Source organism: Helianthus annuus, chromosome 14 (assembly GCF_002127325.2).
Source record: "Helianthus annuus cultivar XRQ/B chromosome 14, HanXRQr2.0-SUNRISE, whole genome shotgun sequence".
NCBI classification, from domain to species: domain Eukaryota; kingdom Viridiplantae; phylum Streptophyta; class Magnoliopsida; order Asterales; family Asteraceae; genus Helianthus; species Helianthus annuus.
In genome coordinates, this window is record NC_035446.2 from 164716614 (window position 1) to 164781013 (window position 64400).

Consider the following 64400-nt stretch of genomic DNA (forward strand, 5'->3'; position numbering starts at 1 on the left):
CGTCCATAAATATAACACCATTCAGATCATGTTCATACATGGTGTTTTAAATATAACACAATTCAGAAAATATAACACCATTCAGCACTAAAAATAACACCATTCAGTACAAAAATAACACCATTCAGCAGTAAATAAAAAAAAACATCATTCAGTACAAAGAATATAACACCATTCAGTACAAAAATAACACCATTCAACAAACAAAATAACACCATTCAATAAACAAAATAACACCATTCAGAAAAAAATAACACCATTCAGAAAAATAAAATAAACACCGTTACTGAAAAGAAAAAACTAACACCATTCAGTACAAAAATAACACCATTCATCAGTAAAATAAAAATAAAAAAACTATTCAATACAAAGAATGTAACACCATTCAGTACAAAAAAACACCATTCAGCAAACAAAATAACACCATTCAGTAAACAAAATAACACCATTCAGAAAATAAAATAAAACACCTCTGTATCATCTTCTTCACTTCCGGCACCACCACCACTGCCACTTCCGGCACCACCGCTGCCGATCCAGCACCACCACAACCGCCGCCGCTCGAACCACCACCACCGCCGCTGCCGCTCGCATCCGTCATCCGAATCAACCGCTTCCGCGAAGTCAACCGCTTCCGACACCGATTGATGTTTAATCTTCCGCGAAGTCAACCGCTTCCGACACCGGCTTCCGACACCACTGCATCTCTAACGATCGTCTTTGAGATTGATGTTTAACAACCGCGAAGTCAACCGCTTCTGATACCGGCTTCCGACACCACTGCATCTCTAACTATCGTCTTCAATAACCGCTTCCGACACCGGCTTCCGATTGATGTTTAATCTTCCGATTCGTGGTGGTCTTGGAGTTGATAATGGAGAGAGAAATTCTGAACGTATGATAGAGAGAGATCTGGAGAGAGAGAGAGAGAAATTGTAGGGATTTTGATTTAGAAAATGGGGATAAAAAGACACAATTGCCCCTAGATATTTCAATTAAGTCCAAATTAATAAAAATATTTTACAATTTGGTCCCTATTATCTCAACCATTAGATCAAAGATCTAATGGCTGAGATTCTTTCTTACCTTTCTCACACTTTAGGCTTTTTTTAAAGGATCCTCTACCTGTTATCATAAACAATTTGTTTTTAATTTCATATATATTATGTTACTTAATTTTTTTATGTAGTGATGTAAACATAAAACTTTAATTTAAAAAATAACATTTTACATCGTAAGTTAAATTACTAGTTATTAAAGTAAGTATTTGCCTTTTATAAATCCTACGTCTTCAAGGATTTCATATTCTTTTTTTTTTCCTCAAAATGTAGAAATTCTTCATTCATCCCTCCTAATTCCGAGCCAAACATAGCATTTATGAGTTGCAAATTAGAATCTCATAAAAGGGATCATGTATAAATACAAGGACCAACTGATAATAAAAACAATATCCTAATAAACTTTCTTAACTCTTTTAACTTCAGCCACCACCCGCCACAACCAACTACTACAAGTACAACCCATGCCAACCACCGCCACCATCAGCCGCCAACCACCACCACCACATCCCACCGCCAACCACCACCACCGTTAACCGCCCACCCCCATCGTCAACCACCAAGACCCTCCATTGCCAATAACCACTATCACGACCAGCCAACCACAAGATACATTTCAGACAGCAAAATAGTTTAGAGGGGTGAAATAATCATTTTGCACAGTTATTTAGAGGTTTAGCCAAACAACACTTATTGGCTCAACACAACATTTACTGGTTCAAATCCTCTTAGCTGGTCAGACTTCTTAGATCATGGCTAATGCAAAGCATCTAGCTTGCATTTGGCTTATGTGGATTTAGCGTTTGAGAGGGAATGCGTCGGAGGAGTTTCTATTTGAGTGAAATGTTTCTGAGGAAGAATGGTGCATTTTGATATGCATAAATAAGTTGCACACTATAAGTTTTAGTGACTTGTATATCATTTTTTTCATTTCAAATATAGTAATTAGCATGGTTGTAAAACAAGGTTTCCAAGGCCGAGTAGTCGCTACGAGGTAGGCTGCCGAGTCGACTTTCTTTGACACCGCCTAATTACTCGGAACCGGTCAAACGCGGTCAACCTCAGCCAAAATCGTATCTAGTAGATCAACTCGGGCCGCGTTTGACTTAAAAATAATAAAACATAATTTCTATGCCTATCATTTTAAAGAATTAATATCATTTTCACGTATTTTGTTATAGATATTAGTAAATTTATGTTATTTGACATATATTTAATTTCCAAAAACTAACTTCTTTATAATTTAACATGTCCGAGTACTCCTCGAGTACTCTCCGCCTAGGCCGAGTATTCTCAACTCCCCGGTCGACTGACTAGGGACCGCCTAACGACTTTTGCAACCATGGTAATTAGACAAAATAACAACAAAATACATATATAACATTTTTATTGTAAAACATAAGTTTATTAATGCTACTTTAATTAAAAATAATACAGAGGTTTAAGATACGTAATGTTCGTGTTTAGAAGTTTAATGTTTTGTTTTATAACCTTTAATATAAATAATGTGAAAATAAAAAAAAAATTATATTGATAGAATAACTTAATTATTAAAAATAAATATAAAAGTGGAGATAACGTGAAAATATATGTATTGGTAAATATGTTTGTAGGATTAGAGAGAAAATGTATATTTTTTATGTATTTGTAGAAATTTGATGTGGTGGCTGACTTAGCACGTTTATAAATGCATTTATCACTTTATATTGGTAATGGTCTTATTAGTTCAACAGTTACTAGTTTAGAGATTCCCAGACAAGCTCTTATTGTTTTATAGTCTTTTTTTGTTATCATATATTATTCCTATGAACTGATAGAATAACTTAATTATTAAAAATAAATATAAAAGTGGTGATAATGTGAAAATATATGTATTGTTAATATGTTTGTAGGATTAGAGAGAAAATGTATATTTTTGATGTATTTGTAGAAATTTGATATGTCGGCTGACTTAGCATGTTTATAAATGCATTTATCACTTTATATTGGTGATGGTCTTATTGGTTCAACAGTTACTAGTTTAGAGATTCCGACAAGCTCTTATTGTTTTATAGTCTTTTTTTTGTTATCATCTATTATTCCTATCAACAACTCGTTATTAAAAATAATGTTACGAAAATAGGAGATGTTTGAGTGATATAATCTAATAACAATCGTAAAACATAAATCGAAATGAATGTTTGCAAACCAATTAAAATGCTAATTATCTATTATCTATGTTTCTATAAAGAAAAACTTGATATTAGAAAAACAAGTTGGGGTCTACTTTATGAGAAGTAGTTTTACAAACGTACAATCTGTTAGTAGTTTTATAACTTCTTACTTGAAATTTTATAATTTAATTTCTTAACAAGACATAAGCATGACAAAGATTTGGTTGGTTGAGATATCTGGACATGTGATAACATTTACTTCATATGCATGCAAATGTCCGTGTTTGGTCGACATTTTCAATCATTGTTATTTGTTAATTCAAATTCGGGTGAATCTATGGTTCTCCATCAATTAACCAAGTGGTGACTAAGTGATGAACACGCTATGGGTTTGTGCATCGATGAAACATGAAAGAGAAGTGTAAAGAACAATGGTATGAACAGAAAGATAACAACACAAAGAAATAGCGATGAAAAACGTGACAAAATCTTATTTATCCAACCCAAAGAAATTACCCCCCAAAACTTGAGATCTTACAAATTACAAGATCTCTAAAAGATACAAAGTACAGGATCAAAACAATGATGATCATCCACTGAGGAACATCTAACACAAATGACTAATCTCTCTCACAGATGAGAGATTATCACAACGATAACAACAAACCCTAACAATCTGTAAAACAAAGTGAAAAATATAAGAGAAAATGAACACTGAATAGACACAATAGCCTTACATACTCCGACCATCAAAAGTTACAATAAGCCCCTCCATCTATGCACCAGCCACCAGAAGTTACAATATAAGACCCTCCATCTATGATCCATGAAGATCGCAGTACCTCAAATGTTACACTTAACTCCCTGAACTTTCACTTACCACCCTGATAAATTATAAAAACACCACTAAACATTCAAGTCCATATGATACCACAAATGTAATATAACACGATGATAGTTATATGCGAACAATTGAATGATAAAACAGCCTTGAAAGACCCAACAAACTTTTTTATGAGTTGTTCTAAACAGATCAACCAACCCCAATCTTTCACAAATATAAAACAGATCAACCAACCCTAATCTTTCACAAATAATAATATCCCCCTTCATTCAGTTGTTCTAAATAGATCAACCAACCCCAATCTTTCACAAATAATAAAACGGCCTTGAAAGACCCAACAAACTTTTTTATGAGTTGCGACATGTGGAGATGGATGTTAATTAGGGGATCTCGGGCGTAAGGGTTAAGCCTAGTAGGTACCTTTTTCCTATAAACCATGCGCCGTCGTCGGTGGTGCAGGTAGGGGAGGGTTTGGATGAAAGCCGCTGATATTGTTGTATATGTTTGAATACATTTGATTGATGAACGGTCATTTGCATTAAATATTTTTATTTTTTATTATTTAAAACCCAATATAAATACATACATATCTCACACTAATTTTATAAAAACAACTTAACCATACACTCTCACATACTCTCATTCATCCCTATACACTAAAAAAATGGCAAGGAGACTGTGGAACGAAGACGAAGAACTAGCTTTGGTCAACTTTTGGTTGCATGTGACTGAAAACAGACGAGGTGTCAAATTTAGAGTAAACTTTTTTCAAAAATCCAACCAATGTGTTGACGAAACCGATTGCTCTTCGCACCAAGCTTGGCTTAAGTTTAGTATTATATTCAAGGAGGTTAGCAAATTTCAACAACTCTAAACAATTGAAGGGCCAATTGTTAATGATGCACAAGTATTTTTCCTACATTATATAAAAAATCCCGTTGTTACAAAATAAATTCTAGGACATTTTTATCTAAAAGTACAAAGTCGGTGGCCTTTGCCACCGACAATACTCACCCATGTTCTTTGATTAAATCTTTAGTCCTTTTTTTGTTTGCTATTTTATACTTACACTTACCATTGTCCCTCCTACGTACAATAGCGATGTGCTTTCACCACTGCAACACAGCCGGCGGATTCGGTAGCAGAGGTCGCGGAGGCGGCAGGGACGGCGGAGGCCGTGGCGGACGCGGCGGAGGTGGCCGCTTCGGCGGCGACCGGTTCAATGAAGGTCCACCGGAGCAAGTCGTAGGTTCGTATTCATCATTTCTTCATGCGTACCAAAACCCTAATTTACACATTCAAACACAACTTGATTGCTAATTATGCAGAGGTTTCATCTTTTGTTCATGCGTGTGAGGGAGATGCGGTTACGAAGCTCACTGATGAGAAGATACCGTACTTTAATGCACCGATTTATCTTCAGAATAAGACTCAGATTGGTAAAGTTGATGAGATATTTGGTCCAATTAATGAATCTGTGAGTATATTTTATTTAGGGTCCTAATATTAATACATGGCAAAAACTTATTTACACATGGTGTATACGGACCGTATACAGTTATACGACCCGTATATAATAAAATAAAACTAACAAAGTCTGTGCCTTCAGACTTTGTCAGTTTTTTTCATTCCATACGGGCCGTATAACTGTATAGGCCCGTATACACCATGTGTAAAGAATTTGCCTGGTCGTATACAATGGATACGAATACTGTATACGGGCCGTATAACTGTATACGGCCCGTATGAAAAGAAAATTAGATTTTACCCAAAGTATTTAATGGATTTAAGGTGTCAATCACACGAGACATTTTACAGTCGTTAGGTGGTCAAATCTTTCTAAAAGTAGAAAAAAATAAAACTTTAACAAGTAACAAAGACTGAAAAACAAAAAAAAACGTGTCGTATGACTGTAATAAAAAGGAAGGGTGAGGCATTTGATGAGAGTTGTAAGGAGAAGCGTTTTAATCACTTGTTTTCAACGGAGATGTAATGCAATGATTCTGCTAGTGGTCGGGCTTCCAATGCTTACACATGGTGATAAACAACGCTGATATGAACCCAAACCAACTGCTTTGTCATGAGTCGTCGGGAAAACTTTTCCTCAGGGGAGGGTGAGTAGTATGAGTCTGATTCCATTATGGTTCGTGAATGTTTCGAATCGTCATAGAAGACGTGTCGGGTTCTGCTAGAAGAGTATAAGGATTTTGTTGGTTTGTTTCCAAGTCGGGTTTAGAATGTTTGAAGTATTCTTGGTTCAATACCAACTCTTCTGAAAGACAAGAATACAACGTTCATGTATCACAAGGAATGACCGATCTAAGGCAGAGAACCTGATTTAGATACACAAATTCATCACCGGTTTCTATAGCACAAGCACATACACAGTTTGTGTAGAGATCTTTACGTACAAATTTGCATTACCCTTACGGTTACAAATGAAGTATTAAAAGATGTTAGTTTCTTGACAATATGGTTTCTCGACAAATGAAGTATTATCTGTCCTTGCTGCCTCTTCGGTTGGTAAAAGACGTAGGATGGTTTCTAATACAGGCTCTTTGTCAGTTGTGGTTGATTTATAGCAGGAGGTTATGAAACGAGTATATGTTTATGCGAATTCACAACATCCTTGCTTTATTCTCTTTAATCTATTAGAATGATCCTTGTTTTGTCACGTACATGCGTTTAATTCCCAACATCATCTGTTCATCATTGTTCTTGAAGATGAAGATGAAGATGAAGAAACGAGGGTTTATTTTCATTAATCTATTAGAACGATCCTTGACTTGAATTTATGGATTTCGGTTGGATCAGAAAAACTTAACAAGAGAATGAACTAAAAAAATACAATTGATTACTCGGTCGAATAACCGGTCCGTTAAAGTTGAGCTTCCTGATGCAACTTTCACAGTGGTACCAATGTCCTACTACTACAATCCTTCCAACGCCTAATTCCGATACAACCCTCGATGTTGATGAGTGAAAGAGTTAACATTCAGATTCATATTCAGGAAGCAGATGTTTATGAGTGAAAGAGTTAACAACGCTAATTAGAAAAAAAACGTGATTCATATATACAACGGTCTCTTTGCTTCGTCCACTAGAACTATTTGTGTATGCATTCTTTTGGTAGTTAACAACGCTAATTAGAAAAAAAATCTGTAAAATTAATCATATCGATTGCTATAACAGGATGGATGTGACACACACAGATAGATAAGCTGTCACAATTGTCAAGACTGTTTGTCGGGTTTCCAATGCTCACACAGGGTGATAAACAACGCTGATACGAACACATGTGTTTCGAAATAGGCTTTGTTCTTGGTTTAATGAAGTTACACGTAACATCTACTTATATTGAGATTTAAACAATGCCCGCCTCAACTGAGATAACGGACATCCATCAAGCTCAAAAAGAAAACTTGTGTTTCCCATAGTCACAAAAGATTGCGGTTTGTATTTCGCATAGCCACCGTTTCCGTAGTAAAAAACGGTTGCGGTTTGTATTTCGCATAGCCACCGTTTCCGTAGTAAAAAACGGTTGGGTTTGCACATTCAATCTTCAATACTTCATTAAAATACCACTAGTAGAAGAACCCGACACGTCTTCATGTTACGGAGAATGTTCTAGAAATTGAAGGAAAAGGAAAAGATTTGTTGAAATCGAATTTGACAACTATGACAGCTTATTAAAGGTAGCAATCACCTCCAATCATTTCCTGGTCAAATCACAGACTATAAAGTTTAAAGTTATCGTGTGTTGTAGTTTGGAAAGATGACTGAATAACAAACTGTGGAGAACTTGTTTGTGTCGGGTTCTTCTGCTAGTTACTTGATCAACGGACTGATCGGTAACGTTACTCTACTTGTGCTCCGATTTAAGCGGCGTGTTCCGATCAACGTTGTTTAAAGGTGATGAAGAGTTTAGAAACCCTAGAATGATGGTGTTTTTACGGGAAAAAACGTGATAATTGAAAAACATCAATCTATACGGCCTGTATACAGTTATACGGCCCGTATACATTTGGTAAACATCAAAAACCTCAGAAATAAATCCATTGAGCCGTATACTTTTTATAAATCGTATACACTTGTATACGGCTCGTATAACTATATACGGGCCGTATATAATAAAATAAAAAAAAACATTCTCTGCCCATTTTCCTATTCAAAAACATTCTATACGGGCCGTATATTTTGTATACGGCCCGTATACACTAGGGATTTGAAAATAAGATCTATGGGGTGTGGGAATAAGAGGGGCCTTTATTTATTTTGGGGTGTGATTTTATGAATCAGGGCTTTCTGCTGATGTGTGTATTTTATGTTTGCTGTTAAAATTTTGTAGTTCTTTTCTGTTAAAATGTTGGAAGGGATTATAGCGACTTCGTATGCGGCTGGTGATAAGTTTTATATTGATCCGGCGAAGCTTTTGCCTCTGGCGGGCTTTCTTCCGCAGCCCAAGTATGTTTTGTTAATTGTGATCCTGATTTTGTTGCATCTAGGGGTGTTTACTGTCGGTTGATTTGATTTTGACAAAAAATATAGCCTGGATGGTTGACTACTAAACATCTGGCGGTTTTACTGGTTTCGCGGTTTGAACATTTATTTTAAAGTGGCTGACTTGCTTTGGTTTGGTCGGTTTTCACAGTTTTTGAACACCCATATCTGGATGTTACCATATTGTAATATTAAAGCTAATGAGCAATGTCATGACGTGATTCTTGAATGCTTCTTGACCTAGGATCAAGAATTCGATCATACACCCTTGCAAATCATATGTTTTTATTCATGTTAATGACTTGATGCTATATTGATTTTGGTTTTGTATGTTTGGACTTTGATTTTACTGGGGAGCAGCAGGTGGAAGAGGTGGCGGACGTGGGGGTGGAAGAGGAGGTGGTAGAGGTGGTGGGCGTGGTGGAGGTTCTTTACTTGGTAGAGGTGCTCCAAGAGGTGGCAGAGGTGGTGATTTTCATGGTGGTGGTGGGCGTGGCGGTGGTTTTGGTAGGGGCCGAGGGAGATCATAGGACAAGGTGTTAACCATTGGCCCATTGCTCACACGGCGGTGCTCCTTAAAGAACATAAATAAGGGTGTTTTGGCGCCTTCGATTCCGACGAAGATGAAGCAAGCGACTGCAATGGTGGTGGGAAGGGAGAGAGAAACTCGGTCTCAAAGCTCAAACGGAATCATTGTCGCTGTCAAAGTGGTTGATTGTAATGTTTTCGTATATTTTTAGGCTGATCACAATAGCAGACGAGGTAGAGGGCGGCGGATTGCGGCGGCAGGAGGTTGTCTATGGCATGAGTAGCTGTTGTTATTTAACGGCATAGGCACCATAGTTGACAGCTACCAAGGAGTGGGTGAAGCCGGCGGTGGCAATGGGTGAAAGGGTGTGCTTCGTTCGTTTGGTATTTGAAATTGACGCTACACACATCAAATGAGAATCATAATAGCAGGGGGAACATTTGTAAGCTTCAAATTGTTGCAGAGTTCAGGTATTTTATTCAGAAACCCTAGAATTGGATGAACTGTTGTGTGCAGTTAAAACCCTAGGGTCGGTACTGGTTAGGAGATGTTTTTAGGGTTTGTTGTTAGGATTTTATGTGTATAATTATGCAATTGCAGGTTTATGTTGGTGCAATTTGATTGAATGGATGCATAAAAGTTGATTTAATGGTCTTGAGTGTAAGTAGGGTTGTTCTGTTTTCTGTTATTTTTAAGCATGGAGTTTTGATGATGCTATAGGCCATTGGAGCTTTTTGTTTTGGGTTATGAGTGGTTGTAAAAGCGAGTAGCCTTGGTTATGGAGTGTAGTGAACAATGGTGTTTGCAGACTTATTTAGTTTGTTTCTTACTATAACTAGCTAACTGGACTTGGACTTCTGCATTGGCTATGATTGATCGTTGTTTATTTTTCTATACTAATAGCTACACGGTCTTAGAAAATCTCCAAGTAAAAATCATTTCCAAGTTAAGCTTTGATGCCGGAGTAATTTCTTTTGGTTATTAGTTGTGATACTACATCGATCTTTCGTATCACAAGGTATAGTAAATGGTACATTGAATAAGCACATTTGCAGTAGTCTTTAGGATCTCTCTTTGTATTTTTAGTGTCAAATTATTTAAGAGGCTTAAACAAGGAGCATCAGTTGACAGTAGGTCAAGAAACACACATATCTGGCAAGTGGGTCTTCTAAAGAGTTGCTAAAATTAGTAGTATGGTAAGTGTGTATAATAAAAAGCTGTTGTGAAATAAGGAAAGGGGGGTATTCAATATAATTTTCAAATCACATATGAAATAAAGGCAATCGAAAACACCCATTGTAGAACGAAGACTGAGGATGAAGAAAACTAGGTGGTAAGAGGCTTAAACAAGGAGCATCCGTCGATCGTAGCTCAAGAAACATAAGCGATCTAGGCATATTGAACATGGATTTGTAGAAATGTACTAAGGTAAAAAAACCGTCACATGCTGCTGATTCGAGATATATCGGCTCGGTTTTAGTCACTCTTTGTATAAAGGGCTGCTAGAGTACACAACGCGAAGACAAGATTTAACTTTAGTTCACGGAATGTACTGTGAAGTCTCAAACTATGTTTATGTCTAGAAAGTTTGTAAAACCATGCTCATGATGTTTACGTTTCCAGCTACTTGCTGGTATGATTATATTCTATGAATGGTTAACATTGCCTTTAAAAAAATTAATACAAATATATTAAATTTATACAATTTTAGAAAAATAAAATACATACGTTTTAAATTAGTCTACGCGAACTATGTTTCGACGCAATTTTTGCTTCAAAACAGTGTACATTTCGACTTGTCACGCGTTGCCGCCGCAACGTACGGCTGCTAAAATACTAGTTTATTATTAAATTAAAAATAGTAAAGAAATTGATGGTAAACCTTATGAGGCAAACGAATTTTTAGGATAGTGGTAGACGTCACTCACGTATGCCAAATCCGTTGATGTTAAGGATCCAAAATCTTTAAATGATGGATGGATCAACTGTTTTAGCAACATGTACAAGTAACTGCAACAGGCCTACCCTCCCTATCTATGCTTTGCTTTCCATCATTTTCACGACATGTAAAACAAATCAGTTGTATAACGAAATATCTGATTTTCTAGAAACGCGAGTAAGAAATACTTATTAAATTCAATATTTTGTACGATTATATATTTATTTATTTTTTAAACGAGAAATTTGGATTACTACCGGACCACTGAAGTATTATCGTTTCACTCACGAAGTCATCTAATCATAATAAATATGAAAAAACTCCCTTAAGTTTTATCCTCCTCCTAAAATACCATTAGGCTACAATGTTATTAAATGAAAATAATAATACTAATATGCTCTTTTTTCACATACAATAAAAAAATGATAATTGTAAGAACTAGATTTACCACCTCCTGCAATGCGGCGAGAGGATAAAACGGTGCCGAATAGCACCAATGCCACACCATCGCCAACAACAACCAATACTGAAGTTATGGTGTGTTAATGCGAAGAAATTAGACTGCAACGTAAAACATATAAAATAATAATTAAGTTGATTTAGGACCTCGCGCGTTGTAACAAACATGTCAAACAGGGAAAAGATAGACGATGTAAAAACGTTGAACCATGCACGTTGAGCCGTGTTAACTCGCAAAATCTAGTACGAAGCGTAAAACGAAATGTTAAAACATTGAACCACACACATGTTACGCCGTGTTAACTCGCAAAATTTAAAACGAAAAATCTGTTAAATATGAAAAGTGTGGGGACCAAAGTTGAAAGTACAAAAGTTGTGAGATTAAATTGCAAGAGATGAAAATTTTTGGTGTTATAAGTAGAAAAACAATTAGTTTTGGGTTAAACGTTAAACATCATTTTTTTTTGAAGACCTTCCAAAAAATAAGGTACACACCTCTATACACACAAATGTTGCTAATTTAAAGTTTGTTAATTTATAGTTTGTTAATGAAAGTATATAGTCTATAATTCAAAGAAAAACGAATTACAAAGTATTGTTTCCTATCTAAGCTATATATCATATTCTTGTACTTACAAAATATGTATTTTTTTTAAATGAGAAATAAAAGTGTTAATATGCATCAGGTAAAAAAATTCATTTTTATTTAAAAAAGTCAACACTCTATTAAGTACCAGACCTTGGAATGGGAAAGTTAATTTGTGGATGTTTAATTGAACTTGCGTAATAGATTTTATAGAGGCGTGAAGGGCTTGATAATGCCACCAATACTGCCCCTGCTCGTTATATAAGCATGAAGAACGAGAGACATTTCTAGTATAATGTCAAATAAGAGAAAAAAAATTCGAAAGTAATGATTGAAAGACATTAAGGGGCGTTAACCATAACACATTTATAGAAGGGCGTTATGATTTTGATATGGTGAAAATACCCTTTAAAAGACATTAACCATTACAAATAGTCTTACTATTATTGTAAATAACAATGGTGAGAAACGTATTAAAGCCACAAAAGATCTCCAAACCTATAATGGACATGTTTGTCTCTTCCTCATGTAGAATCTCTAGTAACCTTTTTTTCAGGGACGGACTTATGTACAAAGTACGGGTTCCCGGGAACCCAGTCTTTTTTTAACTTTTAGTGTAAATATATATAAGAAGCTGAAAAGGAACCCATAAGTATATTATAAAAGGAACCCATAAACATAAAAGACATTGGTTCCACTGGTTATGCTCGCGCTTTTCTTCCTAACCCACCCGAGTTCGAATCCCGTAATTGCTGTCTTTTTCCGTTTTTTTTTTTCAATTTCTCTTTTAATTTTTTTTATTTAAAGTAATAAAACATTAAAACCCATTTAGGGTTATCAAAAACATATACGCTGCACACAAACAACTAACAAGCAGCGAACATAGATCAAACAACATCAGCAGGAAGCAGCTCCGCCTCCGCCCTTGCCCTCCGGCTGCTCCGCCTCCGCCTCCGGCTGCTCCGCCTCTGATATTGAGATGATTAAGATGGAAGACGAGTATGTTATTGAGATGTCACAGCCTTTTGTGACAAGTATGATATTGAGATGATTAACATGGAAGATGAGTATGTTGACCCGAAAAACAGAAGAAGAAAGACCAACATCACCAATCGTCATCATTTTGTGGTCAATAATTTCAACACGGTTCTCGACATGCAAATTCAAGAGCTTGGAAACCGTTTTAACGAGGTAACCACTAACTTGCTTACGTGTATGAGTTCTTTGAGCCCGCGTGATAATTTTAGTTCCTTTAATAAACTAAACTTGCTAAAGTTGGCCGAAATGTATCCGTATGATTTTACTTTTGATGAAAAAGATAAGCTTATCGATGAACTCGGCCACTACATTTCTAATATGAAAAGAAATAGTCGGTTTGATAACCTGAATGGGGTTAGTGATCTTGCCAAAAGGATGGTGGAAACAAGGAAACACATTGAGTATCAGTTGGTCTATCGTTTAATAAAGTTGTCACTAGTTTTATCGGTTGCAACGGCTAGTGTTGAAAGGAGTTTTTCTTCAATGAAGCTTGTGAAGACAGAATTGCATAATAGGATGGGTGATGGATACATGAACGATTCTTGCATTTGTTACATTGAAACGGAGTTCTTACAACAAGTTTCCGTTGAGAGTGTAATGCAACGTTTTCAAAAGATGAAAACTCGTCGTCAACAACTTTAGGTAGTTTTTTTTGTTTGTAAAGACTATCGTATTTTATATTGTGTTTTTAAATTTTTAATGACGATTTTCTTTTCATCATTGTATCGTACTTTTATTATGTGATGAACCTTACCCGATCCGAACTATCGAACCGACCCGAAATTCTTTATGGTAATTGGAGTATCTAAAAAGTGAACACAGTGAAAAATATTCCTGGATCCGCCACTGCCTTTTTTATCATTGCTCTGATCTACCCGTTTATGGGCTATTTGCGGTGGTTTAACAAATGTAACTTACGGACAAAGTAAGACGTGTGCATTAAAAATGAGATGGTTTGAGACTTTGGGATTGTATCGCATGCTCTATCCAGATGAGAGAAGGGTATTTATACACCTTTGTGTATTTGGACTCCGGTCCATGAATGCTACATCATATCGTGTTTAACTATAGTGACGCTAGGAGTGGAGTTGTCACTTTTGAGTCAAGGATCCACGTACGAACTTTAGGATAATGGCTTTGTTCCTTGGATGTTGCTAAGTTGGTGAAGCTTGCATTCACATGAAAGTCATTAAATGTGTCCTATATTATATTTGTTTGTCTTTTTCCCGCTCGAGCATGTGGCTTTGCCTAACTTGGTTAGGCTTACTCGGGTGTATTTGAATTGGACGTATCTAGGTTTCTTGCCTTGGTCATGTCTTAGTTTGTGGCCAAGACTTGGTCTTATACAGTGGCAAAGCTTATACTAGGTGTCACCCCTCTTGTATAAAAGAAGTAATGGTTATTTTAAATGTGATGTATGATGTTGTTATGTAACCACGTAATTGCCCCTCTTTGCGTCACTTGCTATATCTTTAAAGCGCTATATACATATACATATGCTGATATGCTATATCTTTAAAGCGCTATATACATGTACATATGTTATTTTTATATATTTGTACATAAAAGTCGCTTATTTAATGAATGTGCCCATAAATTAGTAACTAGTTTAGATTAAATGATAACCGACGAGGATTCTTGACTAAAATCAATGTTTCATTGTAAAATAACAAAATTGAAGTAGTGATTATATTAAAGGAAAAATAATACTAACAAAGGAAAATATATCACTAATACTCAGTCCCCTCTAATGATTCTGATATATCATTAAAAATGGAGTAAAATACTAAAATCGTCCTCAAGAATTAGTCATTTTGCTTATCTCATCCAATATATATATATAGGGTAGGGCTAGATAGAAAACCCTATCTATATAAAAAACCCTAGAAAACCCAACCTCCCGACATTTTTTTTTGAAAAAAATAACACATGTAATATACATGTTTTTAAGAGTTTTGGGCCAAAAAAATCAAAAAAGCGCCGAAGGGATAATTTAAAAAAAAAAAAAAAACTTTTCAGCAACTTTCAGCATTTTTGTCTAACACATGTTAGGCACTGAATTTTGTTTATTTTTTTTAAAAAAATCCCTTCGGCGCTTTTTTGTTTTTTTTTGCCCAAAACACTCTAAAACATGTATATTACATGTGTAATTTTTTTCAAAAAAAAAATGTCGGGAGGTTGGGTAAAAATGGAAGGAGATTTGGGTTTCCAGAGTCTTCTAAGAATTTGAGGGTTTTTTGTCTAGCATTACCCTATATATATATATATATATATAGGGTAGGGATATGGTAAAAAGTGTCTAAAATGTGAGAAGGGTAAGAAGTGTTTTAAACCATTGGATATTTGATCTAATGGTTGAGATCAATAGGGTATAAAAATGTAAATTGTGTTTTAATTAGAAGGACCTTATGTAAAATTGAAGGGCAATAGTGTCTTTTCCAATGTTTCAAATATGGTAACCGTATCCTACACAACCAAAACCCCCATTAATCTCCTAAAAACTAGCTATTCAAATTTAATTGCTAAATTATATCGATCCTTAATTCTAAAAATACAAAAATATGTAACTGCTGCAAGAAACGTATAACACTATACATCCATCATATAACACTATACATCTATCATATAACACTATACATCTATCATATAACACTATATAACAATATATAACACTATACATCCATCATAGCATGCTACTAGAAAAATATAACACTATATAACACTATGCGTCCATCATCTAACACTATATAACCAAAGAACACTATATAACACCATGTAACACTATATAAAAAATATATAACACTATACAGTTCTGAATGGTAGTTGTACTACAGAATTAATAATTTATGGTGTTATATAGTGTTTTTTGATGGTTGCGCTACAGAATTATATAACACTACAGAATTATATAACACCAAAAACCATATTATAACACCATATAACACCAAGTAACACTATATAAAAAATATATAACACTATACAGTTCTGAATGGTTGTTGCACTACAGAATTATATAACACTACACAAATTCGTAGATTAATTCCTAAATTCGAATTCCTATAATAAAGGGTGGCGGTTATTTTGGACAGTTATCTTTTAATCAATTAATTGAAAGAAATAGAAAATTACTAATTCACCCTTTTGAATTAATTTAGATATAGGACACTTGTCATCACCACATTATTTCTCACCCTTCTCACAAAAGTAGGACTTTGTACAGGATCCTCTACCTATATATATATATATATATATACATTTAAGTTTTTCATGTTTGTGTTTTATTATTATTTTCATCCTTGAGTTTGAAAATTTATTACGACTTTTATCATGGGCGGCTCTTTAGGTGTGCGAGGAGGACTTCCGCACAAGGCCCGTTTTTTCGAGGGGCACGAGATTTTTTAAAAGAATTCGATATATATATGTTATTTAAAAAAAATTGTACACACATAACAAATCCAATATAAAGGCCCATTATCAAAAGGTTTGTACTTTTTATAATTTACCCAACTTAACAATAGGTTTATTGGCTCAATCCAATACCAATATGATTAAAAAAAGAAATACGCAGCAGGAAAGGGGACGGACGAACGGCAGCAGGAAACTTGAACGACGATTTGGAGACTGGCGAACACGTTGAAGATCAGGTGAATTTCCGATTGAACTTTGATATATTGAAACTTTGATTCTGAATTTCTGATGAACTTTGATATATTGAAACTTTGAATTTCTAATCGTATATTGTATTGTCTCTTATTCTGATCGAACTTTTTGATGTATAATTGAAACTTTGATTCTGATTCAGATAATCTGATCGAACTTTGATATATTGGAAGTTTGAAAGTTTGATTTTGATTTTTGAACATCAGTACCCATCATCATATTCATATTTATAGAACTGTCCGTTTAATTGTTGATGTTGAACATCAAATATTATTTTGTTGAACATCAGAACCCGTATCGTATATTGTCGTATTGATTAAGTGTTGTCGTTTTTTTAGGCGCTAATGAATAATGGCTCCTAAACAAGCTTTCGCAAGGAGAGCTGCACGAATCATTGGTTAGCTATTAACTAATTATTTGTTACGGTATGTAACTCATTAGAATACTATGATTTTGTCATTGTCGTAATTGCATTGTTTATCAAATACTACAATTTTTGTCATTTTCGTAATTATGTTGTTTATCATTAAAGCATATAGGCTTATTTTTTGAGTTCGAACAGAGTACATAAATTCTCAGAGATGCTACTGACTTTTATCCTCAAAATTTGGACCGCATAACGAATTTATATGATTTCAAATTTTTTGAATGGAAATCCCATCTCAAAACAAAGGTTAGAAAAGTAATCAAACATTAGAAAGATAAATAATCATGTGGGAGAGATGGAGAAGTCGATGGATGGTCGGTCCCACGGAGAATGGAAGAGGAGTAAATAGCATCCGTCAGATTTGACACAAGGGTGGGGTCCATTCGTCCATCCCATTTTGATATTGTCCGACGCATCGCCATGTCATCAACTCTTTCATTGTGCTGTCACTCCCACCAAATCACTTCACTGCACCCCACTTTATTAATATTAGAGCATTCAAATAAGGCCCATTAAAAACATCTAAGAATATGTCCAACACATCAAAAAAAACACTCATCCTTCAAAAATATCAAGAACCCACCCAATAAGAAAACACAAAAACACTTAAAAACATTACCACATCATCATCACCTTTTTAATTTTTAACCACACATTTACACTACTTATTCTCTCTCTCTCTATATAATATATATATTAAAAGTATATGGGTCCCACCATTTTGTTGTTTTTAGTCGTTTTTGCAGACAAACATATCTAAAAAATAGGTTAAAAAACAAGGTCTACAATAAGAAAAAATGGATGATGTGGAAAAATGAGTAAAAACAACACCAAAAAATATATTATTGTGGATGCTCTTATTTATTAAGCTTTGCTAAACTTAACCTATATGCTAAACGTAAAATTGGAGTGTATTAGTGGTGTATGTGTTATGTTTTATGTCTATGTAAATTGAAGTGTATTAGTGGTGTATGTGTTATGGTTTATGTCTATCTGATATGTCATTGGTTGGGTGTGACCGACATAAAATATTGTCCAGCATGAAAGGGGTGTAAATGTGTGATGTGGTGGGGCATGACATTTTTCACTCCGGTAAAATGGGAGAGATGCATGGGGAATATTTTTTTTATCTTTCTAACTAATAACAAACTGACAAATCATCACCATGTTTTTTAATTTTTTTTTATTTAAAAATTATTTTAATACGTGAGGATAGTAAAACCATTACACACAAAAGAGAAACAAGTACGTGAGATTTTATGTATGCATAGCAATGATGTGATAGACATTTTTTATGTGCCAATGAAAAGAAAAAATATAATCATAACACATAGCCTAATGTAAAGACGATGTGATTAATTTGATAGGAGAAAAGATGATGGTATGCACATTTAGTGAAAATAATAGAAGAGATACGTACGTGACTCTTTTTATTGCATAACTTTTATTTCATGTTTTCTTTGTCTCTGACTTGCTAGCATTCTCGCATTCGGGACCTGTTGGATTTTCACATAGAATAGAGTTAGAATAGTTCGTTGTGCCTCAAAATCGGGCGGTTTGTTTGAACCGATCGGTTTTCTTGGGTTGATGGTTAAGCTTTCAATGAGAGAAGATTATCTTTACAAAAGCATACAATTATAATGAAAATTTTTGTTCTTTAAGAATAAAAGCATCCAATTATATTGAAAATTTTAAGTTCTTTCAGAAATGTTATCTAATAAAACATATATATGTAACTTCATTTTTTAAAATCAAAATAACGAATGTTAAACAACTATTAGGCTTATATGGTCAGGCTTATACGGTCAGATCCAAGTTTCAAATCGTAAAATTGTTAAAGCGGAATCATGTACATTCAACTATCCCTTACCTCTCCTAAATCTTACTACTCTCCACTCAATTTCATAATTCAACATTCGTATGGCTCTATGATAACATTCACCCTATATAACTCGGATTTTCAAATTAACTTTAAAGTGTATTTATAATTAGACGTTAAAATTGATGACTAAAGTATGTTAGCCTGGATAAATAGATAACTAGGGTTTAGGAAATGCAACCAAACTAAGAATTTCATTTTTACAACGATGTATCATCACAAGGTAAATCAACCTTCTTGTACACATATTAGTGAATTGCTTCACTTACTTAATTTGATTCAATAATATATCTTTTTTGAATGATATATATATGTTAGAAGATAGCTAGCAAGAAACTAGGAAAATGAACAAACATAAACTTAAAAGTGAAATTACACCATGAAATCTAGTCTAAAAGATGCATTTTCACTCTTTTTTTACATAAAAAGAGAAGGCAACGGGCAACAAATTGCGCCGTTAACTCTTTTTTGATAGAAAACCGAGTCTTTTAAAATCAACATTTATAGATCTTTGGGTCAAAACATTACTGTGTATGACCCGCTGGAAAGTGTGTGAGTTTTGTATTAAAGTAAAATTAAGAAGAGGATCATGACCACTATATAACTATTTTGTTTAAAGAAAAGGAAAGAAAGACGGCTAATTATAAAATTTAAAATAACACGTTTTTATTAAACGAACATCTGCATTTATCAGCATGTCCTAAATCCTTAATATTTTAGGTTTTGGATCACCTAATATACCAATGTCTGTTGGTTTTAAATCATTCATTATAATTGATTGATTTATCAATGAAATATAAAATATGGAATTATAGACTAAAATAGCAATATGATATTTTGTGTGTTTTATTTTGTTTCATCGTAGATATTATCAACGGGTCGATTCCGGTGACGTGACGTGGTAATAGTGTCTGCCATTATGCAAACAAAAAAATGCATTTTTATATTATTATTCGTCTTTTCATGGCATATAACCATTAATTTAAGACGAAAATTTTATAACAGAAATTATCCTTCACTATTAATTATAAGTTTTCAATAATATATAAAAACATATATATAAAAAAAGTAAGAAGCCGACAGTGGTAACGTAGAGTGGGAATTTGGTATCGTTAATTTTCTCGTAAAACTCAGAGTGAATCCTCACCGTGACGTTTGCATCGGGAATCAACTATCTCACACTATTATATGTTTTGTTTCTTTCACTGAAAAAAAAAAACGTACAAATATGTAAGTCTAGTTCCATTAATCAATATTAATATTGCAGATATTCACTGAAAAAAAGAAATGAGATGGTGTTCCACTCGAAGAATTTGGATATTTGGAGTACACTGTATAAGAGTTATGAAACAATTATCATTTAAGGAACTAAAAAAAATTTGTTGTTTGCATAGTACACATTGTATAGCTCTTATACAGTAATAATTCCACTTAAGTTGAACTTATATGGTTGGTGGACCGCGTTTAATCCCAACAAACAAAGAAGTTACTAAAAGGGTTGTTAACTCGATCGCGTCAAGTTCTATATGCAGTGTGGTATGGATAGAATCATTGGAGCACCCGCTTATCCTATGCTCCTTGTTTGGGAGAAAATTCACGGATGGTGCAATATTACAGTCGCGTTGGGCAATACATTTACAAATCCTCTAGTTATTATTGTATACTTTCGGTTGTCCAAATTCAAGAAAAAGTATCTCCAAGCAATTACATTGGCATCAATATGGTTGATTGGTAAAACGAGAAATGCCAAGCTAGAAGTGTTCGATGAAATGCGCGCTCAACATCTTTTCGGGTCTCGGAAATTATTAGATTTACGACGGAGGTCATGGTGTAATTTGAATTTTTAATTCTCTTCTTGTTCTCTTTAAGCACCTCAATAGCTATTAAAAAAACAAGAGAACATATAAAAGTTTTTCTAGAGGGAAATACTAGTATTAATATAAAAGTATAAATTGTTGGGAAAATTTCAGAAAATCGGATGATTAGAGAGACGTGTAATCATTCTCGTATTAAATTATTTCGCTGGTTTACCCAAATAATTCAATCGGATACAACTCTGATTTTCGAAAAATTGAACCAGGGTATGTCTGTATGCGAAAATTGTCTGAACCAGAAAAATTGCCATCAAAACTGTCTACGAATTTGGGTTTTTTTGGGATCATTAACTGCCTAATGACAGTTATCTTAATTTTAAGACAAAACTGCAAATAAAACTGCCAATGTTTAAGTATTTCGAAAATGTGGCAATTTCTAGAAAATAATATTTTTTGATATAGTTTTATTAATTTATTTAAAATAAACCAGTCAGGGGCTCCGCCCCCTTGGACCCTGCTCCCAGGGGCGTTACCCCCGGACCCCCGCCAAGGGGGCGTTGCCCCTTCGGATTATAATAACTCAAACAAACATGCACTCCCGCACCTCCTAACTTACTTGATGTGTATTATTATTCGTTTTGATTACCAAGTCAATTTCGATTACACTAAAATATCTAGCATAAACTAGCAAAATGCCTAGATACAAGCATGGATGCAAGTGACATCAAGTCATTAACAACTAAATATGGTTATAGCAACATCCATAAGTACCGTTTGATGATCCCCATGTTCCCGAATGATGAAACTTGCCCAGTCTGCCGTAAAGCATGCCTGGATAAATACGGGGAGCATGCGTTACACTGTAGAGAGTTGCCGGAGTTTAAGTATCGTCATGACTTTGTGCGAGACGCGTTAATGGATATTCTTAGACGAGTAGGGATCTCGGCGAAGAAAGAGGCACCGGTTAATTTTCTTACAGACCCGTCGGAGGGGAGATCCACCCTACACCCAGCTGACGTGCTAGTTTTTGGTTGGGAGGGCGGGAAACATGCTTGTGTCGATCTCACAGGTGTATCCCCACTAGACGGGTTCCGGGAAAATGAGTTTGTGGCAGGGCAAGCGGTACTGAAAGCAGAGTCAAAGAAGGTGGAAAAGCACGTGAAAGCCTGTGAGGATAATCAGCATGCCTTTGTCCCCCTGGCATTTGACACGTTCGGCTCCTTGGCGCCGGAGGCAGTTCGGTTCTTGTCTAGAGTTCAGCGTGTGGTCCATAGCAACTTTTCGACCCCTCAGGGGCGGGGTTTTGTTTTTAGTAGATTTGGGTTTTTTATTCAAAAAGGGATGGCGGCGCAGTTTGTTACTCGTCTACCTGTTATCCTTATGTAATTTGTCCTGATGATTGGAATGAAATAAGTTAAATATTGTTAAAAAAAATAAATAAATAACAATACATAAACGATTCGTTGTTGGTTGCTATAAATATCATGGGTAGGGACGATAAATATCAAAGATCAACATGTATTCATAATTCTAGCATCAACCTAAATTTTAAAAATGTTTCACAGATTCATAAGCTCTCAAATTACTCAATAACCATCATGGTCGTGAGTTTCCTCTTGCAATGTTTAATTTATTAGTCGAAATTTCATTATCAGATATAAAATTCAAACTCGACTGAAAAAACATGAAGTTTCTAACTTGTCTTGGGAAGAAATGCTTCAAATCTTTATGTGGAATAGTATGACTTAGCCATAGCGATTAGGCATAGTTGGTATGGACTCTATGTTCATGCACCTCGCCTATGTTTAATGAGTTAACACGCGCAGGGGTGTTTATAGGGCGTGATGGGCGTAGGGGTGGGGCAATCCATGAGCACGGGGTGAGGAAATGGTGACCATTCGCTCTAACTTTTATATTAATATGTTTCGACCAATCATATTCACAAATTTGATGGTCATTTTTTTTTTCTTTTATTTAATTTGCAAGTGAACTTTATAAACATTTACCTGAGTGTTAAAGGTGGAAACACTAGGCCTTTTTGACATGATGCGACACTACTTTTAATGAAACCATTACACTCATCTTAGACCGTGGGGTATAGTGGGGCGGGGGTTGGGTTTGGGTTGGGGCATTTGCTGACACGTGTAAAGGGACCCCCCCACTGCCTGGTTACGTGTCCGCAGGGTATGGAGGTGCGTGGGTTGGGCTTGGGTTGGGTTGGGTGCACCGCGTGGCAGAATGGGTTTTAAAAAAAAAAAATACAAAAACTTTATAAAAAATCACACAACATTTATAAAAAAAACCTACAAATTCATTAAAATTTTAAAAATTACATAATCCTAAAAAGTACATAATTTCTAAAAATTACAAAATAAACAAACCTAGAGCGTTAAAAAATTTCAAAAAGGTCGATCTTGTCGAACGCCTTGTTTTCCTTGCCTCAAAACTCTATGTTCGCCACCGCCACCCGGTCCTCGTGGCTTAACTCGCCACCGGGAACGGCTTCGTAGTAAGCCTTGAAACGCTCGAGCTTGGGCCGTAGCTCGCGCCATTTATGTTGGCACGCGTTGAGGTTGTGGCGGTTGTTACCGACGTTATGTCGGTAGGCCGCGAATGCTTCCGTCCAATATTTTGTTTGGCCCGGTGGTCGCCCCTTCATAGCGTCGACGACGCTAGTGACGAGTGCCATTTCTTCTTCACAGGTCCAGGATGCCATAGCGGTGTTGGGTTCGTGGGATGGGGGGGGACCAGTGGGGTAGCGGGTTCAAGAATGGGTAGCCGGTGGGGTTTCGGTTCGTGGGATGGGGGGACCAGTGGGTTGGGGGTTACAAACAGTGGCGGAGCCACATACTCGGCAACGGTGTCGGCCGACACCATTCAAATTTGCGCTTTATATGTATCGTCTAATAGAAAAAATACGAGTGACACCATTGTTTTTTTACGAGCGACACCATTGTTTTTTTTTACGAGCGACCCCATTGCTTTTTTAGAGTCACTTTTATTTTTTTCTAAACGTTTTACATAATAAACATATTTATAGTCTAAAAATTAAGACCAATTAGTTTTTTTTATACGATAAGGTAAGCTTTAAATCATCAAAAGGCCCATATTTGTCCAACTTTTATAGCCCAGTAACTATTATAGACCATATCCCATTAGTGAATTCGATTGTTAAGCCTAACTTGAACAAAAAAAATGTTGCGTGATTGATCTCCCTCCCTCCTGTTGAATTGCATCAAGTTGCCAGAATACAAAAAGTCACGTTGCCTCTTGAGTTGCAATTTTGAAATTTTGATCATATAATATGAGTAAAGGTTAGTTTTCTCATTTGTTTTTTATCATTTAAATATTTGATGCATATGTATATAGGGGAAGGTTCATTTGAGAAGAAAATTTAATTGAGAAGAAAAAGAACAAAGGGTAATTTTGTAAAACATTAAATAGTTTTTTCACTTATCTTATTTATTATCATTTTTGACTAATTAATTAGTCATAAAGACTATTATCCTCCACACTAACTTTTTTTGCCTACACACATAAAAAGTTATCCTACATATTTCAAAATTCATCCTACACGTTGAAATTTATCTTACACAACTCGTAATTTATCCTACACAACTCACAATTTATCTTACACTTTAAATTATTTTATTTTATTTTTTTGAAAAAATATATATTTTGAAGATAAGTTACAAAAAAATTAATCTAGTTAGCTATTAAAGAGGAAGATTGTAAATTAATAACCTATGTAGATTTACCAATATACCCTTATAGTAACATTAAATACTTATATTAAATGAAGTAAAATAAAGCATTGTTATTGGTTGAAAGTTATTCTTTTTTCTTCTTACAAAAAATTTCTTCTCATTTGAACTCTCTACTATGTATATATTATAATTTATATATCAAGATTGAGGTGTGAAGATGCCATATTCCCATGAATGCATGATAAATAGCAATTTCCTGATCTCAATAATTTGGTGTTATATATTTAAGTAGAGGATCCTGTAAAAAGTGCTCAAAGTGTGAGAAGTGTAAGAAGTGTATTATAACACTATATATAATACTATATAACACCATATAAACACCGTATAACAATATATAACACCATATAATACCATATAACACTATGTAAAACTATATATCATTATATAACAAATATAACACTATAGGTTGTCTGATAGCATGTCTATTATAGATGTATAGTGTTATATTTGTTATATAACGATATATAGTGTTACATAGTGTTATATGGTATTATATGGTGTTACATATTGTTATACGATATTTATATGGTGTTATATAGTATTATATATAGTGTTATAATACACTTCTTACACTTCTCACACTTTGAGCACTTTTTACACTATCCTTACCCTATATATTTATATGTATTTTATTTTAGTTTTTAATTTTTTTTTTTGAACGGTAAATTTCTTTTATTCCTGTCGTCTGTGTGACTTGAACCCAAGACCTCCCTCTCTCAAGGTGTTTAAAAGTTTTGCCTTTGCCAATGGACCACCACCCCATTGATTTTATATATATTTTATTGATTTACACCGAATTCCGAACCCTAATCCACTGTACCTTATTTTGCTATTTGTAACCATAATCGTCAATCAACTATATCAAGTTTGGTTCTAGTTCATATATGCCTAAAATCAGGTTTTGTGACTTTATACTTGATAACTTTGAACTTTAAATATTTATATAGAGTTGAAATTAGTTTAGTTAAAATATTTAATTTGTTTATGTGATTCTTATGTGTTATTTTAATAGATTATAGACAACTAGACTTGGTCACTTGTTTATATATTATAATGAAAGTATGATAGCTTATAGAGTTATGGGGTTACTAATATTGAAGACGTTATGAATCGTTTTCAAAACATGAAAACACGTAGGGAGCAACTATGAAATGTATTTTATTATATATATTATAAATGACTTTGTATTTTTATTTTATGTTATTTCAATGACATGCTATGATATTGATTTTTATTATGTAATTCGACCCGACCCGACTCGACCCGATCCTACCCGATCTGAAAATTTGGACTCCAAATTTTTACAAATCCGGATATCGAGAAAAAATGACACCATAGGAAAAAATTTCAGGCTCCGCCACTGGTTACAAATATATAGAGATGTTGGGAGACCGAGGTAGCGGTTAGGTGGTATGGGGGGACCGTTTGAATTTTTAAATTCAAAATTTGAATTAGCCGTCTGACGTGGCGGGGTGAGCCAATGAAATACTGCCAGCTCGCTTGGTCATTCCGCCCCACGCCCGGCTTGAAAGCCAAGCCCCAAGGGGCCACGCCCCAACCCAAACCCACCGGGAGTGGTGACTTGAACGTTTTACCCCAACCCAAGCCCCATACCACACAGCCGTATTCACTTAAGTTCGATTTGGTCTGGCCATTCTACATAATCTTAAAAACCAAAGTCAGTGACACTTTAGCCCTTTAACACTATTCCCCCTACACTTTAGGAATTGTCACTTTTAGCCCTTGTCCTGTCTTTTCTACCACCTCCACTTTTGCAATTGGCACTTTTAGCCCTTGGTTTATTTTACAAACTAACCACTCCAGTTTCTAATGTTTCAACTTTACCCGTGTACCATGTAAAATATATGTTTTAAGCTATTAAGTTTTTTACTAATTTGTTTTTCATTCATACTTTCATTCGCTAATTTCTTTTTTTTTTAAACTAATTTGTCATTGATGTGGCTAATATATAATACAAATGCCGTTGATCCTTAAATAAAGTCACTTTTGTGACTTTTGACTTTGACCAAACAAAGTTTGTTTGGTGGTGGTTAAGATTGTACATTCAACTTTTTTTAGTTAATTTTTAAAGTTGTCACATTTAACCCATGCTTTCTAAAAACTTTATACGGTATTACTTTGGCCCCTCAATTTAAGTCAGTTCGTGTTACGAATTCATGTTTTTAGCAGTTTTGGTCGTTGTTTGGCCCCTGCCAATCGATATAAATTCGAATTCATCTCTGTTTTACGTCATGTGAGCCACCTGGTGTTATAAGTTCGTGATTTTGTTATATTTTTTTTCTCAGTTTTGATCATCCTTTGATTTTGTTTAGTATGTTTTTACGCCCCTACCTTTGTTTCTATGGTTTTACGCCCCGTCCACAACGCAAAGTCTCAATCCTATTCTATTCTATTCTATTCTAGTTGTATACAAATTACGTGCTTACATAAACAGGAATTAACTATTAATATAAGCATTGGGTACACTCCACTACACATCTCATAAGTCGAAACAAAAATAAATAAAGTAGGTCTGGCAAGGTCACAAGACCCAGGTGATACCGGCACTGCCATTATAAATACCACCCCCCCCTGTTTTGTTTTCCCCCTACCTACAATACCCTTACCAATACCATCTTCTCTCTCGCTAACGAATCTTCTTCACACGCCCAATGTCTTCATCTGCCCCACCACACTTGATCTACCTCGACGACAACACATGGAAGAGCCTCAAACTCTCCAAAAAAGAACCCATCTCCACCCACCGCCGCTGTGCCTTCACCAGAAAATGCGCTCGTCTCGTCAAAGAACAAAGAGCCAGATTCTACATCATGCGACGTTGTGTCACAATGCTTGTCTGCTGGCGTGATTACGGTGACTCTTAATCCAGAATTAAGAGTTTAATTTTCAGGTGGAGGATCAGGAGAGGACAAGTTGTACAGTAATTTTTGTAAATGGATTTTTTGGTAGGTTTAATTTGATGATGGGTAACGATTTCTTGTTTCAATTAATTTTGGTTGGGTGTTATTGATTCGATTGAAATGAGAAATAAGTAGGGAATTTGAAGCTAGCTCAATTAATTTTTGTGTTTATTATTATGGGTGTTTGAGCTTTGTTTGTTTGTTTGTTCTTGATGATTGTTTTTGGCTATAGAGAGAGAAAATGTGAAGTGTGTGTGAGAGAGTGAGAGATTCCATTCAACATAGCAGGTGCAGTGCAGTGCTGTGATCCAGTGTGCTCGGCTGACACATCTCTTCATTTAATTTTAGAAAGGCCCATTCTATACACACCCCCCTCCTTCCTGATTACACCCCCCCTTGTGAGAGGAAAACTGTCGGTCCCACGCAGGCCCCACCTGTAAGTATGTGAGAGGAGGGGGGTGAAAAAAGTAAATAGGGGGGTGTAGAAAGTAGCACCCTTTTAGAAATTTAAATTCTGCATATATAAATACCCTTTTTTTATAACAGAAATCTAATCGATTTGTAAATCTATGCTATATTTCCACGGTGAGACTCGAATCATCGGGGGAATGGACACCATTTAACCACCTTGGTGACTTAAATGGATATCCAGAAAGAATTCCAGATGGTAAAATGGTGTGATCCTCAACTAAGTCGGTGCGAGTTCGTCTGGTGATGGTGTGATAAAGAAGAGACCTGGCGTTTCAAGTAACACAGGTTCGATTCATAAATCCACCATTTAGTTTCGGCGGCACCTAATGATAATGGGAGTAAGCGGCGATCGCTAGTTCGATCCTTAAACTGAGCAAATTTTACCTTACCGTACTGTCGTGTCTTCAGGGAGTGTTCACGGGCTTCGGCCCTAAGCCCTAGGTGAGTGTTTTCCCCGGCTTAGAAATGAGTGTATCCCGATGTGCTGAATACCGCTAATAACCCATTTGAAGGACTTTTGTTAGTCGTTAAAAAAAAGTAGAAAAGAGCGTGTTTTAGACGAAAAAAATAAAAAATAACCCACCTTGGTAAATATAAACTATAAGTAAACAGTTAAATTTTAAGTATTTACTATTTACACGTATCTTTCCGCCGTTTTCCTCAATCTTTAATCTTTATAAAAGCCAGTTTATTTTCACCCCATGAAAGGGTTAATTAGTTTAAAAAGCCAAGCAAACAGTTTACATCTTTAACCCCTGAGGCCTGAACATGTCATTTTCTATTATTAAAATGTTAAAAAAACACTTAAAATGTTACTTAAAATTCGGATTTTATTAAATGTATTAAAATCTGTAAGTTTGTTCTTAGTTATCTCTTTGCCTTGAAAATATTCAACTATTATATTAGAGTTAGTTTTTTATGTTATCAACTTTTAAAAAAGTGTAAGAAAAATAAACTAAAATAGTAGGGTAGGATTTTGTTACATATAATAATTAAAATATCATTTAAGATAGCATATGTATTAAGCATTATCCTAGGAGAAATTAATAAGTTTAATGGACTAAATGGAAAGAAGGACCACATTAGCGGTTGTAATTCCTAAATCCTAACGGGATATCTTTGACTATAAAATGGACCACTTTGACTTTCGAAAGGTTTTTACCTTTTACCCTTTGGGTAATTTTATTTTACCCCCCTAAAGTTGTTACGGGTAATTCAGATTCCACACTCCCTCCTATTTACTTTTTTGACACTTTTGGGAAAAACAAGCTTGGCTTTTGCTCCACCAAATTTCATCTTTACGTTATTTGGGGCAACAACTTGTTGCATTTATGTTTTTCACAATGTTTTCCGTTTCCCATTTATTTCATCAACAATTTATTTTGTTATTTTATCATGTTTGATGCATAACCTTCTATTTACTTTGCAACTTGTACTGCTAACGTCTAAGTGGTACCAAATTTCTTTCATCAATACGGATGTAGTTTTAAAATAATTAGACCAATGGTTGTGGTCCACGCCAAGGGCGTGAATTAAGCAACGATGTGGCGTGAATTTTGCAGGTTTTCGACGTGGATGGGGCGTGTAGAGGAAGATTGTACCAACCTACCAACCATGCATGAAGGGGCAGATTGACGGATTGTTGTTGATGTGACCAAGAGTTCTACGTGCTTCCGAGATGGCTCCGACGTGGGGAGTGGGCCACGCCCTAGACGTGGCCCACTACATTTGGTCTTATAGATTTTTATAGTAGATGAGATAAAAGGACAATTTTAGATTCAACTTTAACTAAAACATGAACAAGATATTACAAAATTTTAACAAACTAACTAACCAAAAATAACAATATTTAAGAAAAGGTTATCAAATATTTCAAATACAGAAAAGACGTGTTGTTAGGACTACAAATTAATTAAACAAATATGAATGAGATTTTTCCTTTAATTTTAACTAAATCAAAAAAGAACTTTATAACACATAAATGAACACATATTTATGGGTTAAAAAAAGTATATTTGTCACTTTTTTTCTTTTTATGTATTCGATTACCATACATATACTTAAGGTGGAGGGTATAGTTCAATCACTCTAGGGTGTTTGAGTTATTCTCTACCCAATAATAAAATGACATGTCAAGTTCCATTCTACTTATTTTGCATTCAATCAGATGGTATAGTTCAAACACCTAGAGAGTGGTAAAGAATTTAAAAAAAAATGTGATTGGTTGAAAGGGGTTGGGACCCACCATTAAACACTTCTCCCTCCTCCATCCCTCCTCTTCCCGCTTCGGTGACTATACACCGAATACATTCAAACAATCGGTGACTCAAACAAGTGGGGGTGGTTCCCCGATCGGTGAAAGGAGTCGCCGAAACCACTCCACCAAACCATACCGTGTACCCTTATATACAGGAGCGGATCTAGGCCACTTTTGTGGGTTCTTAGAAACCCATTCAGTTTCAAAAAAATGGGAAAAATTAATGAGAACCTCGTATGATTTGGAAAAACATAGTGAGAATTTACCAAAAGGATCTCAGTGAAAAAAGTTCTTAAATCCGCCACTGCTTATATAAACATGTATATTCAGTGTTTGTTGTAAATAGTAGCAACCATATAAATCTTAAAGAGTAAATTGTCAAAATCGTGGTTTGGACATATTTGCCAATTTCATTCAAAACAATTTTTTATACAATATTGTCCTTCACTTTTGAGACTTTTTGTCATTTTCATCCAAACGTCTATAAGATATTTGAAAGAAAATGACAAAAAATCCCAAACCTTAAGAATGATTTTGACAAAAAATCCCAAACCTTAAGAACGATTTTGACAAAAAAAAAAGTTAGAGATTTGGATGAAAATGACAAAAAATCTTAAGAGTGAAGAGCAATATAGTAAAAAAAAATTGTTTTGAATGAAACTGAAAAACGTAACCAAACCTCAGGAAAGATTTTGGCAATTTACTCAATGTTTAGTTACAAAATCATTTTTATTTTTTAGCGACATATCTAAAAAATCCATAGAAACAAAATCGGTCCTGTTGTTTGTATGACCGAATTGACCTTGAGCCGTTTTAACTTTGCGTTTATGTGGAAGTCATCCTAAACCATGGAATTAACAATACGGCACATTAACACATGAAGCTAAAACAGAAGGACCCAAAATGGATAGTAATGAATATAGTGGGTCTGAATGCAATTACAGTTTGTCCTTGAGTGTGAATTATTGTCCAAAGGGTAGTTCCAGCTGGATTGTTACAGTTTTGGAGGAGTTGGAGTGGATCTGACTTTTTGCTGATAACCACAATTTTTTTTGGAAACGAAAATAGTACAGAATTATTATAATTATAAATTATAAACTATAATAAGAAACATGTATTTGAAATGTTTTAAAAACAGGTAGGTTGAACCATCTGGTAAAATCGGTTAAACTGTCCGTTACACCTAGTTGAACCGTCTAATACACTCGGTTAAACCGTTTTTTAGCCAAATCCGGTATGGTATAAAAACCGGATTTTAAAACATTGTGTATTTGTATATATTAGTTGTACGAGTAAACTGCCATTTTGGTCCCTGAGGTTTGATTACTTTTGTCATTTTAGTCCAAAACTCAAACCTTTTGCATCTGCGTTCCTGTGGTTTCAGTTTTATTGCTATTTTGGTCCAAAAATGAAATCAGGTCATACTTGTCTTATAAAATCCTGCAATTTTGTCATTTTCCTCATGGGCAAATCAGGTCATATTTGTCTTATAAAATATGGTATTTATTTATAAAAAAGAAATAATCATTTTGCCCCTGCGAAAATGACAAAATAACAGGATTTTATAAGACAAATATGACCTGATTTCATTTTTGGACCAAAATGGCAATAAAACTGAAACCACAGGGACCCAGATGCAAAAAATTTTGAGTTTTAGACTAAAGTGACAAAATTGACCAAACCACAGGAACCAAAATGACAGTTTACTCTAGTTGTACTATTGGTCTTAGGAGTTTTTTTTAAATAGGATTTTTCCTTTCTAACCATAAAGTTTCAACCTTTGGCAATTTAAGTCTAGTTTTTCATTCTTTGGTAATTTAAACCCTTTGATTAGTTCAGTTTTTCACTTATAATTCAAAAGTTTCTATCTTTTGCAGTTTAACCCCTTTGTTTTTTTTTTACTTTTAACCCAAAGCTTTTCATCATTTGCAATTTAACCTCAACAATTTTTAACTTTCAACTTTGGTCCCTTATACTTTTCATCTTTCGCAAGTTTTCCATTTAACTTTTCGTTTTAAATTTTCCGAGTTATCGTGCCGTAACGTGCGTGTGGGTTTCAACGTTTTTCATCTATTTTTCCCGTTTGACAGACCTGTCGCAGCGCGTCTCTTTTCCCCCGTTTGATAAGCCGGTCGCAACGCGCGGTTCATAGATCAACTTAGTTATTATTTTATATGTTTTATACACAGGTTCACGGTCATGTATGAAACATTTGACTTTCATTTAATATGATACATAACTAATGAATCCCCGCCGCATTGCGACATGTGGTAATTCTAGTTATTTTTATTTTTTTCAACCATCACGGATCAGAATGTTTCTTTATGTTTGATTATTTTTTAGCGAAGAAAGTCGAACTAATAATCCGGAACTAGGGCTGTAAATGAACCGAACGTTCAGCGAACAGTTCGTGAACCGTTCGGCGGGAAGTTCGTTTACGTTCGTTCGTTTAGTTAATGAACGAACATGAACAAAAAATTCCGTTCGATTAGTTAAATGAACGAACACGAACAACTGTCTCGTTCGTTCAATTGCGTTCATGAACGTTCGTTAATGTGTTCGTGAACATTCGTTCATGTTTGTTGTTTATGTTGTTCATTAAATATTTTTTAGCATTTATTTATTTTATCTAAACCTTTTATATTCCTTAATTTTTATTTATCTCATTACCCAAACAAATAAAAGAGGAAACCCTACCTTCACCTTTCTTTCTTATTATTCACATCGAAAAATACAATTGAACTTCGTCGATTTTATCTGTGTTCGTTTGTGTTCGTGAACCGTTCATGAACACGTTCATTTCCTTAACGAACACGAACAAAAAATCTTGTTCGGTAAGTGTTCATGAACCGTTCGTGAACACATAATATTCTTAACGAACGAACACAAACAAGGCCTTGTTCGTGTTCGTTCAGTTCGTTTACAGCCCTATCTGGAACATATCGTGTCAGACACGACTTGTTAAGACACGAATATGAAACAAGTAAACACGAACACGACACGAAATTTTATCGTGTCAGTTTTTCCAAACACGAACACGATTTGTTAAGACACAAAAAAACTTACAAGCGTATCATACGACCTGTTAAGACACGAACACGACCTGTTAAGACACAAACTCACCCTGGAGGGGTGGTGTGTGGAGTCTAGGGCTGGCATATCGTGTCAAACACAACCTGTTAAGACACGAACACGACACAGAAATTAACAGGTCTTATCGTGTCGACCTGTTTAAGACACGAAACCTATTAATGGTCAAACACGAACCTGTTAAGGTCGTGTCGTGTTTTCATGTTCGTGTCTGAAATTGCCAACCCTAGTTTTTTATTGTAACACATACGAATGTTATAATTGTATACTTTATGATTTTATCGAGTTAGATGCGGTAAGTGATAAGCATTGCGTACATGTGTTATGTGATTTTTATGGTTTCTGGTAAGTAATTAGTACTCCGTACATATGTTATGTGATTTTTCATGGTTTCAATTTAGAATTGTTTATGTATTGAGGTGAAACTATGTAATGTAGCCCTTTAAAGCTTTTCTTTAAACACCTTATAAGTTAAAACATCTTTTTGAAAATCGGTTAAAGACAATTTTGGAGTCTAGATTTTGGGTGTTAATAATTATATGCTTTTTTGACATTTAGTTTCCTTTGGGAACAAATAACGATAGTCAATGATATGGAGATCTAGTTATGATAATAATGATGATGATTAGATATGATAAGATCAAAAGTGACCCCAAAGTAAAAGTCCATGAGAAGAGGCCCTATCAATATGGTTCAAGGATTAAGTGGATGCATATAGGCATGCTTTGCAACACTAACACTACTTTTCAACATAAAGTGAAAGCATGCTATTGTGTTGTAAATTGTAATCCTTTTTTTTTTCGGAAAGTATATTTCATTCACACAAACACTGCCGCGCGAAAAAAGCACAAAGACGGCTCAAAAGAGCAACAACAAAAACTCAAACAAAATCGAAGCGGCACCAACTATTCCAAGATATAGATTTATAAATAGATCTATTCTTGAAACACAGATAACCAAAGGATCTAATACTACTCTTAATATATTCAATATTCCAGTCTTTATCCGCAAAGACTTTGTCATTTCTTGATCTTCAAATCCACCAACACGCTAGAATGATGATGCCATGCACCATGTTCTTCTTAAGGTCCCCTCCTCCAATATAATTGTGAAATTCAAGTAAGTCGTTAACACAACAAAATATAATTGTATATTGTAATCCTTAGTGTTCATTTCTAGTAGAAAATTTGATTTTAAAAACAATGATCCTTGCGAATATGTGATGGTTGATTAAAGCCCTTTGCTTTTGTATGTTATATTCTACCTTATTTATAATATACTTTGGTAGTTTTCGCATTTTTTAAAAGTTATGTTGGTAGTTGGTGATTCAATAAACTAAAATGCATCATCATTATGTATACTTAAAACCTTTAAAGTGGAGGGATCAACCTTTAAAGTGAAGGGATCAAAATTGATCATAGAGATTAAGTGAAGACTGTTGTTGTGGTTATAATAATCAATACTTTAATTACGTGGTCTACTAGTCAATGCCTTTAATATTTCTTGATCACCATACAATCATTTATTTAGCCACTTTGATTTGAAAGAGATAATGTAATCGAAAAAAGATGATCGAGATGAGTATATTATTGTATGCTGTAATTATGCCTATTGTGTTACGTTGCTAAAGAGCTATAGTTTTTTTAGTCTAGATACATATTAAATAATAAATGTAAAAAAAGGTGTAGCTAAGAATGTAATATGTAAATTTCCAAATTTCTAGAATCTTAACCAGTGGCGGACCCAGGAATTTTTTCCTGGGGGTGCGGAATATTTTCAAAGATTTTAGGCCCCTAGCTGTATAAAAATATCGGTTCATAGCGGGTCGGGTCGGATCATGTAAGACAAAAGAAGGTCAAACTAAAATTTATAAATCATCAAAAACACGTCAAACATTATTACAAATTACAAACGTATTTAAAATTGTGCCCTACAGGTTTTTTTTTTTTTGAAATATATCCAAAATATCGTCTAAAGATACTAAACACACCATAAGTTCATTACATTCTTACTCATTGTTCCTAACACATATAATTTGCTCCATAAGTTCATAAAACAACACTAAACACTTAAACAAAATAAACAATCAAGTTCAACCATTGCCCGTAACTTTCAATTATATTTTTAAACATTCAAGCCCTAATGTTAATTGTTGATTACTTGTAACTAATCATTTAAACAAACAAAGCTATAAATAAAACAACAAAATCATTTAACTACAAGTCTAGAACAACAAAAAAATCAAAAAAATATAAAAAGATTAAACCCTTACACATCTATATTTTCTCCTAATCATCACATAAAACAAAATAAATAAATAAATAAATAAACCATACTAGTTCTATATTTGAATTCTGACGTAATATGGGTCGGTCCAACCGGAATTTTGGGTTTTCTGGTAAAAAAAACCATCAGGTCGTGAGCAGTGGCGTCAAGTCGCTTGGAGTTTTTTTGGGGGCGGGATTTGGAAATGGAATGGGTGGATGGGTTTGGGTTATTTTATTTAGTTCAAATTTCTTTAGGTTGGGTTTGGGCTTGTGTTAATAAAAATTGATTGCAGATTGGCCTTTGATTGGATTAAATAATTAAGTGAATAAGTGGTTAATAATTATTTTTTTCTAAGTGGGGCGGTTGAAAATTTTTCAAGGGGTGCGGGTGAAAAATTCCAAGCGGTGCGGTCGGGATTTCCGGCGAAAAATAACACTAAAAATATTTTTTTCATGGGGTGCGCCCGCCCACCCTAGGCTTAGGGTGGGTACGCCCCTGATCTTAACTAATATTGAAATCAATATAAAAAAAATCAACATCAAGTAGACGGGTAAAATAAGTTGCATGAAATACTTAGTAAAATGATACATAAAAATTCTGATTGCAAAAGCCACTAGACGCTCCTAGTCTGCCGATCAGAGAGTTGAGAGTATTCGGCCTGGCGAATAGTACTCAGAAAAGAAATTAGTTTTCGGAAATTAAATATATAACAAATAACATAAATTTACTAATATTTATAACAAAATACGTGAAAATGATATTTATTTCTTTAATATGATAGGAATAGAAATTGTGTTTTAATTTTATTTTAAGCCAAACTCGTTCCCGAGTTGACCTATTAGATCCGATTTTGGCTGAGGTTGACCGCGTTTGATCGATTCCGAGTAATCGGGCGGAGTTGAATAAAGTCGACTCGGCAGCCTACCTTGTGGCGACTACTTGAGGAGTACTCGGCCTTAAAGACGTTGTTTTACAACCATGCACAAAAATACATACATATATACTAGAATGCTATGCCAGTTTAACCATCGGTCTAGAGTTTACATCTTTCAACTGGAGTCCGGAGCTCATTGTTGGAAAATGTTTGATCCAAATCAAACTAACCAGTTTAACCAAACAAAATACGTTTCTACTAGTTACATGACTTGTCGGTTGTGCCACGCTTATGATTTACCCTTTGGCTCTTTAATCATGTTCATAGTTCCTTTTCGTTGTTTTATCATTTGTATGTTATTAGTTTACACTAATGCTTAATGACATATCCATGTATATGGATGGGTGGACGGACACATCCTTTGAAAAGAAAAAATAGTGTATTTTATAGACAAAAAGAACCTGATCACACTACTTGAAAAAATAGTTGAACCCCTCATTCACACTCTCAAAAAATAATTCTTAAATCCGTCACTACATCTACCGCCATTTTTACCTTCTTATTCCATTAAGCATTAGTGTAAACTAACAAAACTATTAAAAATAGGTAATAAAATATATCTTAGGTCCCCAAGGAGTTAGTTTTGTTTGTTTCGGTTCCCTTGGTACGTGGCGTACTTGGTGCTAAATTATATGATACGGAATTGTGGATTGTATATTAAAGACTGTCTTCGTATAATTAAATAACATGAAACACTTTATAAACCAAGTATATGGAGACGTGCATTATAAATTACCATGTACCATTAAGGCGATTTCAAACGCTATTAAGACAATTTCAGACGTTAAACTGTATATTTCTTTCAATCGTTTTCTCCTGAGGTAAACTTTCTATTTCTTTCAATCGATTTATCTTGTGTTTTGTTGAATCTTTGAATTTGTGTGAATCTGCGAATATAAATTGTGTGAACAGGAATTTTAGTTGTGTTGAATCTTTTGAATTTGCGATTTTAGTTTTGTTGAAACTTGAATTTTAGGGCTAAAGAAACGGTTATTGAAAAGAAAGTCATCATAGTTAGAATGCTCATCGTATTTTATTAGAGTAAATTACAAGTTTTATCCTTTATCTTTATACCAAATTTCAAGCGGTGTCATTTGTCTTTAAAATTGACGAATTTGTATTTAATGTTTCAAAATACACTAAAGATGACCTATAGAAAAAAAATCCTAGCGACTTGTAATTCACTCTTTTTTATTATGATACTGACCCAACCCAACAACTCGACCCGGTGTAAACTGGTAATTCTAACATTTAGTTGTGACAAATTTAACTACTGAAAAAGATGACCTATAAAAGAAATTCTAGGTTCGCCCTATCCAGGTATATATGTTATTTTACTTGCTACGGAGATCTGAAAAAAAGGTCCAACTAAATTCTCTTGCCTTTTTTTTTGTTATACCCACTCATTGTTTTTTGATTCTGCAAATAAGAAGTATTTTCTTTTTATCTTTTAAAAATATTTAAAGCCATTTCAAAACGAATAAAATGAGTTTTGTATAAGTTGTCTATCTAATTAACTAGTAAGTTATCTCGCACGTTACTCTAACGTTAAAACGTAAAGTACATCGAATTATACAGTCTAATGAAAAGTTATTATATTTGACCCGACTGTTTTTCGAAAAAAAAAATTACGTCAAAATGTAGACCAACTGAAACTTACATAAAAATAAAAATAAGGATGAAATACACGTTTTGTCCTTTATCTTGGTACCTTTTTTAGTCGGTGTCATTTTCAATGAATTTTGACAAGTTTGCACTTTATAGGAAATATCCTTGCATGTTACGTCCTTTAGCCCCAACCCTGTTAATTTTTTTTTTTTTTTGTGTTAAATATGGTCATCTGCCTTTCACATGAGAGCATTATTGTCATTTCACCATCCCAAGGACTATTGTGTAAATCAATTATATTTAGGGACTATTTTGTAAAAAAAATTATATAAATAAAAAAATAAGTTCATTCTTTTTCTAAAGTCTCGCCCTCTCTCTTTTCTCCCTCTCTCTACGATCTGCAGAAAAAAATAAATCCGCTCTCTCTCTAAAGCTCTCCCTGTCACCCTCAAACGATAGCGGAAACATCGAAGCGAGACGAGAACGAGATTGCAAGAGACTTCATAACGGCTAATTGTGACAAGTATTTAAAATAACGATTTTTCATTTCATAATAAAGGGGAATTACATTGTTTCAAAGGGAAATACAACATCTAGAACATAACAAATTTAAACGACAAAACATAAATAGAATCTAAGTGTGTTTCTAATCCATCTTACTAGATTTCTTTTCAACGCATCAACATCAAGCTCTTGCAATATATATTAAAGTAACATGTCAACACCAAAGCATTGGTGAGCATATAAGTTTAATGTACCATCGTAAGTATAAAGAATTTTAACGAGATCAACATGACAAAAACGTATACTAAAGCATAACATATCATGAACTAGCATGCATCACATACGTGTCAACCAAAGATTCCACTAGCGTAATTTATCCTCGCAACAATAAAACCGTTTGTATGATTACTTAAGGTAGGCTCATACGAAGTTAATGACAAAGTATAGAGCAAGAATGACTTCTAGCATGCATGCATTCCTAAAGTATCAACGTATAAAGAATGTATATCGGATTCGTTTGTATGAATTAGGTATTTGCATATGTGTGTTTGTGAGTTTTAATATGGTAATATATATTGCACCCAACAGTGTGGAAACGAAAAGAGGGTCATGTATACTCACGGTTTGCGAAGTATATACACATAGTGAGTTTGACGAGTCTTGAGTTAAGGAACACCGAAGTTACCCTAAGAGGGAAACGAAGGTGTGTGAGTTGCGATTTTGTTTAACGGATAGGATTCGAAATTTAAAAGTTAGCGTATTATGCATGTAAATTAAAGTACCATGAGAATGGTCATGCAAGGAGGTAGTGTGAATTCCATCCATTTAACCTCATTATATGATTCACCAAAGCATAAAATCATTAACTTCGTTGATGATTTCGGTTGGTCATGAATATGAAAATAATAAGACTTAAACCTACTAAATCTACAAACAACCAAGTGAGCTAGCTAGATATGTGCATCCTAAACATGGAAAGTGTTTGGGGACGTAATGCAGCCTTGTCCCTTTGTTGGAAATTATTTGAGATCTAGTGGTATGAATAAATCAACAAGCGAGGTAGTGGAACAAAGTGGAGAGCCAAAGCTTCCATGTTTCACACAATCACCAAAATACAAGTCTCACCGTATTGAAGATGGTGAGCTTGGATGGTCTTATCACTTGTAGGTTGTTTAAAACCTTGTCAAGGCAGAAAGTTTCGAAAGTGTTTGAACCTTTAAACTTATAGTAATCAACCATACTCAAGCTCCATAACCAGTGGCTTGGTTAGAAGCAAGGTAGATGCAAGATTGTACAAGTTAAACATGTTTATAGAAAGTGCAAGTAAAAGTATTATCAAAACAGATTTTTTTTACCACTTTGGACCACAAATGTTGTGAGGTTCCACCTTAGTTTGCCATGACAAGCTTTTGGAAACCTTACTAGAGGTTCTCCAAGTAGTTTGGAATAAGAGATGAAGAAGAAAAGTGAGTGAAAACTCACTTGGAACATTTAGAGTTTTTTTTGCCCAAAATGGAGAAATTTATGATGATTTTGTATGCTTGGAGTGGTTTGTACCAAGACTTAAAACAATAAAAATTTATGACTCAATTTAAACTTTTATGCATCATTAAAGTAAACTTGGTTATATATACAAAATCAACCATTTTAAACAACTACAAACCCACCAACGTTTACAAAAGTTATAAACACATGTTATTCGGTAAAGTTTATCAATATCATGACTAAAAGACAACAAAATTATTTTGATCCGTTTACAACCTTAAAGTCCGGAAGCGTATTGCGGGCAAAATTCAGGGTGTTCGTTCCGAGCGTAGCGTGCCACTTAAAGGATGGCTTTACCTATATCACAACAACAAGAATCAAAGTTAATTACATGTAATTTCATCATTCTAACTGCCAACAAACATGATTCACATTTATTATCCAACTTCCATTTATTTGACTCGTTCACAACAGGTCACTTACATACCATTCTTAAGCATAACATTTTAGTTCTTCGACCCGTTCATAACGGGTTAATTACATGACCAATCTTTAACTTCACATTCTAACTTATTTGACCTGTTTGCAATGGATCAATTTCATAACCATTCTTTAACATCACATTCTAGTTTGTTTGACCCGTTCTAAACGGATCAATCATATGCCATTTCTTTAACATCCTCATTCTAGTTCATTTGACCCATTCATAATGGGTCAACATATGACCATTGTTTTACATATTCATTCTAATTCGTTCGACTCATTTGTAATGGGTCTATTACATGATCATTTTTTATCGGACTACAATTACTACAATATATAACATTAAGCAATGCTACAAACAAACTTTAATCGTACAAGTAGTGTACCTCAATCTTGTGAGTTTTGAGGCTTCTTACTGCTTGAGCCTTCTTCCTTCACACCACTTGTTAAGCAAGCTTAGATGGCCACAAAGTAGGGTTCATGCACAACACCAGCCTTGATCTTCCTTCTAATTTAACTGATTTTAGTTTGTGAGGGTTTTTCCTCTTTATTCTTCTGTTAGGGTCGACACACACACACAGAGATGTGTGTGTTTGTGTTTTAGTTGTTGTTTTAATAATTTCACTTTCTCACTTGACAAGATTAGTCCCTCAATTTTGAGTGTTTATTTCAAAATGGTTATTGTTCATTCTTAGGCTAAAATTTTCTATATATTTTAACTAGGTTTATATTTTTAGTTATTTTTAATCATATATACTTATTTAAAATTTTTGGGGTGTTACAAACGGAGAGGTCCTACCGGAGTTCCTCGTATGCATGCATGAACTACCTGTAACCTGCACAAATAACACACCCGCGTAACAAAGAATAGAGAAATAGCAAAAAGAAACAAACACCTTAAACAGATAATCACAAAATCAATTAATGTCCAAACACAAAGCGCACGAACTCCCCAGAAACGATGCCAAAATTTGATCGGAGTGTCGCACACCGGTCAAAGATAATATTTATAATGCCCAAATTACCCTTAACAATGTGTTAGTGGTAGTAAAGGGTCAAACCACGAAGAGTTTGTGGTTTGCGTATGGACGTGATTGATAGTTTAATGTTGTCACACTTTTTATGAAGCTTGCTATGAAATTGATTAAATTGTTTGTTTGAAAAGAGATGTTGGAGTTAACCAGCAAATTTGATGCTAAATTACTTGACTACTTAATTTGAACACTTTTGAATACACAAAAACTTGATTGTTTGATTGAAATACTAATGAGAAAACAAAACTCACACCTGATTCAACAATTGCAAAGCCTAGGGTTGCTACACATTTTTAGGTTGATTTAGTTGAATTTGTGATTAACGGTTTTGATATCACGAAACTTGGGTGCCAATTACTATCAACGCGTATAATGAACCGCAATGCACTTCGTTACCTCGGACAAGTAAATCCTTTTGAAAGATAAGGCATAAATACACAGACTTATTTTGCAAAGTCAAATTTTATAATCACACGACAATTTACAAATCTTGTTCAAATGTAAGACACTTATCAATCAATTCAAATACAACTCAACTTGTCACAAATCAACTAATAAACATAAAGCAAACTCAAAAACCTTACAAAAGTCTACACTGGGGTGAAGCCCGAGAAGATTAGCCGCTCATGACGAACGGAACTTGATCAACGATTAGCGAGAGCTTGAGCTTAAACATGATCTTCAATCTTGGAGAATGGTGGAGTTAGGGTTTGGTGAGTGGTGATGGTGGAGAGGTTGGGTGAATGATGATGAGATGATGATGATCATAGTGGATTAGGGCTATGGATCGAAGAGGAGTGTAGAGGTTGATTGTGGCTCCAAGAATGATGTGTATATTATTCAAAAACTCGTAACCCCACTCCAGACCCCCAAAAATTGGTTTTAAACTCGTGACAAACGCAAAACAAAGGAAAAATCCATCAGGCACTAGGGGGCGACGACGACCTATCCTTGCTTCAGGGAAAACCTGCCCCCCGAATGCACATTGCGGCAAAACCCGGTTAAGATTGGATTCGAACTTCAGACATGTAACCTTCAACCCGAATCTTCACTTCTCCTCCAATATCAATTGAGCTATATCTCATTGCGAACAAATAAACAAAATATGTTTAAAAATAAGAAGTATTGTTGATGGGGTCTAGTGTTCTCTCAACTTAACTCAAGCTTTATCATATCTTGTTTGTTGATGGGGTCTAGTGTTTTCTCAACTTAACTCAAGCTTTAGCATATCTTCTTTGATATTATGGGCAATGTATTCTGTGTGATTTATGTGAATATATGATACATTATTTAATATATTTTTTTCAATATGAATCAAATCTTTTATGTTATTTCAATTTGAAATTAGAATAACAGTTTGATGATAATAATAATAAGTAGAAGAAAAGAAAGAGTACACAAACGAATACGAAAAACATGTGAAGAAGGTCATTCAATGTATCGATCCGTGACTATATTAATGCATTATGAAAGATACACATAAAAAAAACTTAAATGGACTTATAAAAGTAAAGGAGGCTGAACAAATAGATAAAAAAATAAAATAAATAAATAAACAACCAACGAATAAAATGTTGGCTATCCAAGGTAACCCAATGACAAAAGGTGATCCTATACGCCACGATCACAGACAACGTTGGGTGATCCAAGCCCACCATCTTCAGCTCCAGCGAAAACCTGCCGCCCGAAGGCACATTGCGGTAAAACCCGGTTAATTTTGGATTCTGATGAAACACTGGTTAACACCAAGGTTAATCAACTGGGTCGTCTCGTATGTGGGTTCAATCTCCTTCTCTACTCGCTGATGACTGATATCCTGCAAAACAGAACACCGGTGACTCGCCACAAGGAGGAGAATAGGGGGTTCTCCTTGTGACCACCCTCCGGCGTGAGAATAAGTACTGTTCTAAGAAGAATAGTGTGTGTTATAGGTGAAATGTAAGGAGAGCAGAATGTTTAACCTGAATGATGAAGGGTCCTATTTATAACCGAAGGATGAAGGGGGGAGGAAAGACCTTGCCAACTGCTACCGGGCGCCAGCTGTCCGACCAAGAGGAATATCCTCTTGGTCTCCTCTGTTGTGGGCGAGATAGTGGATGACGTGGCACGCCGTTATTTGCTCAGGTGGAAGAAATAGTACTGCAGCTGTCGGTCTGTCCTTAGATCGTGTTGAAGGTCCACATGGCGTCTGATTAATGGTAACACGAGTTGTCCTTTTTGTCTGGAGGAGAATCTTTGGTGCCACCTTGATATCTTCCAGAAGCTTCTGGATTTGTTTGCTGATGTAGGCGCCATGTTGGATTGGAAAAGATGGTGTGGTCCCTGTCATGTGTGCTTGGAATTGGGACCATACCTCTTCAGATTCGAACTTCAGACATGTAGCCTTCAACCCGAATATTCAGTTCTCCTCTAATATCAATTGAGCTATATCTAATTGCCAACAAATAGAGAAAATATGTTTAAAAATAAGAAGTATTGTTGATGGGGTCTAGTGTTCACTCAACTTAACTCAAGCTTTATCATATCTTGTTTGATGATGGGGTCTGGTGTTCTCTCAACTTAACTCAAGCTTTATCATCTCTTGTTTGATATTATAGGCAATGTATTCTGTGTAATGTATGTGAATATGTGATACATTATTTAATATATTTTTTTCAATTTGAATCAAATCTTTTATGTTATTTTCAATTTGAAATTAGAATAACAGTTTGATAATAATAATAAGTAAAAGAAAAGAAAGAGTACACAAACGTGAACACGAAAAACATGTGAAGAAGGTCATTCAATATATCGATCCGTGACTATATTATTATTTTTCATAACTTACATGTTAGATATTTAGAAGATTAATGACATACTTTTATTGCTTGTTTTTTGGAATATGTTTGAAGTTGAAGATACCCATTCGAGGATATGATATTTTGGAATTAATTTGGATAAAATGTGTCGGGAGTTATTGTTCATTTTGTCCTTTAAGCACTTTTATTGTTAGTACCATTGGCGAGTCACATGTCACTGTCTTAAAGTTGGTCCATTTACAACTTTTTATTTTCAAACATTGTGTGTTTGATAAATGTTTATAAAACACTTAAAATCGATGTTTTAGATAACTTGTGGTATTTAAAAAAAAATGCATTTATTTATGTGTCACTTCCTTTGTCTACATTACGGAAACACTAAAGACCCATACCAGTGTTTCTAAATATGTTTTAACTTAAGGCAATACATAAGAGAGGTGGGGGCGCTAAGTGATGAAACGTGTGGTTGGGTGACCATGTGTGGTGGTGATAACGCGTTGTGGTGACCACGCGTGTTGAAAGTTATTTACTACCGCACACCATGCTTCTCCTAGTGATGGTTTGCTACGATGGAGATGAGTGTGTGGTGAGTGACGGGAAAGTGGAGCACCCCCACTAAAATCCATCACTAGTGATGGAACCAAGTTTGATGACGTGGCAAAACATGATTGGGTGAGGTGAGTGATAGAAAGTGCAGCACCTTCACCCCCTAAGAGTGTAACAAGATAAAAATGTCAATACCGTACTAGATCTTTAATAAATATCTAAAGGCATATATAGTTTGACAAATTAAGGTATAATACCATAGAACTTTAGACCGAATGGAAGGTACCAAGAAAGCAAGAAGCAAATTTTATGGCGGATCTAGAAAAAAACGTTAAGGGGCAACTTTTCAAAATTTTCTTTTCTGTAAGGGCAACAAAATCGAAAAAGCGTCAAATTTTTCCAAAATTTACACTACCGCTGGAGCGTCAATGGGTAGCGGGCACTACCCCTATTCAAAGACTATATCCGCCCCTGAAACCAATGTAATGTGGACCTCTCCTAATACTCTGGCAAACAACATGAAATACTACAACTTGTGCCAAAGGGTACCAATTTCATATACGCGATCTATTGTAATTAGCATTCTAAGATCGTCTTTATTCATACACATGTCCCTTCACTAATTAGGCTGAAGTGATTGTGTCATCGGCTAAATCGTCAAATTTGTTTTAATGGAACAATTCCACGAGATCCTGCTAAACTTTTATGTGTTTGCTAGCAATCTTCAAACAAGAGAACTGTGGAAGGTTTTGAGTTCATCAATGATCATTATAAGATGTTCGTGATCTTGTTGTGTTGGTTTTGAAAAATTTTTTGGGTTATTATAAGATGTCCGTGATCTTGTTGTGTTGGTTTTGAAAAATATTTTGGGTTAAATCGCTAACTACTGTTTCTAGAAACTAAAAATCAAAATCTGTAGGTTCGATGGGTTGGTCAGCACTACCCGATTTTAGCAATTTGGGGAAACACCTTTTCTCAAAACCTATAGTTTGTATTAAAATGATAAGTATGTTTATCATTATAATATCTACACATAAATGCATATTTCAAAAATAAAAAAAAAGTTAAATGGTTAGTTTGGTTTACACGTCTAGTTTCAAGTTCCAAATCATTGGCCTAATCGTCAAAACTAAATTGTGAACCGAACCGTATAAATTTCAAACTGGACTAGCTTTATTATGTTTGAATTATGGGTGTTCACGATCCGGTTCGGCGGGTTTCGACAAAGATTTTACGTCGAACCACTAACAAAGGTTTTAAGAAAAGACAAACCGAACTGGCCAAAACGGTTTGGTTTAACAATTCTATTCTTTTCTTTAACCATAGCTAGCGGGTTGACCCAAAATTTTGTCAAAATCGACTTAACCGGACCTTAAAAACCCCTACTGTCTTTGTTTTTTTTTTTTTGTGCCACTAATATCTTTCATACACTATGTACAAGCAGGGCTGTTCATTTTTATCCAAACCCGAAACCCGATCCGAATTCAAAGCTACCCAAACTCGAATTAGCGAATATCCGAAAAACCCAAACCTGACCAACCCGAACTTTAAATGGTTCGGTTATCATGTCACTTTTTCCCTACCAAAAACCTGAAAAAACCGAAATACAAAACCCGAAAAAAACCTGAACATTTATTTTTTTTTCTTATAGGAGTGTTTTGGTTTGGAGTCTTTAATATATGAAACATTAAGTTTTCGGACTTTTAAATACTATAATACCATATTGTCAAATAATGTTTGAACTTTGATGATATTTTTAAAGTAGCAATATGAATTTTGATGATATCTTGTAAAAAAACATTAATTTTTCATTTTATATCTAAACCCGAAAACGGAACAACCCGACCCGAACTAACCCAAACCCGAATAACCCAAAACCGACTAACCCGAACTTTAAATGGATCGGTTATCGGGTCAATTTTTCTTAGACAAAAACCCGAACAACCCAATCCGAAAAACCGGAAACCCGAAGAAAAAACCCGATAAACACCCCTTTGTACAAGTGTATTATACGCGTTTTTCAGTTTCTACGTTTCTTAAGATAATATCATTTTAAAATGAACGTCTCCGTTTTGGGGAGGGGGTGAGTTTTAATTTTTTCTGTAAAGGAACTTTGTCTTCATGAATAATACATTAGTAACGCCTTCTCTCGGGACGTGGACAACTGGACATGACTTTTCTGTGATCCCGTGAGGCCTTGTTCTATGGGGCCTATCTTACTGCAATTAAGTTTGAGACTATTGGGCCTGTGAATTGGGCCATTCATTGTCTACTGGACATCTTTTGAAGACTTTCTGCAAGAAATTGTCAACCTGATGCAACAAATCAAAAGGTGTGGATGCTAACTGCTAAGAAGAATGAAACCCTCCTTCATACTCGCCGGTCAGAGATGGAGGGTGTGAGTGCAAGTCACGCTCTTTTTTCCAATAAGGTTGATGATCACTTCTACCTCTTGTTACTATTTAAAGTATTAAACTACTCAATTAACAACACATTGTGATTAAAAAAGAAATAATAAAAATAAACGATTAAATGTTAAAGGGCATGTATCATGCATATTTTTAGCCCACACCAAATCAAGAGTAAATACTCTGGATTATTGTGGTCATTGTCATTATGCTAACGAGAGGAAGATACACACAATTCCAAAACCTAATAATAACATTGTAAATATGTGTTCTAAGGATTGAACGGTGATGGTTCAATCGGTTGAAAACAAACCGTTGGTTCTTTTGGTTCAACAACTACTTAATGACTTAACGGATCCGAGCACAAAAAAAACACTTGGTTCTAAATAATCTGGACAAACGGTGGAAACTATGTCCAAGCCATTATAAAATCATCAGTCTCACCTTATCTGTTTGTCAATTTAGTGGTATTTAATATCAAGAAAACATACTGTCAGCTATGTTATCGAAACATTGGTAAATACATAGGTAAATAACTAGTGTCGCATATCACTATTAGTTGTTATAAACTAATGAAAGCAAAGCCTCACGCCCTTTTACATTGCTCAAAGCTACAACCTCAACTTCATATTCAACGATGACAAAGACACGAATCGCTACACCTAATCCAGTAACTTTAACTCGCTCTAGCAATAGTTAACAAGTAACAAATAAAATGCTCGTCTCGTTACTCTTAATCAACTAGGTATGTCGAAAAGATAAAAACACCGAGAAAATTTGACATTTTACTATTTTACAAAACGATTGGACAAAGGTTGACAACTTGAAAACCAGAGGGATTGGTTATGATCATCAACAAACTATCCGTGCCTCACACGCGCGCGTAGGTTTAGTGATGAGTTTGTTCTTATTCCGCCTATAATAAAAGCTAAGACGGCAGCATAAAAAAGATACAAACCGAAAGGGTTATGGCCTGCGATTTTTCCGGCAAATCGTCGCTCCGATTTCTTCCATTGTCGCCGCTGCTTTTTCACGCTTCCTTCATCGTCTTCTGCAACCGGTATCTCTACTTTCTTAATCGACTATTAATCTGAATCTGAATCACAGTATTGTGTTTTTTCCCCAATTATATAGGTCTTAAATTGCGTCATCTGTATCGAATTCGACTTGTATAAGTTTTTATTCAGTTGTAATTGCTTCGGAACTGTTGTTAGTTTTTGCTATGTGTAACCATGCTAGTTAAAATTTGTGTGAATTTAAGACCTTTAAGTTATGAAGTGCTTTAATTAGGGTTTTCAATTTCCAAACTAAGTTGTGAGTTCAGATTTGAAGATGCATTAACCTATAGTTTGCAATCTGAATATAGTGATTAAAAAATATATGTGAAAAGGAATCTCTCTGGCAAATGAATGCAAATTAGTTTGCTATAAGAATATTAAAGATGTGTGTTTCGTTATGTGGCATGATATCGTTATTTCTGCTACGTGTCGGTTGTGATTACAATACATGTTTGAACTGTGTCTGATGTTTTATGTTCAGGCCTGTGAACATTTAGGTGATATGGCTGAAGCAATTGATTTGACTGGAGATGGAGGTGTCTTGAAGACGATTGTAAAGAGCGCTAAACCTGATGCGATTGCTCCTTCAGAGAGCCTTCCTCTTGTTGATGGTAATGTTATTTAAAACTTTTAGACTAAAACTTTTTTACTAATGTGGCTGTGAATCTAGTTTCGTTGTCTTGAATTGGTGATAATATCCAACACTACTAAAACATATGTATGTTGTTCGTCAGTAGACTTGAATTCTTATTGTTTAGGTGACAGACACAACACCGTCATGTGTTTATTTACATCACACTTATATTAATAGGGGAAAGTTCATTGGGGAACACTAAAAAAGTGGGGAACAGCGGGGAACCGACTCAAACGAACTCCGATTGGACTCATTCCAGCGCGTTGGAACCGGCTCGTCGAACCCTAACTAAGATCTCTTAACCCTAAACCCTAAATCCTAACTCCTAAACTCTAAACCCTAAAGCTAAAAAATAAGGCTAAAACCTAAGCTAAACCGTAAAATCTAAACTATAAACCCTAAAAGCTAAACCCTAAAGGCTAAAGCTAAAGCTAAACACTATAGCTAAACCCTAAAGCTAAACCATAAACCCTAGAGCTAAATTCTAAACCCTAAATCTAAACCCTAAGGCTAAACCCTAAAGCTAAACCCTAAAAGCCAAACCCTAATATATTTAGGGGTTATGATTTAGGGTTTATGGTTAAAAGATCCTAGTTAGGGTTCGACGAGACGGTTCCAACGCCGCTGGAATGAGACCAATCGGAGTTCGTTTGAGTCTGTTCCCCACTTTTTTAGTGTTCCCCAATGAACCTCACACAATATTAGCATTCCTCTAATTGTGGTAATGGGAACTCATGGGGTGTGTGGACTGTTTTGGGCAGTGCATTACGAAGGGAGTCTGGCTGAAACAGGTGAAGTTTTTGATACTACACATGAAGACAATACAATATTCACCTTTGAAATTGGCAAAGGCTCTGTGATCAAGGCATGGGATGTTGCTCTGAGAACAATGAAGGTTGGCCCATTTGTGTTTTTCACTCGGAGTTACAACTACTCCACTTTTAAGTTGAATTTTTATGAGTTCATAATCTTAATTTTTAGGTTGGGGAGGTTGCCAAAATAACTTGCAAGTCAGATTATGCCTATGGTAGTGCTGGCTCTCCGCCAGAGATTCCACCAGAGTAATTACTTCATAGCGCTTGACTAGCATAGTTTGATGATCAGCCTAGTTGACTGACTATATGGTTATTGATTTCACTTAAAAAATGTGCAGTGCAACTCTGATCTTTGAGGTGGAGCTAGTGGCTTGCAGGCCAAGAAAAGGTTCTAGCGTGGCTAGTGCCTCAGATGAGCGGGCTAGACTAGAGTAAGTTATTTATCCAACTTAATACACTTGAACTTATATTTGCATGCTCAAATGGATCATGTTTAATAACCAGTGAGCTGAAGAAGCAAAGGGAAATGGCTGCCGCACAGAAGGAAGAAGAGAAAAAGAAGCGTGAAGAAGCAAAGGCAGCGGCTGCTGCTCGTATTCAAGCCAAGATGGAAGCTAAGAAAGGCGGCAAGGGAAAGGGGAAAGGAAAGTAGCCCATCAATAACTAAAGCATGATTTATCTTTGTTTGAATAAAACATATTTCAGATTTAACTTGTTTCTTTAACTTATCTTTGAATACTTGAAGAAACATATAAGCTGTTGAACACTTGAACATGGCTCACTTTCCCTTTATTTAATCTTGGTTTATAACGTTTTATTAGCGACAATAATTTTTGTTGTATCTTATTAGCAAAAAAAATGACAAAGGAGGTTCACGTTAACCGGTCCTCCCTCTTTAACATTTAACCCGAGCCTCCCTCTTACAACGCAACTATGGTTTCCCTCATAGTAAGCTATCTTAAGACCACACGGAGTGGGCGTGTAGAGGGGAGGGCAAGTCCCTCCATGCCATGCCACCCCGCCTCTTTTTCACCTTGGGCGTTGCCGTTTTCTCCAAGGGGATTTCCATAGGCGTCTTGGTTTCTTTGAGACCTTGATTTTTTTTTTCAAAGCCCTTCATGCCCCAACATCACCCCATGGTTTTTGTAACGTGGAGGGCAAATCCCACAAGGTGGTCTACATGGCGATGGCAGGCCTCATAGTTAGCCATCATTAGCTTTTGACTCCATGTATAACATTTAACCCGAGCCTGCCTCTTACAACACTACTATGGTTTGTCTCATTGTTAGCCATCATGATCTTTTACGAATAACGATTTTGCCAGAATGATGTGCTAAAATTTGTCGGCTTTTATGCATGTACCCAGCCAAGATGCATCCAAGTCAATTATGGTATGGTATCAACGTTAAAACACTTTCTTCCCAAAAGAAACCTAACAATAGTATACACCAACCAATGCCAAGAGGCAAGAGCTAAAAAGGTTAAATGTATCAAACCCTAAGCGAGCCATCCATCTCTTCATCTTCTTCTTCTTCATTGTCTTGCCATGCAGATCCAACTCTGAACTTACAAACAGGGCAGGTTCCTTGCTGCCGCAGCCATGGATCAATGCAACTTGCATGAAACTGCAACAATACATACATGTCATGTATCAGTCAATTCTATTTTGTATATGAATGAGAACCGACAAAAGCTATGCGCCCTCTTATCAATTTGCTTTTGTATTACTACTTGTTCTGAAGGCATGAATGCATTAACATACCTGATGCAAACATGGCAAACTACGAACTAGTTCCCCTACATTAACTTGCTCCAAGCAAACACTACAAGTCAACTCATCTTCTGAAGTTTTTCCACCACCAGTCTCAACCTTCTGCCACCACAAAAAGAAATGGTAAAAATCCACAGATGCTGATTGTAAGTGTCCCAAAAAGATCATGAAAAAACCAGAGTTTGAAAATAAAAAAATGCCACAACATAAGAAAGAAAAGTATAATTACCTCAGGTGTGGCTGAAGATGAACCTTGTTCCACTAATGAGCTACCACTGTTAAAACAAATATCAATTATCAGTATTAAGTTATATCAAGCATATATCTGACAACCAGGTTATTAAGCCAGCAATTGAATTTCCAAGTTGTTGCTCGGATACTAAACACTAAAGATAGTGAAGTAACAACACCAAACATTTTTACATTGCATGGCGTACATGTTAAACGAATGCAGAGTAAAGCAATCAATGAATCATATATCTTACCTTTTAGAGTTGGCTACCTTGTACTTATGAATAGGAAGAGAATTCACATCTTCCTCGCTCATTGAGTTGGCAGTTGGAGCATTGTCCGTATCCAGTGCTCTTAAAGTTTCATAATCTGCATATACATGAATATATTTAACAAATTAAAAAGTAAAAAAAAAGATAATAATATTACCTGCCTTGTAATAAGTGAATGTGACAATCCAGAAATCATACAAATTAAAGAAAAAGCCACACTAAGAATGTACCCAAATCATCAAATTCCCTGTCAAGAAGTGCAAGCTGTAGCCTTAGCCCTTGCAACCGGCCACGTGTTGCAAGTGCTATTGAAGGTGGCATTTGCAACCTAAGTTCAGTATGACCAAGAAGACCACTAGCTGCCACAGCGTTTGCTTGGGCCTGGGCTTGGAGTTGCTGACAGGTGGCATACATTCTCAAGCTCGTAGCCATCAAGAACACACCAAGTACTAGCCAAAGCTTAAATCAAGAGGAAAAAAAAAACAAAAGATACTTAGATATTGATGAAACGTGATATACAAAAGAACAGTAAGCATAAAACAACCAAAAATTTGAAGTGGATAGTTACCAGGAAGTTTGGTGACATTTGGTGCGAGTTCAATATCATGAACAACAAAAGAACTGTAACATGAAAACAGATAATTAATGGAAATTGACTAAAGCCATTATTAGTGAAATGCAATAAAAAAAACAAATAAAAAAATAAATAAAAACTAAGAACCTGAGTGTACCTGTAACAAGAAAGGCAAGGGAATTTGTATTGACAGGACGAGGCGCATGGATTCGCTGACAATAGTATCACAAACAAAATACAAAGTATCAGATAACATGATGGCTATATACTCTAAATGAAGTGAGCTACATGGAAAAATATAGAAAAAAAAAGATATTCAATACCACTGCACGACGTTCAGGAATAAATCCAGGAAACCCGGTTTCTATGTCTCCCCTGGTTCCTCGAAATACAAAGCTCATGATAGTTGAGTTTTACGTCAGTATTTTGTCGGCTACTTTTCAGTAATAATCAGTCCTGCACCAAAATCTTCAGTAAATCAGCAGATTCTATAACAAAGCCATCGTAGTTCTATTCCAATTATCAAGTAAATCATGGTGTGTGACAGTGTGCGAACAAAAAGGAAGTGATAAGCTGATAACAGCATACAATATGAAACTAATGTCATGAAGAGGTGTTCGAAGAATTTATGTCACTGACAGTACACGGGTGTTCTTCGGGTTAGTTAAACAGATTTCGTGTTAACCGGCTTTCTGAAATTTCACGGCTAAACCAAATACCGACCTGTATCCAAGGTTTAAAAAAAACGGAAACGAGTTTCGAGGCGTTTTCCCTTCGCCTCACGAGGCGTAAGCCCGAGCCGGAGTTAAAAAAATAAATATAAATATTATAAATCTTATAAAAATAGTAATACTAACTAAATTCATCATCAAATTCATCAAAATAATCAAAAACACACATAAAAAAGACATAAATTGCTTGAAATTGACACACAAAACATCAAAACAAATATCAAAAACCCCTAAGGCGCACCTGAGGCGCAGCCTTTTTAGCGCCTCAGCCCCTCTGAGGCGCCTGAGGCGCACATACAGTTTAACCCCCCTGAGGCGCGCCTCAGAATCGTTTTTTGACATTTGGAAAACACGGGGTGTTACAATCATACACAAACACATCCTTTCCTAAAGGAAGAAACAAACCACTCGAAAGGACCAGCCGATCGAGCCTACCGGCCGATCGAACTTGAGGCGCGCCTCGAGACGCATGCCTCAACCGTTTTTTTAAACCAAGCCTGTATCTTTATTCGTTTAGTTGGGTTCGGGTTAAAGGAAAAAATAAAGGGCTGCTACAAAGGTCCAAGAAAAACACAATGCAAACGGTATAAACATTAACAGATACTAGCAATGTCTTGAAGGGTTACTTAAGGTTCATGGATGATCACTTAAGATGCCGATGAGCCTGATATCCCGATAAATCGTATGATCTACTACTAGTACCCTTCACAACATCACTAGTACCTTATTCCATTTGCATTGTGGTTTTCTTGTAATTTTGTAGCAGCTCAGTATTTCTTCCTTCAACCCTATGTACCCGACCCGTTTAAACCGAACCCGACTAAAGAGTAAAGTTATTTTAAACCCAGCGACTGCAAGATCCTACGATCTATCGGGATAACAGCACTACTCCGACATTCACGAACAAGATATCGATGATTGGTCATCTTTCCGAATTACGAAACCCTAAAACCCCCTAACTCGCATGAATTTTCCCCTAAAACAAACTCCACAAACTGATTCTAAGTTGTAAACAAATGAAATGGACAAAACAGACCTATGATTATAACTAGCAATGAATTGAAGCAAATAATATGATCCAAATCCAGAAATAGAGGTTGAATTTATAGAAACAGAAAACCCTAAACAGTTGCAAAAATGGGTTAGAAAAAGAAAAGAAAGAGAAATGATATACTTACAGAGTTGAGATTGATCGATCTGCGATTAAAGAGAGAAATGGGAGATGTAAGTTGTAGTTTGTAGCCGGAGTCGAAACGGTCGCTGTATCAGTTTCTAGACAACTCTTCTGTTTTTGCCACTAGATAGATATACATACATACATCTAAAATGTGACTTGTATAATTCATTTTTTTATGTTTTTTTTTTATCCATTGATTAATTTATAAAGTTTGTTTTCCCTTTTAACAATACTAGGTTTTTTCTCCACCGCTATACGGTGGAAGTTTGATCGATTTTTTCTAGGGCTGACAATTGTGTATCTGTTAAGACACGATTAGACCTGTTTGACTGAAAAATACACCCTTTGACTTTTTAAATTTTTAAAATAAGTAAAGTTACAATGTTAGGATATATCATTTATTCATCTTTGTACATAAAACATAAAACTGTTTTATAAACATGAGGTAGAAAGTAGTTAAACGAGTCGTAATCATGTTTGAAACTTATGTTGTGCACGCCGTCAGAAACCTGTTAAACCTGTTAAGACACGATTTGCTAGCCTTAATTTTTCCCGTGGTACGTGACGTGACTTTAGTTGTTATTGGATAAACTTATCGGAGCCTACCAAAGCGAGGATCAGTTAAAGCGAATATCGATAATGATAATACCAATGAAAAAAAAAACCCGGCTTCATGACATGACTTTGGTCTTGGCTGGACTCATACAAAAGCGAAGGTGGGAGTTTGATCATTTCCCCCGTGATTTTGGTTGTAATCGACTCGACTTTTTGAAAACCATAAAAGCGAAGATCGCAAAAAGAAAACATCTATGTCGGGTTTTCCACTCGTGTTATGCGGCGTGAGTGTGATTGGTTCCCTCATGTCATGCGACGTGACTTTAGTCATTGTCGGCTCGACTCATAGAAAAATCATAAAAGCGAATATTGATATTGGTTCCGATAATAACAGATAGAAAAATTAAAATATGCTTTTCCACCACGCTACGCGGTAAGAGTTTGATTGTTTTCCCCCTCTGCTACACGGAGTGACTTTGATCGTTGTTGGCTTTTCTTATTGGAAACCATAAAAGGAAAAATCGATAAAAGCAAATATCAATACCAAATCCAATGAAATGAATAAAAATACTAAAACAAAAAAGAAAAACAAAAAACTATCATTCATGTTTTGTTATATATATAAAAATCATTTTTCACTATTGTTGATCTTTGATATGATATTAAAGACACTTTCAATGTGGTTTAAGGGTGTAAGGGGTGCTCACCTAAGAGGTGAGTCCCCTCTCTTACGCCAAACCAATCCTCGTGTGCCACGTCAACTCCCCTCTTAAACTCCCCTAACACCCTAAATTGATGGCGGCACTCCCCTCTTAGGTGACTTGGTTTTTATTAAAAAAAAAAAAAAAAAAAAACTTTTGATTGGTCCCCTCATCCCTCTCTCCTCCCCCTCTCTTCGGTAGCTTCCCACCGGTTTCCTCCCTCTCTCTACCTCACCGAATTGATGGCGCCACCCCACCTAAGCGGTGAAGGAGGTCACCGCACCCGGTCACCGAGAACACCCCGACCACCCTAAGAGTAGTCTAAGATGATTAAAAGATTTATCTATTGAAATCATACACCTCAAAATATGCATTATTAAATTGAACACAACCCTGATCACTAATCCCAAGTGCCATATCAGTGTCGCATAACCATTTCCTCTCATCAATCACTCAATCTATGTTATACTCATCCCTCTTTCTTCACCATTTTACGATATTTTAAAAAATTAAATATAGAGAGAGAGAAAGAAGGGAGAGAGAGTTAGAGGAACAACTTGTAGTGAGCCAGGACTGGAGACCACACTCACCCACAGTGGCGAAGCTTGAAGTTTTCGTCGGGGGGGTCGAAAACCTATATACCCAAAAAATTCTATAGAACCGGGGGGTCGAAAACGTATATACCCAAAAGTTTCTATACGAAAACTACATGTACAACACTTCTGAACGAAAAGTTCGGGGGGTCGGGCGCCCCTCCCGGCCCCTTATATGCTACGCCCCTGCTCACCCAGAAATATCGTGGGCCCAAGGGATTGTGTGGTGTCTCACGGGGACACTGTCGTAGGTATAGCATCCGGCCTAAGGAAATCATTAAGTTTATTGCTTATGATTTGATGTGAAATATTTCATACTAGAATTTCTAGGTCTATTAAAAGTTAAACGGTGATTTTTAAAGGATGATGATCTTATGTATGTATTATTCAGTTGATCAGTTCTTTAATGGAAACAAAAATGTTTGTGAAACAGGACTCAAATAATGGAACATTTAATAGAGAAGAGATGTGAAAATGTAAAGTGATGGTGGTCAAAACGTTGCAGCAACAATTTTCGTTATGAATTTGTAGTAATTATTCTTTTACTTAAGGTATTAAACTTTTTTCTACATTTGAGACATGTTTACCAATTTTCCTGGAAGTCATTTGTTTTTCCATTTAATTCTAAGACGAAAAACAATGCATAACATTAATCCTTCATTATTAATTTTTTTAACGTAAACTTCATTAAACGCACCCCTGACACAAACGGGTAAAAAAGGCTAAACAATATACAAACGTCTGACCTAAACGAGCAAAAGGCCAAATTTATAATGTATACAAATGCGATTTACACCAATCCTTTCATCTAATGTTTTTAAAGGAATACCTATTTTTAAGTCAAATATAATCTCTGGATTTAACTTCACCTAACACAAGGCTACATTTTTTTTTTTTGAAATACACCAAACCATGATTAAAGTTAAAACCATGAATAATTTTCTTCGCTTTGTTTCCCATTTGTAAGGAACCGTGCATTTCCATTAAATCTTTTATCGTGAACACGAACATAGGAGGGCTTTTACACTAAGAGCTAAAACGCAACCAATCTCAATTTGAGAAGATGCATGCCATGAATAAATGTTTTGTTGTTTCCTCAAGCTCTTCGCACATCAAGCATAAGACCGAGGGGATGTTCACGTTTCTTCTCCTCAAATTCACTCAGGTGGCTATTCTATCTACATTAGCCCTCAAAACCATAATGTTACATTTCAGCGGCACCCACTTGCACCACTTGAAATCTATGTGAGTTCGCTTCTTTTGTCGACTACCATCAATTTATTAAGCAATTTAACTGTAACACTCCTGCTATTCTAGCCACTCTATCTCCGTCTCCGAGTCTCTTTGCCCCCGCCATGCGCCTCCTAACATCTCCTCATCCCGATAGACCCTATTGATTATTTAAAGTTTACTTAGAGGGTGTATGGTGTTACGTTTTTAAAATAGATTATTCGTTTTCAAAACGCAGTTTTGAAAAAACATGTAGGAACATGTTTCTCCAAAACACCCTCTTAAATGTTTTATTTTAATTTTTCACTTACACGTGTCATTAATGCAAGACAATCTCAACTTTAAGAACCCAAAGTTTCGTATGCTTTAAATATGGTAGTTATGGTAGTCATTTTTAAACAGCCAAAGGAATTTTATTAAAACCAACACTGCAATAGTAGCCAAAAAAGTAGTTTGTTACACTCAAAATATATTATATGAGTCGCTATATAAATAAAATATTAACGTGTTAAATTTTAGATTCACTTTTATGCAACCTATGCTTTACTTTAACTTTTTTTCTTTTCCACTTTTAGATATATGGACATGGACGATAGACAATTATTTAATTGCACATGAACTGCCCAAAAGAGATTCATAAATGGAAGCAAACATTCCATTATAGGCTTCGTTTGTGAGTGACATGTATGTATTTTTATTTTCATGAAGGTGATAGGTTTTCATCTTTTGATCTCTATCATCACAATTCACATCAATTGTCAATCTTTATGTTCAGATAATTCTTAGAAAACATGACACAATCTATAAGTAATTTTTATCTTTTAGAAGAATATATGTAACGAAAGAAACAAGTTTATAAAAAACCGAAGTTTTATGGATTTAGTACAAATATATAATACATGAAATTTCTAGTTACTTAATGGAATTATATATATATATCTATATATATATATAAATGAGATGGATTTGGGCTATGTGTCCTTTGTCTTTGGCCATCTAGGCTGATGTGGCAATTTGGTTTAGGAGGGAAATCCCAATTAGCTTTCAACAATCACGATTCCAAGGAAAAAAGGCGGGATCCGAATTGAGTTGGGTCGGGTCAACAGAAAATGGATCCTATATGTTATTTTCCAAAACCCTAGACACCACATTCATCTCCATTTTCCTTTCATCTCCCTTCTGGTTCAAGCATACGATTCAAGCATTGCCATTCCGAGTCAATAATCTTCATTCTCCTTCATCTTTATTATAAGGTATCTTCGATCTCCCTAAAATAATACCCGCAAAAATGGCCAAAATTGTTCACCGAAATCATACCTACCGAATCTCCCTTCTCTATCTTCTTTTTCTTCTACAATTGTTCATCGTCTCATCGGATCTTCAAGATTTTATCAAGATCAAAGGTAAATATACCTAATCGAACCTAGATCTGCGTTGTTTATGTTATTGTATATACAAAATTGTTTTTATAAAGATTGTTTCGATTGCTAAAAACCATTTGTTTTCTCATTTCTATAGATCCGATAAAAGAAATTAAAGGTGTGTTGTTATTTATGTTATTCGATTGTATTATACAAAGTTGTTTTTATGAATATTGTTTTGATTGCTAAAAACCATTTTTGTTCTGATTTCTGTAGATCTGATTAAAGAAATTAAAGGTATGTTGTTATTTATGTTGTTCAATTGTATATAAAGTTCATTTTATAAAGATTCTTTCGATTTCTAATAACGTTTTCTTTGTTTTGATTTCAGTAGATCCGATCAAACTTTATCTTTTTCTTTCTTTGGATTTCTAATAATCTTTGTTCTGATTTGTAATAACTTTTTCTTTGTTCTGATTTCTGTAGATCTGATTTCGGACTCCGATAATTCGTCAATCAAAAGAGGTTAGTTAAGTGTTATAGTTGTTTTATCTTTTTTAAGTTTGTAATATGTAATTTTATATCCTTTCTGTTCATTATTTTTTTTTACTTATTAATATATGTTCTGAATGATTTATGGTTTGTATTTTCTCATGGTGAACCCTCAATCTTTTTTGAAATTCGGACTCGGATTGTTAGTCTACCAAAATAAGTTATGTTGTTCTGAATTTTGTAGATCCGATCATAAAATTGAAGGTATGTTGTTTTAGTTTGTTGTTTATCATATAAAGATTCAAATTATTCAACAATCATATTAAAAAATTTGTTAGTTTTTACCGTATATGCTTTAAATCATTAAAATAATAGATACGGAATTGAGTTTTGAACTTTCACTGTATTTTAGATGATTATGTCCTTCAAGATGCTAACATTTGTATGTTTTCTAATATCGTTTTAATTATTAGAAACCTGTTTTAAGAATATATTAATATTTTTTAAAAACGTCAACAAATGTGTTTTTAGTATATTTGGCTGATAATTTCCTTATTTAGATGATAGATAATAACTTGATTTAAAATTCAAAATTTTGATTTGGAGGATATTATGGAAGTAAACGATTTGGAGTTAATAACATTAATTGGATTTCTTTTTTAAGTGGGTTCAATGTACAAAGACATGTTAGCGGTTTAAAATTTAAAATTCTATATATAATTTTGATTAAATCTTCCAACATATTATAGTAATTTTAAATTTAAATTATATTTGGCTTATTTTTAAATAAAGTTACCTAAAATAGAAGTTGACTATATTCATTTTGTATAATTGTTAATTATCCTAATTTTTAATAAACTTTAATCAACAAGAGTAGGAGTTCTGCGGAAAGTGTGTTTTTTCCTAGAAAGTCTAGGAAGCGATTTGGGCCATCCGATTGGTGTTTTTAATGGCTTAGATCTAATGGATGGCATTTTCGTAATATTTGAGTTATATAATTAGAGACTTTTAATATAGTGAGGGTATTTTGGTAACTGGAAGTGTTTTAAATTAGTCAAGAAACTGCCATATCAATAACCAATCCCTAAAATCATGGGATTTCCCCTCTTTCTCTCTCTCTCTCTCTCCCTAAACGCAACCAAAGAAGAACCAACCATTTTTCCTGCAAATATCTTCTCCGATTGGTCATATATCGGTTGTTTTTCATACTTGTTTCAATTTTTTTTTATCTATCATTGAATCGGGTTCTTATTTTTAGTTAATGGACCTCAATGTTTGACATGTTAGAGTGGGCTCTAGGTTTATGTGTTTTACCATTTTAATGTTGATTGATGACAGTGTGTTTAAGACGAAGACACTGGGTTGTGTTGAAGACGAAGACACTGACAGTGTGTCCAGCAATCTGCTTGCTGTTAAAATACAATGTCAAGAAATATGCTTGCTGTTAAAACACAGTGTCAAGAATCCTCCAGCAATCTGCTTGCTGTTAAAACACAGTGTCAAGAAACCTCCAGCAATCTGCTTGCTGTTAAAACACAGCGTAAAGAAATCTGCTTGTTGTTAAAACACAGTGTTAAGGAATTCTGCTTGCTGTTAAAACACAATGTCAAGAAATCTGCTTGCTGTTAAAACACAGTGTCAAGAATCCTCCAGCAATCTGCTTGCTGTTAAAACACAGTGTCAAGAATCCTCCAGCAATCTGCTTGCTGTTAAAACACAGCGTCAAGAAATCTGCTTGCTGTTAAAACACAGTGTCAAGGAAATCTGCTTGCTGTTAAAACACAATGTCAAGAAATCTGCTTGCTGTTAAAACACAGTGTCAATAATCCTCCAGCAATCTGCTTGCTGTTAAAACACAGCGTCAAGAAATCTGTTTGCTGTTAAAACACATTGTCAAGAAACACAGCGTCTTGTATCATTTAAATTGAAACTGTCAATTTGATTTAAATGGAATATTTAGTTTCCATAGTTAGTTATCCTAATAAAATAATCCATAATCAAAATAATATTCAAATTACACAATTGCCCTTTTAGTTAAAATTCTTCAATGCCACATGTCGCGTTCTTATTGCTTCCTAGACTTTCTAGGAAAAACACACTTTCCGCAGGAACCCTACTCAATCAACAATTATTGGTTTCTATATAGCTAATTAGATTCAAATTATTCAACAATCATATTAAAAATATTTATTGGTTGCCACATATAAGTTTTACATCATTAAAATTAAATTTTAAGCTTATATGTTTTTTGTTTCGATTCATAGGAAATACCATATGATTTTGCAAGCTTATTGTGGGAAGGAAAAGTTCCATATGGTCAATGTCTTGAACTTATTGATGATGACTTATGCAACTACATGAGTCTGAATCTTTTTCGAACACAAGAGGTAAGTTTAATTTTATCGTTTTTTGGTGTTTTTTGATCCGGTATAATGATAGTCAATTATTATTTTAAATTTATATTTTGAAGTAAACCATTATTGTGTTTGATTTTAAATTTTTAATTTCGAAGTCAATCATTATCTTAAATTTAAATTTTGAAGTTTGCCATTAATGTGTTTGATTTTAAATTTGGAAGTCAATCATTTTTTTAAATTTAAATTTGGAAGTGAACCATTAATGTGTTTCATCCATTTAGCTATTCATTTTTCAATTAACTTAATTCATCTTTAATGTGACAGAATTGATGGAGTGATATAAGAAGGTTTCTTTGTTAATTGATTATTCTCTTCCGCTTACAGGGGATAGCGCTAAGGTAATTAACATCAAAATTCAATATTTCTATTACTTGAATTCTCTTGCTTTATAATTTCTTTCAATGTATTATTTTGTGTTTTGAATTGGATATAAAACATAATGTGAAGGTATATTTTAAACTTATTTTACCGAGTTTTTTTATTTGGATTGCAGAATAAGTGCTTTGATGAACTAATAGGTGTTTGAATTTTGTGTTTACTTTGCTCTGCATAGGGCTCCTTCAGTTTTTTGTATTCTTTTACTTCGCTCAGTAATTATTCTATTTTCAAGATAAGAATACAAGCTGCATCTGCATTGGCTACCCTACCAACAATAGTGGGTGAATCAGTAATAACAAAACTACTGATATAAGTTTTAAAGCTTATTGAGAAATATTGATTGTGTTTCTATAAATACTTTACCGTTTAATTTTATAAAAAACCTTCATATTTAATTTTCAGATATGGATCCAATGAACAACATTCCTTCATTTTTAAAGCTTATTCAGGAAGATGATCAGATATTTTTGGTACGGTTATTGGTATTCTAAATACTAATCATATTTTTAGTAAACTGATGTTTGTCTTTTTTTTTTTATTTTTTTTAAACTCATAGCAAATACCTAATGACTTTGCTTCAATGATTTGGGGAGACCAACCACCTTACAAAGATTCAGTTAAGATTGTTGATGGCAACAAGTTATGGTTTGTAAGACTGAAAAAACTGATGTTGGCCATGTTCTTGCTGATGGCTTCACCAAAGTTGTTCGGGATAGTTGTATAAGAAAAAATAACTATCTTATGTTTCAGTCATTTGGACATTCATCATTCTTTCTAATGGTGTTTAAATCATTTGTTCATCAATACTTCTTTATATCCAAAATCACACCTGACAAAGACGTTATTGTAAGTAGTATATTATACAATCAGTATGATGAATAATGTTTTCTTTCTGTATATTGGTTTTTAAATTAATTTTTAATTATCACTGCCTATGCAGGTCATGGCTGATGAATTTTGGAGGCAATTTTATGGGAAAAATTTCAAAGGTGGTCAATCAACTCTTTATTTAGGAGATAGATTTTGGAACGTTAAGATGGACGGATTAACTGACAGCTGTGTATTTACTCATGGATGTTCTAAGATGGTAAACGATCTTGCCTTAGACAGCCGATCTATCTTTGTCTTTTCAATGGTTGGAAATAAAATTTTTGAGCTTTCAGTCTTTAATCATCAAACCAGTACTCAAATTCATAACAACAAGGTTGAGTTAGTTGTTTTGGATGACTCCATCTATGGTGATGATGGTGATGATTTGGTTATTGCGGTTAGAATTATACATCTATACTATTATTTAGTTATTAACGCGAGCTTACAAGTAGATCTTGAATTTCACACATTGTTATTTTTTATCTTTTTTTGTAGTCCGAACATAAGGAGAGGTGTAGTACTGCCGAAACTGACTTTCAGGAAAGTGTTGTTGTGGAATGTGAAGACGACAAATTTCAGTTGGCAAGTTTTGAGTCTGTGTTCAATGTAAACCCCTATATTTTAATCTAATTTATTAAAACTTATCATAAATATTTTTTTTTTGTATTTATACATTTGTTTATTGTTAATTATGTAGGATATTGATGATTCGAAGTTTGATAACTTTTTCTCATCTCTACTTGAAACCCCTCAATCTTAAGCTTCAAGATCTCGAGTAATACAATTTACATTTCTTTTCTTTATATTTTATAAATATTACCTAATTTTGTTAATCTGAAATTATTTGCCTATATTCTTTTTTTAGAGATGTTGAGGTTGATTTAACTCTTTGGGATGATTATGCGAAGGACATGTGTTCGTACATGCTTAGTCAAGATCTTGAAGCCCATGTTGGCAAATCTGTTCATTTTGGTGCTGTTAAAACCTAAAAAGGTATCTTATTAAGTCTAGGATTTAAAAATGTATCTTATTAAATTTCTCATCATAAAAGAACATTCCATTTATAATATCATTTTATAT

The 64400-nt window shown here is 34.7% G+C and overlaps 4 protein-coding genes across 6 annotated transcripts; 3 read left to right on the plus strand and 1 right to left on the minus strand.

The window, feature by feature from the left end:
- Positions 1 to 5156: 5156 nt before the first annotated feature.
- LOC110883277 (putative H/ACA ribonucleoprotein complex subunit 1-like protein 1) lies at positions 5157 to 9605 on the plus strand. Its single transcript, XM_022131076.2, has 5 exons — positions 5157 to 5304; positions 5384 to 5532; positions 8404 to 8523; positions 8761 to 8764; positions 8913 to 9605. Exons 1-5 carry the CDS (start codon positions 5157 to 5159, stop codon positions 9083 to 9085), a joined length of 594 nt encoding a protein of 197 aa, XP_021986768.1. The 3' UTR covers positions 9086 to 9605.
- A 3519-nt stretch (positions 9606 to 13124) lies between these two features.
- On the plus strand, positions 13125 to 13748 carry LOC110883276. The gene has a single exon (XM_022131075.1). It carries the CDS (start codon positions 13125 to 13127, stop codon positions 13746 to 13748), a length of 624 nt encoding a protein of 207 aa, XP_021986767.1.
- A 34625-nt stretch (positions 13749 to 48373) lies between these two features.
- Positions 48374 to 50794, plus strand: LOC110886516 (peptidyl-prolyl cis-trans isomerase FKBP20-1). Its single transcript, XM_022134328.2, has 6 exons — positions 48374 to 48520; positions 49000 to 49129; positions 49914 to 50047; positions 50134 to 50213; positions 50306 to 50398; positions 50472 to 50794. Exons 2-6 carry the CDS (start codon positions 49021 to 49023, stop codon positions 50617 to 50619), a joined length of 564 nt encoding a protein of 187 aa, XP_021990020.1. The 5' UTR covers positions 48374 to 48520; positions 49000 to 49020; the 3' UTR covers positions 50620 to 50794.
- Positions 50795 to 51298: 504 nt separating this feature from the next.
- LOC110886515 (E3 ubiquitin-protein ligase SDIR1) lies at positions 51299 to 54915 on the minus strand. Of its 3 annotated transcripts, none has more exons than XM_022134327.1 (9): positions 54725 to 54915; positions 53139 to 53271; positions 52973 to 53027; positions 52810 to 52862; positions 52472 to 52700; positions 52224 to 52338; positions 51968 to 52013; positions 51730 to 51837; positions 51299 to 51592 (listed from the first exon to the last, which is right to left on the minus strand). In XM_022134327.1, exons 2-9 carry the CDS (start codon positions 53214 to 53216, stop codon positions 51458 to 51460), a joined length of 819 nt encoding a protein of 272 aa, XP_021990019.1. In that variant the 5' UTR covers positions 53217 to 53271; positions 54725 to 54915; the 3' UTR covers positions 51299 to 51457. The 3 variants fall into 3 exon arrangements, with proteins under 3 accessions (XP_021990019.1, XP_021990017.1, XP_021990018.1); XM_022134325.1 differs by having other exon boundaries at positions 51730 to 51840; XM_022134326.2 differs by having other exon boundaries at positions 51730 to 51840; positions 53142 to 53271; positions 54725 to 54879.
- Between the last annotated feature and the right edge of the window lie 9485 nt (positions 54916 to 64400).

Coding starts and splice junctions, on each gene's coding strand:
- LOC110883277 (XM_022131076.2), top strand. CDS start 5,157: ATGTGCTTTCACCACTGCAACACAGCCGGCGGATTCGGTAGCAGAGGT. Junction 5,305..5,383: donor TCCACCGGAGCAAGTCGTAG/GTTCGTATTCAT, acceptor CTAATTATGCAG/AGGTTTCATCTTTTGTTCAT. Junction 5,533..8,403: donor TTGGTCCAATTAATGAATCT/GTGAGTATATTT, acceptor AAAATTTTGTAG/TTCTTTTCTGTTAAAATGTT.
- LOC110883276 (XM_022131075.1), top strand. CDS start 13,125: ATGGAAGATGAGTATGTTGACCCGAAAAACAGAAGAAGAAAGACCAAC.
- LOC110886516 (XM_022134328.2), top strand. CDS start 49,021: ATGGCTGAAGCAATTGATTTGACTGGAGATGGAGGTGTCTTGAAGACG. Junction 49,130..49,913: donor GAGCCTTCCTCTTGTTGATG/GTAATGTTATTT, acceptor TGTTTTGGGCAG/TGCATTACGAAGGGAGTCTG. Junction 50,214..50,305: donor CCGCCAGAGATTCCACCAGA/GTAATTACTTCA, acceptor AAAAATGTGCAG/TGCAACTCTGATCTTTGAGG.
- LOC110886515 (XM_022134325.1), bottom strand. CDS start 53,216: ATGAGCTTTGTATTTCGAGGAACCAGGGGAGACATAGAAACCGGGTTT. Junction 52,863..52,972: donor CCTTGCCTTTCTTGTTACAG/GTACACTCAGGT, acceptor TTCATGTTACAG/TTCTTTTGTTGTTCATGATA. Junction 52,701..52,809: donor AAATGTCACCAAACTTCCTG/GTAACTATCCAC, acceptor TCTTGATTTAAG/CTTTGGCTAGTACTTGGTGT.